This window comes from Schistocerca americana, chromosome 7 (genome assembly GCF_021461395.2).
Source record: "Schistocerca americana isolate TAMUIC-IGC-003095 chromosome 7, iqSchAmer2.1, whole genome shotgun sequence".
Classification (NCBI taxonomy): Eukaryota; Metazoa; Arthropoda; class Insecta; order Orthoptera; family Acrididae; genus Schistocerca; species Schistocerca americana.
The window spans coordinates 559,268,480-559,340,568 of NC_060125.1; the positions used below are offsets into that span (position 1 = coordinate 559,268,480).

The window sequence follows — 72,089 nt, forward strand, 5'->3', positions numbered from 1 at the left end:
TGTGCCACGCGGTTGAGTGCTTGACGCGGTTGACGTAACTACACTTTTTGAGACGCAGCACGGTAGGGAGCGCAAACGTGCTGTCACGCATCTTCCGCACTCCACGGGTTATTCCTAAAGTAATAATAAGAGTTTTGCTGACCCGTAACAAACCTTTCTCTTTAGGATTTCTCTGGTTCCCTTTTCTCCTGTTCTGTCCTTACATCATATTTTGGTGTTGTTGGCTATATCATGTTTTGTATAATTGCTTGTTTTTGGCTAACAATTTGCATAGGAAATGAACTGTTAATACACTCGTCATATCAGCAGAGTTCCTGTAATAGTATTCAGCAGAGTAGCAGCTATCCTTTTCATAATAATATTATATTCTGTCCTGTAGTTTTCATTGTCTAAACTTGATCTGCAGTGTCACTAGATGTTTGGTGTTCGGTTTCATGTAATAGTCTAGAGCGACAGAATTTTTAGGCTTTAGTAATGTAGTTGCTTATTCACACCTTACGGCTACTTCACGATATTCAAAATTTCGGAGTATTTTCTAGCTGTATTTATAACACAATAAAGCACATTCATTACGTTTTGTTTGATTCTGTCACTACAAAACTAGATTGTAACTTCGCACACATAATGACCTATCTACAGACATCATATCTATGCAGACAGATCACATCTTGCGGACAGGAGATTTGCACAGATATGAGATCTACATCTACAACTATCCATTGTAAACCAATGAGAAGTGTTTGGCAGATGGCACCCCAAATTGTACCAGTTATTACGGCTTCTCCCATTCCATTCATGTATGGAGCATGTGAAAACTGGTTGCTTAAATGCCTCTGCGCACGCTGTCTTCGTGATTTGTATGGCAGTGGTACATACGGAGTTGTAATATATTTCTAGATTCATCTCTTAAAGTAGATTTTCAAGGGATGGTTTCCATATATCTTCAAGGATCTGCCAGTTCAGTTGTTTTAACATCTTCATATGTTTATTTTGTCATCAAAAAACCTTTTAAGATTTTGGAATACATCATTGGTTTGTACACACACACACACACACACACACACACACACACACACACACACTGCTACAGATAATTCAACACTGGTTGTTGTTCCTGTAGACCCAGAAGCTGCGAAAGTGTACCCGCCGACACTCTCCCTTGGTTTGAAACAACCTTTGACCATTCGTGCTGCCCTTATTTATATCCATTCCATATCAGCTGTCAGTCCTCTTTGGTGTGGGTCCTACACACTTCAGCAATATTTTAGGATGCGTCACATAAGTGTTTTGTATGCAGTCTCCTTTGTAGATGTGTGCAAACTTGGAAGCTACACCTACATCTATACTCTGCAAAGCACCATGAGGTGCATGGCAAAGGATATATCCCATTGAACCAGTTATTAGGGTTTCTCTCTGTTCCATTCACATACGGAGCATGGCAAGACTGATTGTCTGAATGTGTGTGCAGTAATTGTTCTAATCTTATCCTTACGATCCCTGCATGAGTATATCACCAGACTAATCGTTTAAAGCCTGTTCTTGAAACTTTGTTAACAGACTTTTTTGCGATAGTTTATGTCTGTCTTCAGGAGTCTGCCATGTGGTTGTTGTTGTGGTCTTCAGTCCTGAGACTGGTTTGATGCAGATCTCCATGTTACTCTATCCTGTGCAAGCTTCTTCATCTCCCAGTACCTACTGCAACCTACATCCTTCTGAATCTGCTTAGTGTATTGATCTCTTGGTCTCCCTCTACGATTTGTACCCTCCACGCTGCCCTCCAATGCTAAATTTGTGATCTCTTGATGCCTCAAAACATGTCCTACCAACCGATCCCTTCTTCTAGTCAAGTTGTGCCACAAACTTCTCTTCTCCCCAATCCTATTCAATACCTCCTCATTAGTTACATGATCTACCCACCTTATCTTCAGCATTCTTCTGTAGCACCACATTTCGAAAGCTTCTATTCTCTTCTTGTCCCAACTGGTTATCGTCCATGTTTCACTTCCATACATGGCTACACTCCATACAAATACCTTCAGAAACGACTTCCTGACACTTAAATCTATACTCGACGTTAACAAATTTCTCTTCTTGAGAAACGCTTTCCTTGCCATTGCCAGTCTACATTTTATATCCTCTCTACTTCGACCATCATCAGTTATTTTACTCCCTAAATAGCAAAACTCCTTTACTACTTTAAGTGTCTCATTTACTAATCTAATCCCCTCAGCATCACCTGATTTAATTTGACTAAAATCCATTATCCTCGTTTTGCTTTTGTTGATGTTCATCTTATATCCTCCTTTCAAGACAATGTCCATTCCGTTCAACTGCTCTTCCAAGTCCTTTGCTGTCTCTGACAGAATTACAATGTCATCGGCGAACCTCAAAGTTTTTATTTCTTCTCCACGGATTTTAATACCTACTCCGAATTTTTCTTTTGTTTCCTTTCCTGCTTGCTCAATATACAGATTGAATAACATCGGGGAGAGGCTACAACCCTGTCTCACTCCATTCCCAACCACTGCTTCCCTTTCATGCCCCTCGACTCTTATAACTGCCATCTGGTTTCTGTACAAATTGTAAATAGCCTTTCGCTCCCTGTATTTTACCACTGGCACCTTCAGAATTTGAAAGAGAGTATTCCAGTTAACGTTGTCAAAAGCTTTCTGTAAGTCTACAAATGCTAGAAACATAGGTTTGCCTTTTCTTAATCTTTCTTCTAAGATAAGTCGTAAGGTTAGTATTGCCTCACGTGTTCCAACATTTCTACGGAATCCAAACTGATCTCCCCGAGGTCCGCTTCTACCAGTTTTTCCATTCGTCTGTAAAGAATTCGCGTTAGTATTTTGCAGCTGTGACTTATTAAACTGATAGTTCGGTAATTTTCACATCTGTCAACACCTGCTTTCTTTGGGATTGGAATTATTATATTCTTCTTGAAGTCTGTGGGTATTTCGCCTATCTCATACATCTTGCTCACCAGATGGTAGAGTTTTCTCATGACTGGCTCTCCCAAGGCCGTCAGTAGTTCTAATGGAATGTTGTCTACTCCCGGGGCCTTGTTTCGACTCAGGTCTTTCAGTGCTCTGTCAAACTCTTCACACAGTATCTTATCTCCCATTTCATCTTCATCTACATCCTCTTTCATTTCCATAATATTGTCCTCAAGTACATCGCCCTTGTATAAACCCTCTGTATACTCCTTCCACCTTTCTGCCTTCCCTTCTTTGCTTAGAACTGGGTTGCCATCTGAGCTTTTGATATTCATACAAGTGGTTCTCTTTTCTCCAAAGGTCTCTTTAATTTTCCTGTAGGCAGTATCTGTCTTACTCCTAGTGAGACAAGCCTCTACATCCTTACATTTGTCCTCTAGCCATCCCTGCTTAGCCATTTTGCACTTCCTGTCGATCTCATTTTTGAGACGTTTGTATTCCTTTTTGCCTGCTTCATTTACTGCATTTTTATATTTTCTCCTTTCATCAATTAATTTCAATATTTCTTCTGTTACCCAAGGATTTCTATTAGCCCTCGTCTTTTTACCTACTTGTTCCTCTGCTGCCTTCACTACTTCGTCCCTCAGAGCTACCCATTCTTCTTCTACTGTATTTCTTTCCCCCATTCCTGTCAATTGTTCCCTTATGCTCTCCCTGAAACTCTGTACAACCTCTGGTTCTTTCAGTTTATCCAGGTCCCATCTCCTTAAATTCCCACCTTTTTGCAGTTTCTTCAGTTTCAATCTGCAGTTCATAACCAATAGATTGTGGTCAGAATCCACATCTGCCCCTGGAAATGTCTTACAATTTAAAACCTGGTTCCTAAATCTCTGTCTTACCATTATGTAATCTATCTGATACCTTTTAGTATCTCCAGGATTCTTCCAGGTATACAACCTTCTTTCATGATTCTTGAACCAAGTGTTAGCTATGATTAAGTTATGCTCTGTGCAAAATTCTACAAGGCGGCTTCCTCTTTCATTTCTTCCCCCCAATCCATATTCACCTACTATGTTTCCTTCTCTCCCTTTTCCTAGAGACGAATTCCAGTCACCAATGACTATTAAATTTTCGTCTCCCTTCACTACCTGAATAATTTCTTTTATCTCGTCATACATTTCATCAATTTCTTCATCATCTGCAGAGCTAGTTGGCATATAAACTTGTACTACTGTAGTAGGCATGGGCTTTGTGTCTATCTTGGCCACAATAATGCGTTCACTATGCTGTTTGTAGTAGCTTACCTGCACTCCTATTTTTTTATTCATTATTAAACCTACTCCTGCATTACCCCTATTTGATTTTGTATTTATAACCCTGAATTCACCTGACCAAAAGTCTTGTTCCTCCTGCTACCGAACTTCACTAATTCCCACTATATCTAACTTTAACCTATCCATCTCCCTTTTTAAATTTTCTAACCTACCTGCCTGATTAAGGGATCTGACATTCCATGGTCCGATCCGTAGAATGCCAGTTTTCTTTCTCCTGATAACGACGTCCTCTTGAGTAGTCCCCGCCCGGAGATCCGAATGGGGGACTATTTTACCTCCGAAATATTTTACCCAAGAGGACGCCATCATCATTTAATCATACAGTAAAGGTGCATGTCCTCAGGAAAAATTACGGCTGTAGTTTCCCCTTGCTTTCAGCTGTTCGCAGTACCAGCACAGCAAGGCCGTTTTGGTTAATGTTACAAGGCCAGATCAGTCAATCATCCAGACTGTTGCACCTGCAACTACTGAAAAGGCTGCTGCCCCTCTGCCATAACAGTTCCTTTAGGATCTCTGTGACACTCTCCAACGGTTAAACAAACCTTCATTCGTGCTGCCCTTCTCTGTATACGTTCAATATCCCCTGTTAGTCCTATCTGGTATGGGTCCCACACACTTGGCCAGTATTCTAGTACCAGTCACGCGAGTGATTTTTAACAATCTCTTTCGTTGACTGATTGCACTGCCCCAATATTCTACCAATAAACCGAAGTCTACCATCAACTTGACCCACGATGGAACCTGTCTGATCTTTCCATTTCATATCCCTACGGAGTGTTACTTGCAGGTACTTATATGAGTTGGCCGACTTTAACAATGACTCATTGATATTATAGTCATAGGATACTACCTTTTTTGTTTTGTGCAGTGCAAAATTTTATATTTCTGAACATTAGAGCAGGTTGCCAATTTCTGCACCACGGAATGTGTGGGACTCACCAACAGCGAAGATTGCAATCTAAAGTGACACCTGTGAAGTGAGGTTAGCTGACAAAGTCTCAAAAAAATGGTTCAAATGGCTGTGAGCACTATGGGACTTAACATCTATGGTCATCAGTCCCCTAGAACTTAGAACTACTTAAACTTAACTAACCTAAGGACAGCACACAACACCCAGCCATCACGAGGCAGAGAAAATCTCTGACCCCGCCGGGAATCGAACCCGGGAACCCGGGCGTGGGAAGGAAGAACGCTACCGCACGACCACGAGATGCGGGCTGACAAAGTCTCAGAAGACATTAATACAGCGAAACATGAACAAATCTTGTACGCTAAGCAGCAATGCAGTGTTGATCTAGTTGTATCAGTGAGTGATTTACACAAACTGTGAAAAAACTTACCAGTGATAACAAAAAATAAAAGAAAAACAAGACACTGTGATTGCCACAAAGTCTGAAGAAGCAACTCAGTCATCGAGAAACACAGCAAGACAGTGTGCAGAGGATGTAGAAAACAATATGCCGTGTACTATTGCCGGAAATAATGAAGTAAACATCGCTAATCTGAGGCAAAGTTCAAATACAGGCCTGGAGTGTGTCAGAGAAGCAGCGCTTACCACCATCACCAATCACAACAGCAGCAAAAAGCCTGCAAATTCATCAAGAGGTAATTTTCCAACGAGAAATAACGTTGAAGACCCAAGCATTGCTAGAGTGGCATCTAGTACAAACGTAAACAATGAATGTGTCAGTGAAACTCAATCCCAGATTAAAAAGAAACCAAATACAGACGTAAACAATCTGATGGATGAAAACTCTTCAGAAGGCATCAATATAGACTGGCAAGAAGTTAAGAACAAGCTAGGAGGCAGAAGAAATTCGACTGTAGCGAAACAAGAACATGAACTGCCTAAAACCACTGAAGTCACCGAAAAAGAAAACAAAACATCTTACAAGACTGTGCTACAAAATGGAAAATCTGGTGAACAGTGTTTGAGGCCCACTATAAAAACGTTTGTGAATGCCAGTACTAAAAACAGAAATAAAGCCATAATAGGTATTGGCGATGAAAAAGGAATGCTGTATGGTGACAAAAAAGCCTGGTTACATCTAAGCAAACTAAGAGGTGGCACCACAGATGAAACTGTAAATAACTTCTTACAGAACACTTTCCCAAATCACAACAATTTTACAGTTGAAAAACTGCAAACAAAGGGAATAAATAATGGCTTCAAAATTGGTGTTGATTTCGACCTCAAAGATAAAATAATGGACAACAGTATATGGCTGAAGAACATTGTGATAAAACGTTTTTTATTCTGGAGGATACCCAGTGCACCAGTGCGATAAACTCCCAAGACCGAGAACATTCTAGTGAAAAAGGAAATGATATCTTTGAAGAAAATGCTGACTTAGTTCTAGCGAGTGTAAATGTGTAGTGCCTCAGAACAAAGCTTGATGCATTGTCACCGTTTATTGACGAAGTGAGACCTGATGTATTATGTATATGTGAACACTGGCTAGCCCAGCCGGAAATAGAACACTACAGAAACATTGAATATTTAGGAATGGTGAATGCATGGTGTAGAGAAACTGCTATCCATGGTGGTGTGGCTGTGTATGTAAACAGTAAACTCAGTGCCAATAAAAGTGACTTAAGTAAATTTTGTGTAGATCTAGACCTAGAATTAGCTGCTTAGGGACTGTCAGATGCCAACTTAATTGTTCAAATGGTTCAAATGGCTCTGAGCACTATGGGACTCAACTTCTGAGGTCATCAGTCCCCTAGAATTTAGAACTATTTAAACCTAACTAACCTAAGGACATCACACACATCCATGCCCAAGGTAGGTTTCGAACCTGCGACCGTATCGGTCGCACGGTTCAAGACTGTAGCGCCTAGAACCTCTCGGTCACCCTGGCTGGCACTTAATTGTTGTTTCTGTGTACTGTTCCCCAGATGGAAATTTTGAAAATTTCCCCAACCAGTTGGAAAGCTGTCTGTGTCACCTAAAGTACTTAGGGACAAAAATTGTTTTATATGGAGACTTCAACATTCATATTGGAGAAGGTAATTATAAACAAAGACCTTTCATGAACTTAGTAAACAGCTATGGGCTATTGGTAGGAAACTCTCTACCAACAAGAGGAGCTATTTTTCTTAACACAATTGTGACAAGCCTAAATAGTTGGGACTACAAAGTAAGTGTGGTAGATGCTATATTAGAAGATCACCATGCAGTAATCATGAAGTTATGCACAAACTCAGTAAGTACACAACAAATTCCCAGCTGGCATTCAAATTATATATTCAGAAATAGAGTTATTACAAAGAAAAGCTTAGATGATTTCAAAACTAGTGTCTTCTATAGATTGGCACCAAATAATTGATGAATTGCCACCAAATTCTGCATTCAATCACACGTTCCAGACCCTTAAAATGAAATTTTATGAACATTTTCCATTAAAACCTCAAATATTTTCAAATGCTAAATCAAAATGTAGACAAAAAATAACAAAGTAAAGAGGTGGTATACTCCTAGACTAGCCAAAATAAAATGTATTCTCCAAATACCAAATGACAAGATCAATGCTGCTAAAGATATAGATATCAAGAATAGACTGTACTCTAGTTATTTACAGATCAAAAGGATCTACAGAAAGGAAGAACAAAAAGGAAAGCAGGAAAGCAATACCAGATTTATTGAAGAAGCTCACAATCCTTGTAAAGCAGCATTGGATCTGGTTAATGACTACAGGAAAAAGCCTACCTCTTGCTCTAATTCTTGCAGTCCAGATGAGTTTAATGACTATTTTATAAAAACAGTGGAAAACAAAGTAGACGAAATTCCTGACTTTGGGATAGATCCTGCAATTGCTGTGAAATTTGAGAATAAATGCAGCATGGCAATGTCGATGAGAGTGTATCCAAAAGAAATAATAAAAATTGTAAAATCTACAAATCTTCAGGGAGCCCTGATATTTATTGCATGTTCTGTACAATATTAAAAACTATAATCAGTGAAATTGCACAGGCATAAACAGTAGTAATAAATAAATGCCTCTATGCAGGGGAAAGTAGCACGCACAGTGACTGTTTACAAAAAAGACAGTTCACATGAAGTGTCAAGCGACAGGCCCATATCTATAATACCAGCACTAACGAAGGCGATGGGGTCGATAATAAAAGAACAACTATTAAGTTACTTTGAAGGAAATAGTCTCTTTAATGATGCGCAACATGGCTTTTGGAAGGGCAGGTCAACAACAACAGCTGTACTTGACTTAGTTACAAACATAAGTCAGGGTTTTGAAGACAAAGAGTTGTTCTAAAAAGGAGAGAATGTTGTACAGGCAGTCCAGCAAGCAGAAGTCTTGTTCAATGCAGCTAAGGCCTGGTTTATCATGAACAAAATGAAAATTAATGAAGAAAAAACTCAGAGGATGAAATGCAGCCTCAGCAGTACTAGAGCACTGGGTAACACAGCAGATTTTAAACTTCTCGGCTTTCTCATTGATACCAAACTAACCTGACAACAGCACACCAAACATATATGTTCCAAACTTTCACAGATTCTGTACTTCTCGAGGAAACTGAAAAGTATAGTACCAGAACAGTACCTGCTAACTGTATACTATGCAACGTTCCAAAGCCACATCAGTTATGGGCTGTTCTTTTGGGGCCATTCTGCAGGCTGCATGAATGTGCTTTTACTGCAAAAGAAAGCAATGAGGATCATTACTTCAAGCAAAAAACAGGCCAATGTAAACCAGTTTTCTCCAGGTTAGGAGTTCTGACTGTTTACAACCAGTATATATTGAATTGCCTCTTCCACATAAAGAGAAACCATGATATCTGCAGAAAGCGAATTGAAGTTCGCAATTACAGCACTTGCAACAAAGACAGTATCGACATGCCAAGGTGTCGATTAGCAAACACACAAAACAGCTTCCCAATGGTGGCCCTAAAATTGTTTAATGCTCTACCTCATGACATTCAGGCTTTACCATGGAAGCAGTTTAAAACCACAATTTTGTGTAAGCAAAAGAGCAACCCTTCTACAATGTTGAAGAATTCTTCTCTAGTAATTGCATAGTGTTTACTTGAGCTGCAGCTCAGTTCCATGACTCCAACAGCAATAGTTATATTTAATTTCAATATATACGTGTATCTATTTTATTGTTGTGATATTATTATAATATAATTTATAACTTAAATATGTATTGCAGTATTAAATTACTATCATAGTAGAGTTGTATTCATGCATTTTGATAATGTTGTATCTTGACACAGCTGTCTGTCCAGCTGTGGCTGGTGAATGTCAGAGAATTGGTAATAAAGTAATAATAAAAGAAGTTGCTGGTTTGTGCACCAATATGTTTAATCCTTGATGGAATCTGTGGTTCAGAATAAGAATGAATTAAAGGTAAACTGTACAGTTCACTAGCACAATATTAAAACTTTTCGTATGTACTATGAATCCCTATCTTAAGTTCAAAATAGATTATATTCTGGTACGAAAGTTAATATCATGTTGCTGGTAGGTATGCTGCAAGCACAGAGCTGAAAAATCTCCATATTTTCAGAATCAAAGTAAAGGACAGCTAATTGGACATTCCAGTAATTTTTTAGTGTTTATGCTGTTCAAAACACGTCCAAAATGTAAACATTTATTCTGAAGGTCACAGTTGATATATTCCATAACTCAAATACTTTATTTACCTGTTTTCATAAAACTCTTGAGGGCATTATTATATAGTTTCGCAATCTGTCACATGTTGTTTTGCTTAATGCTTGTTTGGACATTGCTGTCGAAAATTCTAATTTTTTTAACTATTCACTGTTGTCTGCACTCGCAATGTCGCTATCAGCGGTTCACGTGGTGATAGTACTTCCTCCATGCATGAATTTTGTTGTGTTAGTTGAGTAGCTACTAGAATCTACAGATATTTACGTTTCCACGTCCAGTCACAAATAATTTCGCCAGTCATCGGGTTCGCCATGTTATTCGCGAAGTAAATTGATATGCGAAAATTCCATCGCTTGAAGACCCACTGACTTGGGTGTAGATTGTTCTTTCTGTTTCTCACACTCCACTATTTGCTTAAGGCTTCATGAGGATACAAAACACAACAAAATTTCCGCTAGTAAAAAATAACAATAATCAGCAAATGTGTTTCCTGAGCTTATGTCATACATAGAAATTTAAACCGTAAGAAAAGCTGTGAATGTGACTGGCTGCTACAGCCAACAGCCAGTGTTGCCAATTTAGCGACTTTGTTGCTAGAAATGGCTTCTTTTGCCTTCGTCTTAGTGACAAAAAAAACTTTTTAGCGACAAAAATTATTTAGCGACTTATCTGGCGACTTTTGGAGTACTGACGACTTTTGAAGTACAAATAAAAACTATTTTGGGCCAGTATTTTCATTAACAAAACTAAGATTTTAACTATAGAATGAGTACTACACTGACTTTGTTCTAGATTTACTAAGTTAAATTACGTTCTTAGCTGATCATGTAGATTTACTAAGTTAAATTTAAGTTCTTAGCAGATCATGTAGCATTGTTCAGCATTTAGTAAACCTGAATGTGGGAATTGCCTACAAAGTAAGAAAACCTTAACTATAGAATAATTCATTATTCATCACCCACTAGCCTGTTATCGTCGATAGCATATCGATCTATAATTCTTCAACTTTTGAACTCCCTTTATTTTTCGAATTGACAAAAAACATACGTAATATTAAGTATAATAAAATACGTTTCTGTCCAGCAACCTCTAATTTTTCGAAATGTTAACTCGCAGTCAAATTATTACCACATGCACAGTGTTAACGCAAAAACAATTCGGTGGGGGTATTTCAGACATTATTATGTTCTAAACAACGAACAATAGGACTGATATAGAGTTACCGAGTGAGTAGATTGTTTCATGACCTCTAATTCGCCTGAGTTTTAATGTATTTTCAGTGATTATGAATTGGTGAACCTTATGTTGTGGTAGCTTACGTAATGGATTTACCGCAGAAGAAGAAGCAGTACGCTCAAAAATATCAGGATGCAAGGGAAGCGGAACTTGAATTCAATAGGTGGTTGAAACCCGTCATTGGAGACTTATCCAAGGCAAGATGTCAAGTATGTGCAACAGAGTGTTATGCTAAATTGTGTGATATTAGAAAACATTCGAAAACTTTTAAGCATAAACAACAAATTGATTTTAAAAAAGACACAAACCACAAATTGTTCCGAAAACAACAGTTAGAATAGCAAGCAGAGCTGAAGGCGCCCTTTCTTTATTTAATGCTGAACATTGTTCTATTTTAGCTGTAGATCATTTAGGAATACTGTGTAAGAAGGTGTTTTCCGGTGATGAGGGCGCTAAAAACATGCAATTACATCGTACAAAGTGCACTAACATTATAACTGAAGCTTTGGCTCCATGTTTTACACAATCACTGATTGAAGATATAGGTAACCAAAAATACAGTGTACTAATAGATTAATCCACAGATGTATCAATATCTAAAATGCTAGGTATCGTTATACGGTACTATAATGTAAACAACCAAACCATTAGATCAGCATTTCTCAAACTCGCTGTAGTAGAAACTGCAGATGCAAGAAATCTGGCTGCTGTTCTTGTGAATTCTTTGAAAGATCTCAAGCTTCCAATCGCTAATATGGTAGGAACTGGCACAGATAATGCTTCTGTAATGGTTGGAATAAACAATGGGCTTTTCCAACAACTCAAGAGAGAATATGGTTTGAAGTATTTGGTATTGATCCGTTGCATTTGTCACTCTCTTCATCTTGCAGTTTCGCACGCCTCAGTGAATACCATACCTAGAAACATAGAGTTTCTTGTACGGGAAACCTACAATTGGTTCTCCATTTCACCCAAAAGACAAGACGAATATAAGAAGGTTTATGAGGCAATAAATTGTGGAAAACAGCCACTAAAAATTTTGAAGGTCTGTGCAACACGTTGACTTTCAATTGAACCAGCAATACGAAGAATTCTGGAGCAGTGGGAAGAACTAAAGCCATGGTTCAAGACAGTTGTTACACTGCCAATCTTTCGTACAAGATGTATTGTGACAACACAAATCATCTTTACATATTTTACCTTAAACATGCTTTAAAATACGTACAAATAGCAATAAAAGCTTTTGAAGGAGAAGACAATGACCCCACTAAATTACTAGATACACTTGTGTTTCTCATGCAGTCACTCGGACAAAACATAGTTTTTCCAACTGTTGATTTATTGACGACACCAGTTCCAAGCGAATGTCCGTACGCAAATCCGAACCTTGGCTTTATGTTTGAACAGAAATTGTCTGAATCAAGTTTGTCTGAAGAAAATAAAGTTTATTTGAAGAAGAGATGCATTCAATTTAGTCTGAAACTCATAAAAGTAATTCAACAAAGACTGCCAAGTAACGTTACGATCCTGAAAAAAATGTCAATGCTGAATGTTGAAGAAACACTAAAAGTGAATGAAAATAATGCTGTAGCGGATGTAGCCAACGAATAGGTTTTTAGTGGCGATTTCATAGACTGCATGCTGCAAGAATGGCATAATATCAACTTCATTAGGTGGAATAACACTACTAACACTGTTCGATTTAGGAGCGAGGTTTTTGCAGTATAAAAATGCCGCAGGGGAGAATCCTTTTTCTTTGATTTCACACCTAGCAATGACTGTTCTATGCCTACCGCATTCAAATGCAGAAGTGGAAAGAATATTCAGTTCTATGAACGTAATAAAAACTAAACAACGTAACAGATTATCGTTAAAGACAATTAATGCTTTGATCATATTGAGAGACTAGCTGAGGAAACAAAATAAATATTGTGCATCTTTTGACATAGCGCCAGACGTATTGGAGCTTATTGGAACGAACAAAAGTTACTCTTTTGCGACAAAACCTGTTGAACTGCAACATCATGTTTTGAGCGACTTTCAACCCTCTACATCAACTACAGTTCTGTCAGAGCATGAAGCAGAAGAGTTATTCGATCTTCTGAGTGACGACGATGAATAACTCACATACCTGTATGTATGTATTTTGTAACGTAATTTGAGTTCTTGCTTTCTTTTGTTACAAATGTGGTTGTATATTTCTAGTATATTTGACTACTGTGATTGAAACAACAATTTATGTGTTGCGTCAATTATGATAACATGTTTAATTAAACGTTATCGTATTTTATATGTATGTTGTTGCAAGTAATGCGTCATTTAATTAAGACAATATAGCAATTACGTATGAGACAATGTTTATTAATATTTTATTACCCCCCCCCCCCCCTCACTGGCTTATTGCACCATGCACAGCACGAAATTTTCAGTACACTCCTAGTGAAATCAGTTTTAAACGACTTTCTAGCGACTTTTGATATTGAATCTAGCGACTCGGGTTGTTTAGAGTTGGCAACACTGCCAACAGCATAATATGAACTCTGCGCCGGGTAAATTTAGTCAGCAGTTCAGCACTCAGTAGTCAGTACTCAGCAGGAAAAGCAGGGAAGTTTACACATTGGACTTCTGGAATGTGGAGTGATTAGGAAGCTATGACAAGATAAGGAAGATATCGTAGATATTAGGTTTATATAAGTTGCCCTTTACGAAGTAGACCGATTCTGTTTAAAAGTGATGCGCAGTAAATTTTGTAAGATTTGCAATGAGTTTGTTTAAATTTTTAATGTGAAATCAAATGGGAATAATATCGTCAGCTTTCGTCACAGTTAACAAAATTTACGTCAATAAGTGGCGCTAATTGAGGTTCTCGTTCAAAGCTCTAGCTGTAATATTAAACGAAAATGCCTCTCAATACTGGAGAAATAATGAATGCTCTTGCTATCGTGTCAGAACACGAACACATGAATGTTGCAGTCAAGGAATCGGCTAAAGGAGGAATAATTACGGGTGTGTCCACCGTTTGTGGAGGCCTCCTGCTTGGACCTCTTGGCTTGGCACTTGGTGAGTAGTGCACATTTATTGTTGTGGCTGTCTGGCGCGGTGTTTGACATACGCAACTGATAAGAGTGTGCGCATAAAACAAGTAGAAAACTGACACACAAACTATGGCCAAAATATTTACATTTGGGTTACAGTGACGTTAATATTCAAATTATTTACATGTGACACCCGCACAGTTGCGTTATGATTCATTGCACAGTTGATTACTATGTTGGATGTAGAACAACTCTAATTTAGGTTTAGGAGCATTTTGTGCAAATTCTATGTTTCATGGTTCAAGAATTATTTTACTGGGTTCAAGTAATTGTATGTCATAAGTGATACACAGGTAAGGTGGTGGCAGTTATTTTTATATGGCTCGTTGCATACTAGGAAAAAAAAAACCGTTTGAGTTAGTTTTTTGTTGTTGTTGTTGTTGTTGTACAGTGTTGCTTTCCCCATGTCCAACCATATACCTGTGATTACATAACATTCATGCTTACATAGGCTATACATAGATTGCAAAAAAAAAGTTAAATTAAGAAAACAAAGGAATTGACAAAAGGCTGCATTTGGGTAGCATTTCTCCAAATTTATTTTATTTGGTTTTTATCACATGACATGTACTAAGAGTTTTGAATCCCAAGTATAGCTACACGTATACAAAGAGTACTAAACTACTATTAATCAGCATTTCAACACAGCTCTCTAGAATCATATAACATAAATGGCAATAGCTAATCATGAATATCAAGATCTTTTATGTAGTTTCTCACCACATGTCACTGTTGGGAAATCTCCAGATGGACACTTGTGGGAACACTTAGGGCATGGCAACACATGATCATTTGTGGTCACACTTATGGTTACCATCCACTTACGTGAAGCCCCATGACGTACGTGACGACTTAGGCTTGCCAACAACAGTTCTTATTCTGTTAAGGGATCTCCATAGACACCAGTCCTAGCTGTTACCAACCAGAAAGTATTAATGTAACTCCACCTTTGGTGCTTTGATGTCCAAATGAAATTCTTGCCTTATCTGATGGTACTTCCAAAGGCTTTGATGTTAGGAAGAAACTTGTTCTCAGTTTCAGTGTAAGCTGTAACTGATGACCAAACAGTGGGTGTTTCAGTGTTTTCAACCTTCAGTTCTTGATCAGCAGTGACTTCCCAGAGAATACTTGGAGGTGCGATGCTGACAAGACTGAGTATCTTATTAGGTGGTGTTCATCGTTCTGTAGCTGTGGACATTCATTAGCAATAAAGCATGAGGGTAAATCAACAACTGAAACAATTCGAAATCCTTGTGTGTTTGTATTTTTAATAAATGTTCTTCATGAGGACTCAGTGCTTCTGCTGTTTGGTAAATTATTGATATTCAGCCAGAACTATTTACATTTGTACTAACTGCAAATAGATATAGCATGATCCAGATCATCTTAAATGCATTGCAACTTCTGTGTTACAGATAATATCAGACATTTTGAGATGAAAATGTAAAAAAAATTGACTTGCTTTCCTTTTTGCATAATTAATTCTTTTGTCACTCCCTAGTGTAGAAGAAAGGACTGCTGCATAGGAATGTGTAATAAGGATACTATGTGGTGCCCAGTCTTGAAACTTCTATAAACAGCTGTTTAAACACGAGCATACTGACTGGACTCAGTGCATTTACTTCCTCGTGTGTGTGTGTGTGTGTGTGTGTGTGTGTGTGTGTGTGTGTGTGTGTGTGAGAATAAACAAAACTGCTGTTTAAAAGATCGTAATTTGAAAACAGAATTGACTCATAAATATTAAACTGGGTCTGACAGATTATTTTAAGTGAATGAAGTATTATCTAGATTTCTCAGAGCTCCACAGACTCTGACTTTGTTTCCCTACGCCGTGGTGTCTATTTTTACAGGTGGCTAACTTTCATCACAAACAATCTATTCCTAATTAATTAATTAAAGTAAATGTAGAATATGCCCGAAACACTGTTGACATTCTAGTACACAGTCTTAGTATATTTAAAACATGGCAAGTTTTGAAAACTGGTTTCACAAGCTTGAAAATGAGTCTCCCATCAACCAACAATATTAATGTGTTGTCAAGAATAGAAACAATAAAGGTAGTTTGACAGCTCTGCCATACAGCAAATTGTCAGCAGACTTTTTGGATGACTGACATCTTTGTGGCCTAGTTTGAAAATGCAAATGTTAGTCAGTTATGTTAAATGCTTTTGGTAGATCTGGGGCAGAGGTATATCTTGGTTTATAGTTTCACTGTGGTGCATATACATTTGTTGAGTTAGACAAGGATTTGCTGTAAGTTTACTTTTAAAAACGAAACACAGCTTTGAAGCTTAACTCTTTAAACTACTTTTGGAAAAAAAGACTTGATTGTATACTGGATGATAGTGGTTTTTGGTCAGAGGATTTCCTTCAGGCCTAGTTGTTTTTTAAAGGTACTTTGGAAAGTTCCAATTGAGGAGCTAATGTTAACATTGTACAGTAGTAGTTTTGTGATGCAGTCTGAAGCTTAATTATAAACAATTGATCAGGAATACAGTCCACTCTTTACCAATATTCATTTTTACTGTTTTGTTAACATACCGGTTCAATTTCAATTTTTGTACAATTACTGCCGTAAGAGGTTTCATCTTACTTACAATGGGCTCATTGATTTTTTTTTAGTTTTATTTTAGGCTTCTACTTCCAGGCACTAAGTAGACTCAGCTATGATCAATCAAAGTTCACCGTGCGAAGAGCACAAACAAAAAGCTTTGAAATAGTGTGTTGCAATACTTTTCCTTCAGGTCAATGGAAGTGTCAGGTTCCACATGTCTGCTTTGACCCACAACATAAGGATATTGTGGTGTGTGACGTAATTATGGCGTGGAGTTTAGTTTGAGTTGGTTGTCTCTGAAGATGGGAGAGGACATGTTGTCCCTGGTTAAATTCTTCCCAGTATTTGGGCTAATTGCGGAAATCGTGAAGTGCAGTATCTTCCGCGAGAATATGAGGTCGGTGAGAGTTCCAGCGTGTTGGACCAGGGACGGGTACAAGTGGTGGTGTCGAGAGAACAATGTTTGGCGCTCCATTAAACGCGGTACCTGGTTCGGGAAATCTAGGCTGGCCACGAGAAAGATTTTGATGACTTACTGTTTCTGTTATAGGTCCTCAGTTAGTTTTTGTGTGCATGAGACTGGAATGAGTGAGAGAATGGTGTTAGACTGATTTCCTTTTTATAGGGAAGTGTGTTCTGAGTATGTGAAGTGTAGAGGTAAGTTCGGTGGGCTGGGAGTGGTTTTTGAGATAGATGAGTCACAATTTGGGAGTAGGTGGTATGGGGGAGGGGGGGGGGTAAGTCTCCAGTTGGTTTGTGGATGTAGGTGGCTATTATTTCAGGGGGACTCTGTTGTCAGGGTTTTTTTTTTTTTTTTGGGGGGGGGGGGAGGAGCATGCTAAGAGGGAATTGGTGGGGTTAATTGAAGAGTATATTGAGGAGGGGAGTACTGTAGTTTCAGATGCTTTTTCGTCATGCAGTGGTTTGGGAAAAAGGGATTTTGATCATTTAGTTGTGAACCATTGTTTAATGTTTAAAAATTATGAACCTGGTGGATGTAAAATACAACAGAGGGGTTTTGGGGGGCAGTTAAATCAATCACCGGGAGGGGAAAGAGGCACTCTTCTAACCTGCAATCTCAGTTAGATAAGTATTGCTGGCGGAAGAGCATGCCAACGGATTATTGTATTTTTTTATTTATGTCTGAGGGCTGTGGGTAAGATGAACAGGCAGAGGGTGGTTAGTTGAGGGGGTTTGGTATGTATGTGTATGGGGTGGGGAGGTAATTTTCATGGATTTAGGTAGGTAGGTGGGTGGGGTGGGGTGTTTGTTTTATGATTATGTTGTAGAGGACTTTTTTTTAGCAGTTGTTAATTTGTAAGTTCGTCCATAAAATCGCTCAAATTTCCTGCAGTTGTCCTGTTACTTTCATTATATCTTTGGAAGGAAATGTTCTTATTTATATGTATTTTCGTGTTTGTTACCATGTGTATGTATAATGTCATAGGCGTCTTATTGGAGATACTGAGAATAGCTATCCCCGCCATATTGATGATGTCATGGGTCAAAGCAGACGGGTGGAATTGGGCGCTTCTGTAATCCCTTTCCTTCTTATCATAGGATCGGAGGAAAAAAAACAAAACGTGAGTGATAATTCTCACCTCAAAACAAGTATGAGGCTGATCTAACTATTTTTTGTCTTATATCCTGTGTGGCAGCAACCAGTAATTACTCTTCAAAATCTCATGAATTTGGTTCAGCCATATTTGAGATGAGTGAAAAATTGAGGTATGATTAATTGGAACAGTAAATCCCTCCAGATTTTTTTAAATTTCAATTATGTTGAAGAAACAGCTTCTAAATTAAGAATGAGAAAAACTGAAATGTGTACAGCTGCAAATGTTAAGTTCCTTGATATCAGTATTCTTTGCAAATGCATGCTAATCATATCCTTTAATAGAAGGTATTGTTAGAATGTATGAAATGTTTTTCATAGGCTTCATTGAGATGAGTTTCTTCCAATTCAAACACCTTGTGAGAATTTCCAATTTCTCATTCCTAGTACCATTGTTTCCTGGTCTTCCAGAACTTCCTGCACTGTGCTCACAAATCTGTACTCTTTAGTTATTTTTTCTAGATTGTTCCCAAAAATTTGCCAGAGTACACATGAATCTGTCTTTAAATCACGTATACTGAGGTACGGCACATAATTTTCACTCAGACGGGGGTGACACCTCCTCCCCCTCAGGCTCTTCAGTGTAAACATCTCTCCTACGTCTCAGGAGAGTGTTGTCAGTGCTTTTTAGTTGTATACAAGTACATTTTATATCATGAATACTACAGAGCCTGGGACCTTCTGGACTGAGTGAAATAGTAAATTATCTTAATGAATGATGTCTTCCAGATACCTGGGACATGTAAGAAAAGATTCTGCGAACCCATCCATTAATGTTGCCATATTAAGTCCAATTGTGTTAGTGGAACTGTGTAAAACATCAGCAACGCAACATGATATTTTGCTGCAGGGATGGCCTTTCTGGCCATTCACTACCCAAAGCTTCTGAATGTGCCCACCTCTGTATATCTTTTGAGGGTGCTTTATACTACCTTGGTAATTTTCCAAGGTTGTCACTGACATTGGTCTTGTTATAATTGAATGCATTACATGAAGGGACACTAGCAAGATTATCTTTCAGATTTATTCATATTGCGGTATTTGTATTGTGATATATTGTGATCAGTCACAACCTATTGGATATTTGAGTTTGTACAAAAGAAAAAAGAAAAAAAAAAACATTGTGGTTAATAAGGAGTACTGAGATAACCAAAAAGAAATACATAAGACTATGTTCATAATAATAGATATAAACAATTTTTATTATGTTATCACACCACACGGAATAGTGATAGACGTGTTCCATGACAGGAGTTCCACTTTAAGTACATTAGAGTTTGTGCCAACATGAGGAAATCAAACACCCATCTTCATAATAGCTGGAAATTACCTAATAGAGAGCCATGTAGTGATATATCTCACTCCTCCCATCCCATGGTATTCATCAATGTTCTACAAGAATGTGGAGTGGAAGACCAGTTCTTAGTGTCAGGAGACAAAATGCCAAGTACTGCTAACACACCCATCTTTAAAAGTAGGGGAAAAACTGTTTTGGAACTATTAGTGTCTTCTTTAGTGAGGAGAGTAGGATGGTTTGGAGAAGAATGGATAGGAGAAGCATGCCATTTAGGCTTGAGGGTGAAGGGAACCCTCTTGCTGCAAGGATAATTGGAGATTTGTCCCCCCATGTTATCACAAGAGATAGGGTTTGCATAACCCTTAGGTCTGAGTGACAAGTCTCTCCTGCATGAGTAAGGCACTAACTGTTCTGAAAGCTTAGATATATTCTGTGTTTCTAAAGATGTCTTTTGTAAATAGCCTACTTGGAATTTCACCTCCTGCAGGTAAGCACAAAGTCATGATTCTGCCTTCTAGTAAGTGTTACCTTAAGTAAATTTTCATTTGATACAATTATATATTTTTTTACATGGTTCATAAATTCTGGTGTGGTTTAATTGTGTTTAATGAGAATGCAATTTTTTTCCCTTTCTATTGTATTGTAGAGTGCTATGTATTACATACATTTTTAATAATCTTAATCGTCTGCTTTTACCTTGGGAATGGAATATCAAAATAAAACTGTAGAAAGTCCATGTTGGAATACCCCAATATTGTGTTTTGGTCTTCAGTCTGAAGACTGGTCTGATGCAGCTCTCCATGCTACTGTCCTGGCAAGCCTCATCATCATCACTCGAGTAACTAGTGCAACCTACGTCCTTCTGAATCTGCTTGCTGTATTCATCTCTTGAGCCCTCTCTAAGATTTTTACCCTTACGCACTTCCCTCTAGTACTAAATCGGTGGTTCTTTGATGTCTCAGAATGTGTCCTATCAACCAATCGCTTCTTTTGGTCAAGTTGTGCCACAAATTTCTTGTCTCGTCAATTCTATTCAGTAACTCCTAGTTAGATACATGATCCACCCATATAATCTTCAGTATTCTTCTGTAGCACCACATTTCAAAAGACTCTATTTTCTTCTTTAATGTCCATGTTTCACTTCCATACCTGAATACACTCCATACAAATACTTTCAGAAAAGACTTCCTGACACTTAAACCTATCTTTGATGTTAACAAATTTATCTTCTTCAGAAATGCTTTCCTTGCCATTGCTGGTCTACATTTTACATTGTCTGTACTTTAGCCTTTGTCAGTTACTTTGCCACCCAAGTAGCAAAACTCGGCTACTATTTTAAGTTCCCAGTTTGTAATCTAATTCTCTCAGCATCACTGGATTTAATTATACTACATTCCATCACCCTTGTTTTGCTTTTGTTGGTGTTAGTTTTACATCCTCCTTTAAAAACATTGTCCATTCCATTCAGCTGCTCTCCCCAGTCCTTTGCTGACTCTAACAGAACTGCAATGTCATTGGAAAACCTCAAAGTTCTTATTTCTTTTCTCTCTCTCTCTCTCTCTCTCTCTCTCTCTCTCTCTCTCTCTCTCTCTCTCTCTCTTAGTATACAGATTGAGTGCCATTGGAGCAGGCAACAATCATGTCTCATTGTCTTCTCAATCGCTCCTTCCCTTTTGTGCCCATCAACACTTACAGCTGCTGTTTGGTTTCTGTAAAAGATGTAAATAGCCTGTTGCTCCCTGTATTTTACCCCTGCCACCTATAGAATTTGAAGGAGAGTATTCCAACCAACATCATCAAAAGCATTTATGTAGGTCTACAAATGCTATGAACATAGGTTGGCTTTTCCTTAACCTATCTTCAATGAGAGGTTGTAGGGTGAGAATCGTCTCGCTTGTTCCTACATTTCTCCGGAATCCAAACTGATATTTCCTAAGCTTGTTTTCTATCAGTTTTTCCATTCTTCTTCTTCTATAAAGAATTTGTTATTACTTTGCAACCGTGATTTATAAATTGATAGTTTGGTAATTTTCACATCTGTCAACGCCTGCTTTCTTTCAAATCGGGATTATTATATTCTTCTTGAAGTCTGAAGGTATTTCACCTGTCTCGCAAATCTTACACACCCGATGAAGAGTTTTCACATCTGGCTCTCCCACGGCTATCAGTAGTTGTAATGGAATGTTGTCTACTCCCAGAGCCTTCTTATGACTTGTCTTTTAGTAATTCATAAATTCTTCATGCAGAATCATATCTCCATTCCCATCTTCAAATACGTCCTCCTCCATTTCCATAATTTTGCCCTCAAATACATCTTCCTTGTATAGGCCCTTTGTATACTCCTTCCCCTTTCTTCTTTTCTTTCTTTGTTCAAGACTTCTTTTCCAATTGAGCTCTTTATATTCATACAGATTGTTCTCTTTTCTCCAGAGATCACTTTAATTTTTCCATAGGCAGCATCTCTGTTTTCCCTAATTCTGTGTGCTTCTGAATCCTTAAATTTCCTCTCCAGCCATTCCTGCTTAGCCATTTTGCACTTCTTGTCAATCTCATTTCTTAGACTTTCATATTCCTATTCAGCTGCTTCATTAACTGCATTTTTATATTTCCTCCATTCATCTGTTAAATTCAGTATCTCTTGTTACCCAAGGAATCTACTAGCCCCCCCCTTTTTTTTTTTTTTTTTTTTTTTTTTTCTTTTTTTTTTTTCTTTTTTTTTTTACTTGCATGATTCTCTGTTGCTTTCACTATTTCATCTGTCAAAGCTACCCATTCTTCTTCTACTGTATTCCTTTCCTCTATTCTTGTCAATTGTTCTTCCTTAATTCTCCCTCTGAAACTCTCTACCATCTCTCGTTCTTTCAGTTTAATGAGGTACCATCTCCTTAAATTCTTACCTTTTTGCAGGTTCTTTAGTTTTAATCAACAGTTCATAATCAATAAATGCGTTAAAATTTAAAATCTGGCTCTGACATATGTCTTAAGATTATACAGGGTGATTCAAAAAGAATACCACAACTTTAGGAATTTAAAACTGTGCAACGACAAAAGGCAGAGCTAAGCACTATCTGTCGGCGAATTAAGGGAGCTATAAAGTTTCATTTAGTTGTACATTTGTTCGCTTGAGGCGCTGTTCACTAGGCGTCAGCGTCAGTTGATGCTAAGATGGCGACCGCTCAACAGAAAGCTTTTTGTGTTATTGAGTACGGCAGAAGTGAATCGACGACAGTGGTTCAGCATGCATTTCGAACAAAGTATGGTGTTAAACCTCCTGATAGGTGGTGTATTAAACGTTGGTATAAACAGTTTACAGAGAATGGGTGTTTGTGCAAAGGGAAAAGTTCTGGACGGCCGAGAACGAGTGATGAAAATGTAGCACGCATCCAGCAAGCATTTATTCGCAGCCCAGGAAAATAGACTCGCAGAGCTAGCAGAGAGCTGCAAATTCCACATTCAACTGTATGGAGAGTCCTACGAAAAAGGTTAGTTATGAAACCTTATTGTCTGAAATTGGTTCAAGCACTGTCTGCAGCTGATAAGATTAAAAGAATCGATTTCTGTGATTTTTATCCTTGCTCAAATGGAAACAGATGAATCTTTCGTTTCAAAGATTGTGTTTAGTGATGAAGCAACTTTCCACACTAACGGGAAAGTCAACCGTCACAATGTCTGTATATGGGGCACTGAGAATCCACGGGAAACAACTCGGTATGAACGTGACTCGCCTAAGGTGAACGTTTTCTGTGCCATTTCAGCCAATAAAGTTTTTGGTCCCTTTTTCTTCGAAGGTGCTACTGTAACTGGACTACAGTATCTGGAGATGTTAGAGAATTGGCTGTTCCCTCAGCTCGAACAAGAAGCACAACAATTCATATTTCAGCAGGATGGAGCGCCACCACATTGGCACTTATCTGTCCGTAACTACCTGAACGTCAACTACCAGAGGCGATGGATCGGCCGCCAGGCGGCCCGTGACAGAGCACTTCATCACTGGCCTCCAAGAAGCCCTGATCTTACCCCCTGCGATTTTTTTCTTATGGGGGTATGTTAAGGATATGGTGTGCTCTGGGCAAAATTCTACCAGGCACCTTCCCATTTCATTCCTTTTCCCAGTACACATTCACCTACTATTTTTCCTTCTCTTCATTTTCATACTATCGAATTTCAGTGTCCTAAGACAGTTAAATTTTTTCCATTACCTATCAGAATAATTTCTTTTATCTCGTCATACATTTTTTTCAGTCTCTTCATCGTTGCGGAGCTAGTTGGCATATAAACTTGTACTACTGTGGTGGGTGTGGTCTTCGTGTCTGTCTTCGCTATAATAGTGCATTCACTATGCTGTTCATAGTAGCTTATCCACGTTCCAATTTTATAATGCTATATTCACCTGACCAGAAATTCTGTTCCTCTTGCCACCAAACTTCACAAACTTCCACTATCTCTAACTTAAACCTGTCCATTTCCCTTTTAAAATTTTCTAACTTACCTCTCCAAGTAAGGCATCGGACATTTCATGCCCCAATCCATAGAATGCCAGTTTTGTTTCTCCTGATAACATCCTCCTGAGTATCCCGGCCTGGAGATCCGAATGGGGGAATATTTTACCTCTGGAATATTGTACACAAGAGGATACCATCATCATTTAACAATAGAGTAGAGCTGCATGGGCTTTGGAAAAATGACAGCTGTAGTTTCCCCACTTCCTTTCAATCGTTCTCAGTACCAACCCAGCAAGGCCACTTTGGTTGATGTTACAAAGCCAAATCAGTCAATCATCCAGACTGCTGCACCTGCAACTACTGTAAAGGCTGTTGCCCCTCTTCAGGAACCACACATTTGTCTGGCCTCTCAATAGATACCCATCCATTGTGGTTACACCTAAGGCACAGCTATCTGTATCACTGAGGCATACGAGCCCCCCAATGGCAAAGTCCGTGGATCATGGGGGGAGAGGGGGAGGGCACCAGTATATCGACAATACTATGAAATGGATAATGTCTACTCAGCATACAGATGACAGGTTAAGTTGCAGACGGGCACAACTAAATGACTGTTGCACATTCATGCACACATGACCATTATATCTGGCTGCTCTGCCCAGAATGCAACTGTGTTGAACAGAAGCAGCAGTGTGGCTTGGAGTGGTGAAGGGGGAGAAGTAGCAGGATACAGGTGGGGAGAGAGGAGTGGATGCTGCCTGGCAGAGTGTGTAGGGACTGATAGTGGCAGGACAAGGCTGCCAGGCACAGTGTTGAGTGACTGTTGGGGAGAGAGGGAAGGAAGGGGATATGGAACGGGAAAGAAGAGCAAAGAAGGAGAAAAGACCTCCACACAGCTTCCTGGCACTTTGTCTGGCAACCTTGTCGTGTCGGCATCAGTCCCTGTATGCTTCACCATTCAGTGCCCACTTCTCTCCTACCACTTGTACCCTCCTATCCCTCCCCCTTTCCCACCCTACTTCATATTGCTTCTTCTATTAGATGCAGTTTCATTCTGCTCAGAGAGATTAGAGCTAGCAGTGGCCTGTGCATGTGCCCCTTCTGGGGAAGGCCTTGTCTGAAAGCTTAATTGTATCACTTCTGTTCTGCCTGTCTGCAAGTCAAGTAATCTTTATGGTGAGTAGCAAGCTATTCTTTAATATTACTGCGAATATCAATATAATGTAGATGCACAACTGGCAAACATGATGTTTACTGCACTTTCACTGAAGACTTAATTCCTTGTTTCCCATGACAGCATAAGATAGCCTGATTTAATCACTACAATCTGTCTGTTCAATAGTTTTCACCATGGTCCCAATTTTCTCTTATTCTTGAGCTATGTTGACAGTGTCTGACCCTTTTTGTCTCTGTGGCCAATATTTATTTCATCAGTATTATAGCTAAGGTCATATGCTCTTACAAAGAAATTTTCAGCAGAATGAGATTTTCACTCTGCAGCGGAGTGTGCGCTGATATGAAACTTCCTGGCAGATTAAAACTGTGTGCCCAACCGAGACTCCCCATTTTTGCTACTCGGTGACTTTAATGTGCGTCATCCCCATTGGAGTTCTCCCAGGACCTGTCAGAGAGGTACCTGTTTCGCTGACCTTCTTAAGAAACTTAACCTCTTCTGCCTTAAGACTGGAGCACCCACTTTCCTTTCTGACTCCTCATACACTTATTCCCATTTGGACCTATCCTTCTGCGCTGCCCAGCTTGCCCCTCATCTTGAGTGGTCCATTCTTTCTGACACCTACTTGAGCAACCATTTCCCATGTGCTATCCGTTTGCTGCATGCCTAAATGGCAGCTTTACTCCTGGAAGAACAATGTTTCCCCAGTTGTGAAGACCAGCTGGAAAGTCTCACAAATGTTATCCTTACTGCTGCAGAACGTTCCATTCATTCCTCACACTTCTTCTTTACCACATCATGTCCCAGTCCCGTGGTGGACTGAGGCATGCCTCGACGCAATTCGTGCACAGAGGCATGCTCTTGTGTTTTCAGTAGTTATCCTATAATGGCAATCTGCTTTCATTATAAACAGATGTGTGCTAAGTGTCATTGCGTTCTTCGGGATAACAAAAGAGCTAGCTGGATTTCATTCACTAGTTCTTTTAACAGTTCCACCCCTTCCTCTGTCATGTGGGCCAACCTCTGAAGGCTATCGGGGACCAAGATCCATTCCCCAATTTGCCCCACCTGTGGGTCTGGGGGTAAGAACAGGCCCTAGGTATTCCTGCCTGTCGTAAGAGACGACTAAAAGGAATCTCACACCTTTTGGCCTTTATGTGAAGGTTTCCTGTAGGGTTTGACCTCCATTTTTTTCAAAATTTTCCCGAAGAGAGAGCCAGTTGGGGAAGGGCACCTTACATGATGCATAGTGTCCATGCGTCGAGACCTCTCGCATCCTTCGTCAACGTGGATCTGCACTTATCCTCGTCTTCCAACTGTTGTGAGAGGTCCCTGTCCTGGGTGCATATTTTTCCATCAACTGTACAGTATCATTTTGCTCGCCGACGATGATAAGTGACTTGTTTACTTGGTTGCACCTGATATCCAGCACAGTAGCCAGTCCGTAGTGGTGGGGCCGCCATCTACCCTGTTGGTTGTAGCCCCCTGACCACACAGGGTTCGCTTTGCTGATGCCTGTGCCGTTAGCTCCCCAGGTATGTCAAGGAGTGGATGCCCATCCCCCTGGGACATTGGGACTCCCAGCAATGGCCTTCCTGCCAGGAGGCATTCTCTGCAGCTGGGTATCGCCCGTGTGGAGGGCCCCTGGTCGTAGTGGGTGGCATCAAGGCTGATCAATGAAGTGTAGTAGGTCATCTCTTGCTGGTGGTCAACCACCAGAAATCTCTAAGTGGTAGAGGTCTACCTTCAGTGCTAAGAAATACGACCCCAAAACGTTCCCCTCACTGGCCACACCATGGGAGGAATGCCAGGCTAAGGATGGCAGCAAAGTTTATTCACCCCCGTACCCCGTATATACAAGAGTTGATGGGGAATCTTTCATGTCCATGAAGCCTCAGGTTTTTATGGAGCATTTAGAGGACAAGTTTGGGGAGGTGGAGGGACCAAAATGTGGTCAGGGTCAGTCCCGATAAAAACGGCATCGTCTGCCCAGTCACGCTCATTACTCACGTGTGATGAGCGGGGGGATGTTCCTGTTACCATCACACTCCATAAGAGCGTAAATATGGTCCAGGGTATCATATTTCCCAGGGACCTTCTTTTGCAGTCTGACAATGAGCTGTGCGCCAATTTAGCGCAACGAGGTGTTCATTTCGTCTGGCACGTCCACTGGGCTCTGAGGGATAAACAGGTTGCCACTGGTACCTTCATCTTGGCCTTCGAGGGTGACACATTACCCAAGAAGGTCAGGGTGATCGTCTACCGCTGTGATGTGAAGCCATATATCCCTCCCCCAATGTGGTGCTTCAAAGTGCTGGAAGTTCGGCTATATGTCTTTCCGCTGTACTTTGTATCACCTGTCACGATTATGGACATTCCTCGCATCCCAATACTATATGTGCCTCGCTTCCCATATCTGTGTCAACTGCGGAGAGCACCATTTGCCTTGTGTTATTCTTCATGCTTTCTCAGCGATCTGTTGACATCTTGGATATTCGGGAATCCAGCCGGATATTCGTGTCGTTCTCGCACAATATTTCAACAGCATGCGTTGCTGTCTTCTTCAGGTGCTACCTGAGACTGGTCCTTGCGTCAATAGAGTCTGCATCTGGAGGGGTCCATTGAAGCTGAGTCTGGCGGGAGCGGACCACAGAGGGAACACGCGACTCGGTGCGGACCGAAGACGGAACGCCCAGCTCCTTCTAGGCATAAATACTGGACTTGATTGACCCAAGGACCAGTTTCAGGTAGCACCTGAAGAAGACAGCGAGGCACGCTGTTGAGATATCGTGCGAGAATGACGTGAATACCTGGCTGGATTCCCAAATATCCAAGATGTCACCATTTGCCTTGCTCAGCAGACTGCAGGATTCTCCAGAAAGAAAGGAAAACAATGGAATACAAGACCCTGGACCGACTAACCTACACTGAGGCAGAGAGAAAGTATGAGAGGCTACATCCTGTGCGTATGGTGTCAACTTTCACCACTGCTATGAAAACAGTTCTACCATCTTCCGTTCCACCACATACAGTTGACTCTGAGCTGCGAAACTCCACCTACCCCCTTGATGGTGGGAGGCACTTCCCTCCATGTTGCTCGTGCACCACCTACTTTGGAAGCAACACCCCCCTCCCCCCTCCTCCAACCATTGAGAATGTCAGTTACCATTTCGCAGCCGGAGAGTGTACGTCTTCTTCACCTCCTCTTGCTAGGAAGGGGTTCCTTGGGTCACTCCCTTCCCAGGTTCCTACCAGTGGTAATGCTGACATCCACCAGTGGTTGAAGCAAACAGAGGTAGCTGGTTGTAGTGCTACACAGTCCTCCTCAGTCCCTGAGACTGAATCACTTACACCCTTACAGCTGGACAAACCTAAGGAGCAGTGAGAAAAACCGAAAAAGGGCCCCTAAGAACCAAGGCACTGTGGTGGCACCCACACCAGTGCTCCTTACAAGATCTGCGTCTGAGCATGAAGTGGCAATTCTGACGTCCACTGAGGACCTAGATCTCACTAGGCCCTCAGACAATGGATGTTCATCGCACAGGTACTCATTCGGTGGCAGCAGGTGACCCTGAGGCATAGACTGCCTTATTGACTGAGTCTCACAATCACGTCATCCTCCAGTGGAATTGCGGCGGTTTTTTCCCCCACCTGGCTGAGCTACGGCAACTGTTAAGGTTTACACCTGCTTTCTGCATTGCCCTCCAGGAAACCTGGTTCCCTGCAATGCGGATCCCTGCCCTTCATGGCTACAGGAGATATCACAGGAGCCATAGCAAATATAATAGTGTCAGGTGGAGTTTGCGTCTATGTCCTGAACTCAGTATCTAGTGAATCTGTGCCCCTTGAAGCTGTGGCTGTCAGGATACAGATGACGCAGGAAATAACTTTTTGCAATGTATATCTCCCTCCAGATGTTGCAGTACCACAGAACGTATCGACTGCACTGATTGATAAACTCCCTAAACCTTTCTACTTTAGGGAGATTTTAATGGCCATAACCCCTTGTGGGGTCGCGTTGTACTTACTGGCCGAGGTAGAGATGTTGAAACTTTACTGTCCCACCTCGATCTCTGCTCTTAAATACAGGTGCCCCCACACATTTCAGTGTGGCAACTAGCACATATTCGGCCATTGATCTCTCGGTCTGTAGTCCTGGCCTTCTCCCATCTATCCACTGGAGAGCTCATGACAACCTGTGTGGTAGTGACCATTTCCCTGTCACTATCCCAGCATCTTGCCCACATACACCTACCCAGATGGGCTTTAAAACAGGGAGACTGGGTAGGCTTCATCTTTGCCATCACAGTTGAATCTCGCCCACATGGTGCCATTGATGTTGTGATTGAGTAGGTCCTACGACGATTGTTTCTGCGGCAGGAAACACGATCCCTCACGCTTTAGGGTGCCCGTGGCAAAAGATAGTCCCTTGATGGTCGTCTGAAGTTGCTGAGGCAATTAAAGATCGTTGGCGAGCTCTACAGTGACATAAGCAGCACCCTTCCCTAGAGCACCTAATAACCTTTAAGCAGCTCCGTGCCCGCGTTCGCCAGCTATGAAACAACGGGAATGGGAGTGTTGGGACACGTACGTGTTAACCAGTGGGTGGCATACGTCATCTTCCGAAGTCTGGACAAAGATCAGATGTCTTTTTGTGTTCTAAACCCGAACAGGTGTCCCCGTCATTCACATGAATGACGTGTTATGTACCAACGCAGATGTGATTGCCGAGCACTTTGCTTGAGCCTCTGCATCGAAGAATTACCCTCAGCCTTTCACACCCTCTAATGGCATATGGAAAGGAAAGTCCCCTTGTTCACTACACTCCACAGTGAACCCTATAATGCCCCATTTACAAAGTGGGAGCTCCTCGGTGCCCTTGCACAGCTCCTGGGCCAGATCATACCCACATTCAGATAATTAAACATCTTTTGTCTGACTGCAAGTGACTTCTCCTCATCATCTTCAATTGGATCTGGTGCGATGGCATCTTTCCATCACACTGGTGGGAGAGCACCATCATTCCAGTGCTCAAACCTGGTAAGAACCCGCTTGAGCTCCCAGGGGGCTCAAGGTCCTTTCATGAGTATGTGTGTGGCGAGCATGGGGCCCCGAGCTATTGCAGCTTTCCTTCCTTCCTGGGCTGCATTTCCTTTTCCTTCCCATCCTTTACTGTCCTTGCTCCTTCCCCTCCGCTCTCTGCTCTCCCTCTCTTGGTGTCCTTTTTTATGTTGGCCCCGCTATCCACCTGGTTATGTTGGCTTTGCAATTTGGTTTTGTTGCATAATTACCTCATCCTTTTGGCATTCTCTGGTCCCCCTCTGGGGTTTGACCTCCATTGCTAAATTTCTATCCTGTAGTGTGAGCCATTTGGGGAAGAACACCTTACCTAGTGTCTCCAGCATGTGCCCTCCTAGTTCCTTCCATCTTTTCCTTCACGTTGTTGTCTGATGCTAGGGTACATAGCCAGTATGGCAGCCAGCCCGTGTGGTGGGGCCGCTATGTACCCTTTTGGTTGAGCCCCCTGAAAACACAGGGCCACACTTCTGGTACCTGAGCTGTTACATCCTCGTATAAGCCTAGGAGTGGTTGCTTGTCATCCTGGAGCATTGAAACTCCCGGCAGTGGCTGCTGGGGCAGACGGCCCTTGCTGTGGCTGGGTGGCACCCATGGGGAGAGACCCTGATCGGAGTGGGTGCTATCAGGGCACTCTCTATGCAAATGAAACGCATGCGGGTCCAGAACTGTGGCTCTTCTACGGCCATCTCTTTGAATGGAAATTATTCTTTTTGTGCTGCTTCTTCTGTTCCTTCGGCCTTCCCTTCCATGGCTACCCTGGGTGGAGTGTTAAGCCCGTTGGCCAAGGGCAAAACCTTTCCCCTGCTACCTGGTTTGCACCAGGACTGATGGGGATACTTTCGCCAATACCACACCTTTATTTTTTGTGGAACATATTGAAGACAAATTTGGCAAAGTGGACACTCTAAGCAAGATACTGTCGGGTTCGTTGTTGATCAAAACTGCTTCAGCTGCCCAGTCTGCAGCCCTTTGTGCCTGTGACCACCTTGGCACAATTCCTGTCTCTTCGAATATGATTCAAGGTGTAATTTTTCACAGGGACCTCATCCTTCAAACTGATGAGGAACTTGGGGACAATCTAGAATGGCGGGGTGTTCCCTTTGTTCGGCGTGTTCAGAAGGGCCCGAAGGACGATCGCATTGACACTGGTGCCTTTTTATTGGCCTTTAAAGGGGATGCCCTCCCTGAGAAGGTCAAGATTATGGTTTATCGATGTGACGTGAAGCAGTACATTCCACCACCTATGAGGTGTTTTAAGTGCTTGCGTTTTGGACACATTTCTTCCCACTGTTAGCAGACCCCTCTCTGTGGTGACTGGCCGCACTCCTTGAGGGGAGTTCCCGTGTTCCTCCTCTTCTGTGTGTTAATTGTCATGGCAATCATTCTCAATGTTCACTGGATTGCCCGGCTTATGTGAAGGAAAGGAAGATACAAGAGTAAAAGTCCCTTGATAACCTAACCTACACTGAGGCTCGTAAGAAGTATGCACGTCTTCATCCTATGTCAGTGACGTCTAGCTGTGCTTCAGTTACATCTTCACCCCTTCCTTACCCCAGTCCCGAACCCATCTCTTCCCCCCTCCCCTGCAGTTCCCACACCCACCCCTCTGGGTGCTGCTCCCCCTCCCCAGCCAGAGAAGTGTCGCACTTCTTCGGTGTCTGCCGGTCAAGGGCACCCCTCTCGGGGCCCCCCCCCCCCCTTCCCGGCACCTTCCAAGCCAAAGGTGTGCTGCCACAAGACGACCACAAGAACCACAATCTGTGGGCCCCCAGGTCACCCACTCCCTTTCTGTTACAGATCTTGCTGCAGCTGGCTCCTTTCTGCAGCACAGCCCTCCTCGATCTCAAACGGAAAAGAAGAAGAAACATAAGTTCTTGGTCAAGGAGCCTCTGGTGTCACCAGAGGTCCCATCCCCATCTTTGCAACATGACTCTGACCTGCTGTTCATGGATGTCAACCCCCCCCCCCCCCCCCCCCCCCCTTCCCCTTGTCGGTGATGGCTGGTGACCCAGCAGCATGACTGGCTTTAGCCTATTCACCCCCTATTTTAATTGTCGTTCTGTGGTTATCCACTGGAATTGTAATGGATATTACCATCACCTTCCAGAGTTGAAATCCCTTGTATTGTTTTACTTGGCAGCTTGTGTGGTTCTACAGGAATCTCATTTTACTGATCACCCTCCGTGGGTTCTGTGCTTCTTCTCGAAATCGGGAGGGCCCCCTGTGGGCCTCTGGTGGCATATGAACATTGCTAGCACATGGATTCCTCTTCAAACTACATTCGAAGCAGTTGCTGTTAGGGTCCTCCTGGACTCTGGGGTCACAGTTGCAATCTTTATCTCCCTCCTGACAGGACTCTTACACCTGCTGCCTTAACTGCCCTTGTTCAGCAATGTCCTCCTCCCTTCCTCCTTCTTGGGGATTTTAATCCTCATCATCCATTCTGGGGCAGTGCATTTCCATCTATAGTTGGGCTCTTCTCATAGACCAGTTTCTTACAGGCCACAACTTGTGCCTTCTTGATGATGGCTCCCCCACCCATTTCAGTGCTGGTCATGGTACCTTTTCTGCCGTTGATCTTTCTCTTTATTCTCCCTCCGTCCGACCTTCATTACACTGGTCGCCATACGACGACCTTTGTGATAGTGACCACTTCCCGTTGATTCTCTCATTCCCTTTATGCTCCCCAAGCAACAGGTTACCTCGTTAGTCTTTCCAATATGCCGATTGACCTCTATATACTGCACAGGTTGTTTTTTCTGTCTCTCTGTTAGGTTGTATTGATGTCCTACGTGACGTGTCTGAAGCGGTTGTTCGTGCTGCTAGACTTGCTTTCCCACACTCATCAGGAGTATTTTGCCACTGCCAAGTCCCGTGGTGGAGCTCGGCCATTGCCGTTGCCATCCGTGATCGCTGTTGAGCTTTGCTACACATTAAGAGGCACCCATCTGCTGTCAGTCTAATTACCTTTAAATGCCTTTGCGCCAAAGCACGCTCCTTGCTCAAATGGAGCAAATGGGTGTGTTGGGAACGCTTTGTTTCTTCCCTCGGTTCTTCTGTCCTTATGTCACGGGTATGGGCTACTCTTCGCTCTCTCCAAAGTTACCATCAGCAGTTTACCCTCCCGGGCCTTGCCCTCCCAGATGGCCTTTGCACGGACCCATTGATTCTCACGGAACATCTTGTGATCAATTTTGCAACAGCATCAGCATCAACCTCCATTTTACTCCTTGTCAGTCAGAATCTTACAATGTACCTTTTACTGAATGGGAACTTCTTTCCGCACTTTAATCTTCTCATGATACAGCACCTGGCCCAGACTCCATTCATAACCAATTGCTTCAACATCTCAGTGCTCCACAACGACAACATCCTATCTGGTTGCTTAACCATATTTGGCTCCAGGGTGACTTCCCTTCTCAATGTAGGGATAGTATTGTGGTCCCCATCCTCAAGCATGTTTGTCAAAAGCTATCGGCCAGTTAGTCTGACAAACATTGTTTTCAAGTTACTTGAATGGATGGTAGCCCGTCGGCTCAGTTGGGTCCTCGACTCTCATCTATTGTCCCCTTACCAGTATGGCTTTTGAGAGGGACGGTCTCCGATTGATCATTTACTTCACTTGGAATCCACAGTTCCGACAAATGTAATGTATTGCGAATACATAGAAAGAAGGATCCTTTATTTTATGATTATATGATAGCGGAACAAACACTGGTAGCAGTTACTTCTGTAAAATATCTGGGAGTATGCATGCGGAACGATTTGAAGTGGAATGATTATATAAAATTAATTGTTGGTAAGGCGGGTGCCAGGTTGAGATTCATTGGGAGAGTCCTTAGAAAATGTAGTCCATCAACAAAGGAGGTGGCTTACAAAACATTCGTTCGACCTATACTTGAGTATTGCTTGTCAGTGTGGGATCCGTACCAGATCGGGTTGACGGAGGAGATAGAAAAGATCCAAAGAAGAGCGGCGCGTTTCGTCACAGGGTTATTTGGTAATAGTGATTGCGTTACGGAGATGTTTAGCAAACTCAAGTGGCAGACTCTGCAAGATAGGCGCTCTGCATCGCGGTGTAGCTTGCTCACAAGGTTTCGAGAGGGTGTGTTTCTGGATGAGGTATCGAATATATTGCTTCCCCCTACTTATACCTCCCGAGGAGATCACAAATGTAAAATTAGAGATATTCGAGCGCGTATGGAGGCTTTCAGACAGTCGTTCTTCCCGCGAACCGTATGCGACTGGAACAGAAAAGGGAGGTAATGACCGTGGCACGTAAAGTGCCCTCCGCCACACACCGTTGGGTGGCTTGCGGAGTATAAATGTAGATGTAGATGTAGGCTTTTTCCAGCGTCACCATTTCGTTGCAGTATTTTTCGACCTTCGCAAGACTTATGACACGGCTTGGCGCCATCATATGTTCCTTACACTTCATGAGTGGGGTCTTTGGGGCCACTCCTGATTTTTATGTGCCAGTTCCTGTTCCACCGGTTGTTCAGGGTTCTGGTTGGTACTGTTTTTAGTTCTCCACGGACCCAGGAGAATGGTGTCAGACAGGGTTCCTTATTGAGTGTACTTCTTTTCCTCATTGCTATAGATGGACTTGTGGCCTCCGTCGGTCCTTTGGTCACCCTTGCTCTGTATGTGGAGGATTTCTGCATTTGGGTTAGTACCTCTTAGATGGCCTCTCCAGAGTGGCAGCTCCTGGGTACTATACGGTGTGCCTCTGCATGGACCCTCTCACACGGGTTTCAATTTTCTCCTTTAAAATCGCGGGTGGTCCACTTCTTTCGCCTTACTACGGTCCACCCTGATCTGGAGCTCTACCTCGATGCGCAACGATTACCTGTGGTTGCATAGTTTCGTTTCCTGGATCTTCTGTTCAACAACAAGCTCACTTGGCTGCTTCATATCAGACTTCTGAAGATAGGATGTTTCCGTAAACTCAATGTCCTTCACTTCCTTGCCCACACCTCTTGGGGTGTGGATCATTCCACTCTTCTCCGCCTTTTATCGGGCTTCAGTGCTGTCTCACTTGGACTATGGTTGTCAAGTTTATGGGTTGGCTGCACCTTCCACACTGCGCATCCTGGATCCGATCCACGATCGTGGTATCCGTTTGGCCACCGGTGCCTTCCCTACTAGCCCTGTTGATAGTATCTGGTTGAAGCTGGGATTCCCCCCCCCTCCCCCCCCCCCCCCACCATCCCTTTCTGTTTGGCAGTCCCACTTCTGGTTTCTTATGCAATCGCTGTCCATTCCTCGCCCACTCATCCTTCCTATTCTATCCTGTTCCCAGACAAAGGACGTCGCCCACCTGATTCCCGCCCTCGGGCGGGTTTACTGGTTGAGCTCCGCCTTGCGTCTCTTAGCCATGATTTTCAGTGTCCTTCTTTGTCCTGTCTCCCACGTTTCCTCCCCAACAACCCCTCTTTGTTAGTTCTTCAGCCCCGGATTCGGATGGATCTCCACTGAGGTCCAAAAGATTCCGTTCCCCCGATGGTGTTCCGTTGTTTTTCCGCCAAATTTTATGGGCGTTTCAGGATGGTGGTGTTTTCACATCGATGGCTCTAAATCTGCTGATCATGTGGGATATGCCTTCATGTCCTCTGTTGGCATGGAAAATAATCTCCTGCCAACTGCATGTGGGGTGCTTATTGCAGAAGTGATGGCAATTTCCCAGGCCCTTACCTTTATTAAACAGTCCCAACTCAATCCCATTTTGTTATGTACAGACTCGATGAGTGGCCTTCAGGCTATTGAGCGGTGTTTTTCCCACCATCCCTTGGTCTCGGCCATCTATGACCATCTCGCTGATCTTCACCGTGCTGCTTGTTCCGTTGACTTGCTTTGGGTCCCTGGCCATTGGGTATCCCAGGTATTGAGCTTGCTGATCATTGGCTGGGGGAAGAGGTCACTTACCCCCCCCCCCCCCCCCCCCCACTCTTTAACCCCTCCTGCAGCGGATTTACAGCTTCACATCAAATCCCACTTCGCACAATCATGGGCCAACTCTTGGGAGGCTACCTCCCTGTCTAATAAACTTCATGCGATTAAGGTGACACCAGTCCCGTGGCGTCCTTCCTTCCACCTCTCCCGAAAGGCCTCAACCACCCTGTGTCGTCTCTGCATTGGCCATACCAGGCTGACGAATGGTTTTCTTTTGTGCAATGAGCCACCCCCACTTTGTGGTTGTGGAGCCTTCCAGTCAGTAGCCTACATTTTGGTGGAATGCCCCCTTCTTTGGCTCTGCGTACTAGGTACAGACTTCCACACAATTTACGTTTAATGTTGGCTGACGATTCCTGGATGGTCGAACTGGTTCTCAGTTTCCTCTGTAAAAGTGGTTTTTATTCTCAGTTTTAAGGTTTTTAATCTCACTCTGGTGTTGGGGCAGGGCGGTGAGGGTTGGGGGGTCTCCCACTGCAAGCTGTGTTTGGAGATTCCCCTCTCTGGCTAAGATCCTCTTTTCTTTCCCTTTTACTCTGTTTTTATCACTTTATAGAATTGGTTAGTCTCCTTTTCCCATTCGCACTTCTACATTCTAGCGGTTGAATGCTTTTAAATAGCAGGTGGTCTTGCCTTGACTGCTTGAGAGGTGGGGTAATTCCTGCCTCTAGCATAGCCTTGGGGTTGCTCTCTTGCTGACTTCCCTCATTTTGTTTTTACCATTGACAACACGACTGCACTTTTACGTTTTTTAGCCTTTTCCCTTTTATCGTTCTGACTTTTCTGAGATGTCAAACTGTCTGAATGGACCACATTTGAATCAAGGGACTCATGACCTTGCTGTTTCGTCCCTTCAACCCCAATCAACCAACTAACCCTCCTCTCTTCTTCCACCTTCTTCCTTCCTTCTCTGTCTATAGTTGATAATTTTTATGGCCATTGTAGTTCCCTTGTATAGTGTGAGGTTGTATCAGTTTTAGTTATTCCCAGGTCGGAGGGACTGATGACCGCGTAGTTTGGTCCCTTGTCCAGTCCAACCAACCAACCAATCAATCCTCCCATGTGCCTTACCTGGCATCCTGCTGTATGCAGTTCCTCCATGTCCTCAATAGTACTTCTGGGGTGCCAATGGAACCACCCTCCTCCATTTATACTGATCCCTTGTTTGTTCAAAACTCAACTTGGGTGCTTCGTTTATGCGATTGCATACCCATCCCTCTTACGCGGTCTCAACACTAGCCACCATTGTGGCATCCGTTTGGCCATAGGTGCCTTTTACACTAGCTCGGTTGAGAGTCTATGCTGGGCCTTGTGAAGTGGCACATATTAACTTTGGCCTTCATTCGCTTCCTAAGGACGCTACTCCAGCCTCGGTCTATTGCCTTCAGTTTCACGACCTTCGCATGGAACTTCGTGATAGTACCTTTGTATACACTAATGGCTCTCGGACTGACCATGGGGTCGGGTATGCCTTCATCGTTGGCATCCGTGTTTTTCGATATTGGCTTCCAGCACGCTGCTCAGTATTTACAGCCGAACTCTTTACCCTTTATCAGGCCACGGAGTACATCTGGCGACACAGCCTTTTCAATTGTCCTCTCTGCTCAGATTCACTCAGTGCCCTTTGAAGTCTGTGTGCACTGTACACTGCCCATCCTGTAGTGCAGAGAGTCCAGTAAAACTGTCACTTGCTCACTCTTGGTGACATCAGTGTGATGTTTCTGTGGGTTCCTGGTCTGCAAGGAAACGAGGCTGCTGACACTGCTGCCAAGGCTGCAGTCCTTGCCCCCTCAGCCCGCGAGTACCTATATTCCATTAGATGATCTCTGTGTTGCCATCTGTGAGGTGGTGGTGTCACTTTGGCATTGCCAATGGTCCTCCCTTCACAGGAATAAGCTCCAGTTTATTAAATCTCTCCCAGTGGCTTGGACGAAGTCCTCTCGGCCCACCTGCCAGGAGGAGGTTACTGTAACTAGGCTGCATATTGGACACTGCCTTTTTAGCCATTGTCATTTTCCAAGTGGCACTATCCCACCACTTTGTACACATTGCCCAGAAGTTTTAACTGTCCACCACTTTCTGATGGATACCCATTTTTTAACCGTTGACGTTCCCGCTTGGGTTTGTCGTCTTGAGTTATTGGCTGTTTTAGCAAATGATGCGCAGCCTGTCAACCATGTTTTACTTTTTATTCGCCAAAGCGATATGGCAAGCGCCATTTAATTTTTAGTTTTGGAACTCTGTTTCTGTACGATGTCTTTTTTTAGCCCTCTTTCCACGTGCACATTTTTAACTGTTTTCTATTATGTCAATTGGGGCTGACGTATAGTCGTTTTTAACTCCTTTCTGTCTCCGTGTTCTATAGTTTTGATTTGGGCTCATATGACCCCAGTTGTTTTTTGCACCCTAAAGCAAAACAAAACCAAAACCACAGTACGTAGATGTTAAAAATATAAAAGCACACTTAACAAAGTTTGTGATTCACAGACTATGGCAAGCACATATCTTATCTGATGCAGTAACTGAAGCTCATTGTGACAAGAGTGGCATCCAGTTCCAGAATTTAAAAAAGAAAAAAATCCATGATAGCACTTGGGTGGTTTCCCCACCACTGATGTAGCATGCATTTAACAAGACTAAGAAGGTCGCTAGCTTTCAGATGAATAATTTTCAGAGCTGTAAAATACTCCCCCCCCCCCCCCTCTCTCTCTCTCTCTCTCTCTCTCTCTCTCTCTCTCTCTCTCTCTCTCTCTCTCTCTATAGACTCAGTGCCTGTACTAAACTGAGACTGTGTTTGGTTCATGAGTGTGTACTGGTCTGCTGTACCTAAGACAAAGATTGGCCTTAGGTGCAGCCAGTCAGTCTGTGATACATCAACAGCAGCAACCAAATAAATTATTGTATGTATCTGCCATATTGTCCCCAGTCTGCATTCAGATGCTTAAAAAGCAATATATTTGCTGCATTATATTCGGTAAAAGACATTCTGTTGCATTATGAAACAAACTAACTTAAAAGAAACACACAGGATAGCACAAAAATGTGGCTGCTGGGTAATGATGGGCTTCAACTGGAACATTACTACAAATAATTAAATTGTTCATTTGATGAAATTATGGCTCGTTGCAGTATTTTTCTCATTGTTATAAACAAAACTTACGCTTTATTGTGCAAAAATAATGTGTTCTTTGGAATTGTTGTATAATGTCAGAAAATATTTGCATAGTTACTGTTCTTGTTTTTTTTGTTGTTGGTGAATTGATTTATAAAGTAGTTCATGATTTAACTGGAACTCTTCAGTTGATTTTTCTAAATTCTCTGTGACAGAAAATTTGTTATATGTTTAGCACAGTTTACTTGCCCTGCTGTGTGAATATATGAAAGGGCAGGATTGCTTTTTGTTGCTTTCAGCTTGCTGTAACAGATTCTGTGATCTTGATAGTACATTTTTAGCATTTAAAGTGTTTCCTTGGTAGAAAAGGAAGGAAATCAACTGTGTATTTTTGTTTCCAGGTGGCACATTTGGTGGAATCACAGCATATTGTATGAGTAAGAACAAGTTCAAGCCTGTCCCAAAAATATTGATGGAAGATCTTACGGTTCGTCAGAAAGAAGAACTGGTTAGATCTGTTCAGGCTGTTATTAATGACATTAGAGCAGAAGATGCAGCTATGCTTGCATCATTGATTCTCACTGATAGAACTCTGTCTGTAACTGTACTGCAGTTGGTAACAAATTTTCTGAGAACTCAGATAGGTGCAGAAGTAACTGGTCCAAGCTATCTTCAGTAGTATTGTTTTATTTTTAAAATCAAATGGTAATGTTTTCATTTTTCTGTGTATTATACAAAACAGTTACTAAATTAGATTTTTATCTATCTGTATCACACATGGGCATTTATATTTTGAGAATACAATAACTGTCTACTTTCCTTCAGAAAAATAACGGACTCAGCATTTTTACAAAAGGCACAACACAGGAATTTGGTTGTTCATCTATCTTTTAAATAATATAGAAATTCTGTGTTGTATGGCTTTACCATGTATAAAAGTGTATTATTTTCATAGAATTTTATTCTTATGTGATGAGTGTTAAACAGATCAATATGTGATATGGACTGTGATAAGTTTGACAAATGTTACTGTAAAATTTGGATTTTCAGCATTAGCTAGGAAAACGAGCTAGAGTGTGATAGTTAGTTTTTATACTTGATATAATATGTAATCTAGTGCTGAAATATAAGAGTAATATTGTCAGTGCCGTGGAAATAAATGAATCAAATTCAGGGATTAATTTGTCAGTATTTAAAAACTCTGCTGAACATTCACTTCAGAGAATTTTATTCTATAAACCCGCTTTTTACCTACTATTATTAACTTGTATCTTTGGGAAGGGGAAGGGAGGAGGAAGAGAGGTCATCTGTTTTATTAAAATACGTACAGTTCTGGTATGTGATACAATGAACACTACGCACCTGGAGGATCAAAGTCAACAATCGTGAGAGTTCTCAATCAGTTGTTTGCATTTTCTGTGGGTCACATTCATGACAACTCACCATGATGATGAAAGTGTCTGTAAGTTCCCAAATAAACCATATTATCTCTGAAAACGTGGCTGCATGCTTTCATAACAGAATTTTCTTTTATCATAATATGTAACATAATGTGATAAATGTTACCCAAGCATATGCATACCATCGGCTCAGAAATTGATCTATAAAATAGGATGAGTTGTCAAGCCAGAAATGATTTGGATCTATATTTAAAACTATAATTATTTGCCAAAACCTTTAATTCATGAGAGATGTGGTCAAATATTTTTATGACGATGGCACATTTCACTCACTTCTATGCAAGAGTTAAAGTTAACTGCAGGATGGTAGAGACCTACTTTTGTTCATAGCATTATATTTATAAATTTTACCATTATTTTCAAATTATACTTGTTCCTTCACCTAATATTTTAAACAGTTACTTACCCAAAGGCCAAGGATCGACAAAGATAACCTTACAGCATGTTCTGTGCAATGAACACTTTGCATCTGTTTAGTGAAATTGTCTTGAAAATTATTCTGTAGGACAGCGGTAGTCAACCTGGTCCCTGCTGCCCACTACTGGTTTTTCCAGCTTTCATCATGGGTGGTAGGTGGTAATAGGTTTTAAAACATTTTCATTAGTTTTTCCCAAAATTGCCCATAATTTCAGTTTCAGAAAATATTGTATTATTCCCCTTGGATGAGTGCAGTTAATGTTTTGTAAGTGAAGCTAAATAGCATTGTAGTGTGATTGTAGACAAGAGCCTCATCCCAGAACAGCTTAGACATCTTGCATCACACATCCCAGCTGTAACAGGGAAGCAGAACTGGTAGCGGGCACCACCCCCCACCCCAAATCCAATCCACTATGTACTAGAGGCATGAGCATATGATGATACATGACGTGGGCTCTTCTGTTTCTCAGGTACTGGTCAGTACTAGAGCTGTGCTTGAGCATAACTGGAACTGTACAAGCAGTTGACTGAGTGAGGTGGCACACTGGCTCACATTTGGAAGGGCAGTGATTCAAATCCAGATTTAGGTTTTCCATGATATCCCTAAATTGCTCCATCGGAATGACTCCTTTGAAAGGGCACGGCCGATTTTGTTCCCCATTCTTTAAAAACAGTAAGAGCTTGTACTCTGTCTCTAATGGCCTCGGTGTTGATGGGACATAGAACCCTAATCGTTCTTCCATATTTCAAACATTTGATGTTACAGCTTGAGAAATCTCTGGCTTCAGTTGAACTCTTGATCACTGCAAGATTTAGTAACCGTGGCTTCTGTTGGTACTGTCTTCAAAATGTCTTAAGTTATCAATATATTATGGATTTTAATCATAATAAATTACCATTAAACATGTACTACAGTATCTTATGTAGGGTATATCATAGGTAAACACAGACATTAATAAATAAATAACTAAATATAACATTGTAATACATACAGTGTAGAGTGAGGTATTTTAGAAGGACCTTTGTTATCTTTACATACAAAATCTCCTTAATTGTTTGTATATGGCATCCATAAATGCTGTATCAGAGTTCGTACAGTAAATATATTCAAAAACAGGAGTTTGTACAGTGGTAAGATTTATCATCATTTCCAACTCTGTTTCATAAAACTGGCACATTTCAAATAGAGCTACAGCTTTTTCAGGTGTCACTTTTGTTTCCTGGAATCACTTGCCCTTGTGCTGTGTCAGTAAAATGCCATGGATTGTTTGAGCAGTACTTGGTACTGTATCTAGCTCTATGGTGATTGGGAAAGCTCGAACTCGTTCAAATGTGAGCATTGTTTGCACAGCCCTAGGTAAGTATGCAGTAGCAGCAGGCTAAACGTGAGTTTCTGACATCAGTGATTTCTGTGAATGCTATTTTATGGTAACTGACTTTTAGTTGCAACTTGTCAGTTTTAAATAACACGTCACAAATTAACTACTTGTATCCCTCTACACTCCACAAATGTGAAAATCAGATTTCTGCAACTTCTCACCATAGCTGTTACACTGTGATAAGTTGGAAGCAGCAACTAACAGCTGCTGGAAGTACATATAGTAACGGGTATTTTTGGCCGGGTGTGAGCTGTGCCAGTGTAGTGGAAATAATAGGTTAGTGCTCATAAAGTGTGCAGACTGATCATTTCAGTAGTGTGACATTGAAGTCATTATGATTTGTGAGGGATGATAAATAAATGTGAAATAGACTGTGAATAAATAATTAAAGTTCCATTCTCACCTTGTTAAACCTGTCCTGTGCCCCTCAAATTTCAAATTACCAGTATAGACTTTGTTACATTATTTTAAGGTTGATGATATGCAAATGTAAATAGTGGGAAGTACAAATCTTCTAGTTAAATGTTGACATCAGGAATATTTTAAGTGCAGTGCTTGAAGATTGGTGCAGAATATACCTGTTTTTTTGCATTGTTGGGGGGGGAAAAAATATCCGTAAGTTACATAGTGGACACCACCTCGGATTTTTTTACAGTTCATGTACTATTCTTGCAAACTGTGAAGTTACTTAAAATGAATGGTTAAATTAATTGGTCTAGGGGTAGCGTCTTTGACTAGTAATCAGAATGCCTTGGGTTCCAGGTTTGGACCTTGTGAATGCTTAAATTTTGAATAATAATCATCACCAGTGGTGAATGAAGACTTCTGCCATAAGAAGTCACCCTTGATCTGCCACTGGCCTTATCAAAGAGAGTGGAGGAGCAGACGGGTTCATGGCAGTCTCCTGATCTTGGGACAGGAAGCCAGAAGAAGACACAGCAATGATCAAAGATATGGGGATGCAGAAGGCAATGGGAACTACTGCATTAAAGACACATAATGTGTATCTGCAGAACATGTGGCCTTTCATTGAAAACTCGTGTTTCTCTCTCCACTGGCAAAAGATTCTAGACTAGCCCTCCATTTCAGACCTCCATTTCAGACCTCCATTTCAGACGGGGACTGCAAGGTGGAAATTGACCATGAGAAAAAGATAGCATAACCGGTGAAAGAATAATGTTCTGATAGTTTCGTCATGAGATGAGATGTCAGAAGTTTGAACTTCATAAGGAAGCTAGAAAATCTGAAAATGTTAATGCTAATGTTCAACACTGGAGGGTCAGTGAAATAAAAAGGAAAAAGAAAAAGACAAGGATTTCTGGTCAGCAAGCATAGGGTAATATCAACAGCAGCGGAAAATAGTATAATGAGAATAGATTTGTTATGAATAGGAATTTAGGGCAGAGAATGAGTTACGGTGAACAATCCACTGATAAGATTGTTCTTATGTTTATTGCTAGGAAATTAATGCCAACTACATTAGTTCCGGTATATGTGCTGACATTGCAAGCAAAATATGAAAAGATCTAGAAAGTAAGAGGATATTGAAAGAATAATTCAGTATGCAGTATAGTAGTCATGGGAAACTGGAATGCAGTTGTAGGGGAAGAAGAAGAAGAAGAAGAAGAAGAAGAAGGTAGAGATTCTGAAATGAGATATTAGAGTGTAAGGCATACCTAGGAGCAGATATAGACTCAGATCACAGTTTAGTAATTAAGAGAAGGCTGAAGTGGAAGAGAATAGTCAGGAAGAATCAATGTGCAATGAAATGGTGTTTGGAAGCACTGAGGAATGAAGAGACACTTGAAGTTCTGAGGCTATAGCTACTGAACAGCTCGGTAGGAAATTGAGTTGAAGAGTAATGGTAAAAAAAAAGGCAATCACACAAGTTGGAAAGAAAAACATTGGTGCAAGGGAGGTAACTGTGATGAAACCATGGGTAATAGATGTAGCACTACAGTTGATTGATGAAAGAAGTACAAAAATGCTAAAGGAAATTCAGGGTTTACAGAAATGTCACTTAGGAATGCGATACATAGTAAGTGCAGGGAAGCTAATGCAAAATGGCTGGATGAAAAATGTGAAGAAATCAAAAACCAAATGATTGTCGGAGGGACCGACTCAGCATATAGGAAAGTCAAAACAATCTTCAGTGACATCAAAAGCAAGGATAGTAATATTAAGTGTTCAGTAGGAACACCACTGTTAAATGCAGAGGAGAGAGAGTGGGTAGGTGCAAAGAGTGCAGTGAAGGCCTCTATGAAGGGGAGGACTTGTCTTAATATGTGATTGAAGAAGAAATGGAAGTTGACAGGGAAGAGAGAGGGGTGCAGTATTAGAATTTAGAACAGCTTTGAGAGACTTACAATTGAATAAGGCAGAACAGATGGATAACATTCCACTGGAATATCTAAAATCATTGGGGGAGATGGGAACAAAGAGATTGTTCATGATAGTATGTAGAATGTATGAAACTATAGACAATAAGACTTTCAGAAAAACATCATCCACACAATTCCGAGATCCAAAGAGCTGACAAGTGCGAAAATTACTGTGTAATCAGCTTAACAGCTGATGCATCAAAGTTGCTGACAAGAGTAATATACGAAAGAATGGAAAAGAAAATTGAGGATCTGTTAGGTGAGGACAGAGTTCGTTTTAGGAAAGGTAAAGACATCAGAGGGGCATTTCTGATGTTGCGGTTTAGAATGGAAGTAAGACTGAAAAAAAATAGACATGTCCATAGGGTTTGTTGACTTGAAAATAGTGTTAGACAATGTAAAATGCTGCAAGATACATGAAATTATGAGAAAAATGGGTGTTAGCTATAGGGAAAGATGGCCAATATACAAACATACAAGAACCAAGAGGGAAGCACAAGACTGGAAGACCAAGAATCAAGTGCTCGGATTACAAAGGGTATAAGGCAAGGATGTAATCTTCCACTCTTACTGTTCAATGCAATCATTCAAGAAGCAACAAAGGAAATAAAAGAAAGGTTCAAGAGTGGGATTAATTGGGGGTTTGAGGGTATCAATGATAACAATAAGATTCGCTGATGACATTGCTATCCTCAGTGAAAGTGAAAAAAAGAATTCAAAGAAGGGTTGAATGGAATGAACAGTGTAGTGAGTACAGAATATGGATTGAGTGTAACTGGAAGGAAGACGAAAGTAATGAGAACTAGCAGAATTGAGAACAGAAATAAACTTAACATTAGAATTGGGGATCGTGGAGTAGACAAAGTTGAGGAATTCTGCTACATAGGCAGCAAGATAACCTGTAATGGATGGAGCAAGGAGGACATAAAAAGCAGACTAGCACTTGCAGGAAGGGCATTCCTGGCCAAGAGAAGTCTACTAATATCAAACAAGTCTTCGAGGAAGAAATTTCTGAGATGTGTTTGGAGCCCAGCATTGTATGGAAATGACACTTAGACTGGGAAAACCAGAACAGAAGGGAATTGGACATACACTACTGGCCATTAAACTTGCTACATCACGAAGATGACGTGCTACAGACACGAAATTTAACTGACAGGAAGAAGATGCTGTGATATGCAAATGATTAGCTTTTCAGACCATTCACACAAGGTTGGCGGTGGTGGTGACACCTACAACGTGCTGACATGAGTAAAGTTTCCAACCGATTGACTGGTGTTGCCTGGTGAAACATAGTTGTGATGCCTCGTGTAAGGAGGAGAAATGCGTATCATCACGTTTTCGAGTTTGATAAAGGTCGGATTGTAGCCTATCATGATTGCGGTTTATCGTATCGCGACATTGCTGCTCGTGTTGGTCGAGATCCAATGACTGTTAGCAGAATATGGAATCGGTGGGTTCAGGAGAGTAATACGGAATTCCGTGCTGGATCCCAACGGCCTCGTATCACTAGCAGTCGAGATGATAGGCATCTGATCCGCATGGCTGTTACGGATTGTACAGCCACGTCTCGATGTGTGAGTCAACAGATGGGGACCTTTGGAAGACGACAACCATCTGCACGAACAGTTCGACGACGTTTGCAGCAGCATGGATGATCAGCTCGGAGACCATGGATGCGGTTACCCTTGACACTGAATCACAAACAGGAGCGCCTGCGATGGTGTACTCAACAACGAACCTGGGTGCACGAATGGCAAAACGTCGTATTTTTTTTCCGGATGTATCCAGATTCCGTTTACAGCATAATGATCGTCGCATCTGTGTTTGGGGACATCGCAGTGAACGCACATTGAAAGCATGTATTCGTCATCACCATACTGGTGTATCACCCGGCGTGATGGTATGGGGTGCCATTGGTTACACGTCTTGGTCACCTCATGTAGTGCATCCAGCAAATAATTGAGAGTGTAGGTTTCAGTTGCTGCCTTGGTTAAAAAGGCTGGTGCAGGAGAGGAATTCGTGATGGACCACATCAAACCACTCAGGGGAATGATGACAAAAAAATGGTTGTGATCATTGGTATATGTGGTTTGAGAAGATACATCTCCAGCAGCTGGATCTGTGAAGACCATAGCTACCATGACAATATTTTGCATTGTTTCAATCTGTGAATGGGTAAGATTACAAAGTTTGATGATTCATATTCTGTAATCATGTTCTAATCATAATCCAATAAGACAACTTTACTGTTTTCTGTTAAAACTCACTGAGGAAAAAACATGTTGTCATGTGCACAACTTTTGTTTAAAATTATATATGAGGAGAAAGAATATACATGATGATTCAGGAGGAATGTCACATAATTTGTAAGGTGATTCTACATGTGAAAGGAAACCAAAAAAATGCTATGAACGTCTGCCCAATTTTTGATCGTTACGGAACTACAGCAGTTGAAGACTACACACATACGTGAATGATTAAGACAGGTGTGATTATTACTTACTGAAATGCTGTGTAGATGCTGTGGTGGAAGGAATAATAGTGGGATGGATGACTGACTCCATCCTGCAAGAGGTGTGGGGATTCTCCAGCAGATGGCATACTGTAACGTCACACCGAGGGAACGGGTTCAAGTGTACAAAGTGTGCGGCGGATCAGTGAGCAGTCGTGAGGCCGTCTGTCTGTGTGTGTGTGTGTGTGTGTGTGTGTGAGTCCATTGTGTCTGTGAGTACCAACATGCCACATACATTCACCCATGGAGACATGGTTTTTGTGTATGGGTACTGTAATCTCAATGCCTGTGCAGCTGTGACAGAATACCAGAGACATTTCCCTGACAATGAACCCACTGTGGCAGGATATTTCCAAGAGTTTTTCAAATGTTTCGTGAGTCCAGAACACTACCCTGTGTACACATAACATCAGAATGTGAAGCCCTCCAGTCAGGTGAGGAAAGGGAAGGCATCATTACAACGGTAAGAGTGGAGTCCCACCTCCAGTACGTGGCACCTTATTCATCAGCTGGATATTCCACAAACGCCAGTGTGACATATGTTACATTCCGTGAGCTTGTATCCATACCATGTGCAGCTTGTGCAACATTTGCATCCAAGTGGCTCAGTAAGCAGACAACAGTTTTGTGAATGGTTGGCAATACATACAGATGTCATGCTGTACACTTTATTTGCAGATGAGGCTACATTTACAAGCAGTGGTACCCTGAACACACAATTATCACACAAGGCTGATGGGGAACCCACATGACAAGAGGGAAACATTATTCCTAGTTCTCAGGGAACGTCTGGTGCGGTATGATCGATGACCTGGCAATAGGACCTGTGTTCCTGCCAAATCACAAAAGAGCAGCAGCATACATACATTTCTTGATAGATGACATACCACCACTTTTGGAAGATGTAATATTAAAGGAATGATGGCAAATGTACCTGCAACTTGGTGGATCACCGATTTACTGTACCTGACAAGTATCTTGGTATCCAAATGCCATATTTCCTCGGTGATGGATAGGCTGTGGCAGATCCATTAACTGACCTGCCAGGTTACCCAACCTAACCCCATTAGACTTCTGTTTATAGGGCTGGTTAAAGTGGGATGTGTATGCTATGGAGGTCAATCCATGTGAAGAACTTGTCACTAGCATCACCAATGCTGTTGCGTGCATTAAAGTCTGTTGAGATGACGATCAATGTGCAAAGTAACATACCCTCCAATGTGTTGACAAGTGCACTGAGATTGGTGGAGGACTTTTTGAACACCTCTTGTAGGAGGGTTCTGTCATGTGTCCCACTGTTACTCTGTCCACCATCATGCCTACACAGCATTTTGATAAGTTATATTCACACTCCTGTTCAGTCATTCATGGAAGTGTGTAGTCTTAACTCTTCAAATTCTGCAATGGCTGAAAAATCGGACACTTGTTCATAGCACTTTTTCAGTTCATTTTTACATGTGGAATCATCTCGCAAATCATGTGACATTCTTCCTGAGTGACCCTGTTTATGGGAGAAATACCTTGCAATCATAGTTAAAGTTGCCTGCAAGAAAGAAAATAAAACCACACATTTTCACAGCACATCATTTTGTTTCTTACAGCCGGTTGTAACAGAAAGCCTGTATATTGTTGCTGAAAACGTCTGGTCAAGAAATGTACAGTATATTTGCGTCCAAGTATTTGTTACATCATGCTGTAAGAATTTCAAGTAAATCAGTGAAGAAATTTATAAATAAATGTTAAACAGTGTCTTGCATTTCTGTAGTAATATAGATAATACACATCAAAATACTTGTCAGTCTTGGCAATTACGTAATAAACAGTTTCTGAATGTACCTTGCAGCTTTAGTTTTCATGATGAAGGTGCAGTGTGTGTGTATGTTTAAATATGGCACAAAAGGGAACAATAGGCTAAACTATAGATTAATCCTTTACCACTCTCTCTCACACTTCAGGGGACTCACTGTTCTTTGGCGGGTTCATGCTTGTCTGCCTTTGCAAAATCTTTCCATTCCATGCTGCATATCTGTCACCTTTCTGTTCTTTTTCCCCTCCCCTGGAGAACATGTCGGGGCTGTTCTAGGAAATGTATTCTGCCATTCTAGTAGTCAGTATCAGAATACTCTCCACTGTTCCTTTTTTCATTCTTCGTTCACCTTCTCCTATCCTCCTTCCACTTCAGTATTTGAGATTCCTCTCTCTCTTCCTCCCTGTGTGCTACTGAAGGCCGACCCATACGTCTGACACGTAACAGTTGACGGAGTAACACATTATTCCCAGCCCTGGGTGACAGGTAGGGTTTGCACGTACCCCATGGTACAGGCCAGGGTCAGGGAGGTGTGATTGTCTGAGCTCTTACCTTCCCAAATTGCGATTGGTCCCTCTGTCAGGTATTCGGGAGGTGTGACTTGAGTTGTGAACAATCACCTAAGGCGGGTGCACCCCCTTCTGAAGGGGTCCTAAGTTGGAAGGAGCTCGCCATTGAAGACAATGGCATTCAGGGGGATTTTCTCGCAATGAACCAATCATCTTCACAGTCAACAGCTACAAAATGTAAACGGAATGAGGCTAATGATTCAAAGACCTTCCCAGCTGCACAAAGGTTTCTCGTGGTTTCACATACTGAAGATGGTCAGTCCTTTGCTCGTTTATACCTTAGCACTTTGCTTTTGGAGACTACTTCTGATTCTCAAGCACAACTACTGCTTGCAACTACGCTCCTCCCTGCCTATCCTGTTCGTGTTGAGGTCCATCGAACACTGAATTCTTCCTATGGTGTTATTTACACTAGGCTGTGTGATGGTCTGACCGAGGCAGAAATCCAAATGTACCTCTCTCATCAGGGTGTCATGGCCGTCCATCAGGTGATGAAAAAAGTAAATGCCTCCTTAGTGACCACATGCACTCACTGTCTCACTTTTGATAATGTGTTTCTTCCGCCAAAGATCAAAGAATGTTATGAAGTTATCACTGTCAAACCATATATTCCAAACCCGATGCACTGCTACCAGTGTCATTACAACCACACTCGAGGTTCCTGTTGACACCCAGCCAAATGTGTAACCTGTGGTAAGGATGCTCATGAGGGCAATTGCCCACCTCCTTCTCCCTGCTGCATCAACTGCAATGGTGACCATGCTTCCTCCTCCCGCTATTGTCCCATGTATCTCAATGAGCAGGCTGTCCAGCAGACTCGGGTGAAGGAAAAAGTGCCCTACCTGGTTGCTCGCAAGTTGTCTAGTCGGAAACCCTGTGTTCTACCATGTGGCACTTACAATACTGTTCTTGCTACATCTCACTTCATCAAGGACACGGTCATGTACCCTCAAATTCAGCACTGTGGTTGTGAAATCGCCCTGTGTCATGGTAGTGTCCCCGTCTCTTCCTCCAGCTGTGCAACACGCCACCAAACTTTCGGCTCGTGGGGCAAATCACCAGCTACACAACCAGCAGGCCAGAAAGAACAGATGGAATACTCCTGTGAAGACTTCCAACAGCTCTCCTGCCAACCAACATGAGTCTTCCTATGCTAAACAGTAACTCCCGAAGAATTCAAACAAAGGCAAATGATCTTCTCCTTTGGTGACTTGAAGATCCTCTTCGACAGTGTTGCGATGTATGCCCTCCATTTTGCTGGTACGCACCACCAACCGTTTTTCTGCCCTGGACTCTGCAGGCCGACAGCAGAAGAATGCTGACATTCTGTAGACCTCATGGAGCAGGTTCCTCCTGCCTCTGTGCCCCGTAGCAGCAAGTCTTTGGAGGCTGGCACTTGGCAGCCATTGAGGTGACACCCCTTCATTTTTTCCTTGTCATGACTCTCCTCCAATGGAACACTTGTGCAGGGATACATGCTCTCTGTGTTTGTAACCATCATCCTACGATGGCAGAATGCATTCATTATAAACAGATGCATGGTATTGTTGAGTTCTTTGGGATGGCAAAAAAGCTACCTGGATTTCATTCACTAGTTCTTTTAACAGTTCCACTCCCTCTTCTGCCGTGTGGGCCAACCGCAGATGCCTCTCTGGGACCAAGATCCATTCCCCAGTTTCTAACCTGACCATAGCAGATGATGTCATAGAGGACTCGGTTCTAATCTCCAACACCTTGGCCCAATATTTTGTGGAGATTTTGAGCTCCACTCGCTAACATCCTCCCTTCCTCCATCGGAAACGAGAGGAAGAGGCTCAGGCAATACCCTTTTTTTCTCAGAATCATGAGTGCTACAGTGCTGCATTTACCATGAGGGAGCAATATTATGCTCTCATTTCATCCCAATCCTTCACCCCAGGGCCTGATGATGTTCACATTCAGATGTTGCAGAACCTTCATCTAGTGGGCAAGCATTTTCTCTTTCGTATGTACAATCGTATCTCGGTGGAGGGCAAATTTCCCAGATGCTGGCTTGAAGCCACTGTCATCCAGACAGACACCCTCCTTCTAGCTAGTACCCCTTCTCTCTCACCAGCTATGTTTGCAAGGTGATGAAACATATGATTCATGCCCGGCTGGTATGGTGGCTCGAGTCTTGCAAATTAGTAACCACTGCACAATGTGGATTTTGAGCATGCCGTTCTGTGGTTGACCATCTTGTCACTTTGCCAACCCATGTCGTGGAAATACCAGACTGTGTCCATGTTTTTCGATTTGGAACTGTCCTATGACACATGCTGGCAGACTGGTATCCTCCATACTCTGTAAAGGTGGAGCTTCTGAGACCGCATGCCCAGTTTCCTTCAGGAATTTTTAAAAGACTGAGTTCTCAAGGCGCATGTGGGTTCTGCCTTCTCAGAGACACCTTTATCAGAGTTCTGTCCTGAGCATCGTCCTCTTTCGCCTTTTCACTGACAAAACCGTTTGTATGAATTTCTAGCAGTGCAATTGGTTTCTTCCTCTTTCTTTATACCTTGAGCCTGTTGCTCTTCTGTTTATTGAAATTACGAAATTCTTGGGGCTTATGCTCAATAGGAAACTTCTTGGTTCTCCCACATGTCTTACCTGGCCACCCCTGGCCACTCAGTGTCCTATGTATCCTCAGCGGTGCTTCCTGGGGAGCAGATCAGACCACCCTCCTCCATTTGTACCTCTCCCTTGTCCATTGAAAACTGGACTATGGGAGTTTCGTTTATGCATCTGCATGTCTGGCTATCTTGCACCATCTCAGTACAATCCACCGTCATGTCATCCGTTTGGCCAAAGGCGACTTTTACACCAGCCTGATAAACTGTCTCTATGCAGAAGTTGCCGCACTACTGCTGTCATACCATCGTGTTTTCTCCTCAGCAGATATGCATGCCATTTGTCTGCCATGCCTGGCTACCCATTCTATTCCTCCTCCTTTGATGACTCCTTAGGTCACCAGTATGGGGCTCATCCATCTTTTACCTCATGGAGTTCGCTTTCCGCTATTGCTCTGGCAGCTTAACTTCATGCTACCGGTCTCTTTCCCAGTGGGTATGAACCCTTCACCAAGTTTGCTTCATGTGCTGGCCCGTGCTCACCTTGGATTTCCTTCACTTCCCAAGGACACTATTCCAGACTTGCTCCATCACCATAAGTTTTTCGGGCTTAGCACAGAAGTTCATGATAGTATCTTTGTGTACACTGATGGCTCTTGGGCTGACTGTTGTCGGGTGTGCCTTCGTCATTGGCACTGATGATTTTCGGTTTGGCTTCCAGAACACTGCTCAGTATTTGCAGTGGAACTTTTCACCCTGTATCAGGCCACTTAGTACATCCGGCAATGCAGGAGTTTCAATTGTCACCTGCTCTGACTCTCTGTGCTCTTCAGAGCCCCTGTGTGCTGTACACCAGCCATCCCTTAGTGCAACAGGTCCAGGAAAGCATTCACTTGTTCATTTTTGATGGAGCCACTGTAATGTTTATGTGGGTCATGGGTCATGTTGGTCTGACAGAAAACAAGGCTGCTGTGAAGGCTGCAGTCCTCATACCTCGGCCTATTAGTTCTTCCACTTCCTCCAATAATCTCTGTCTTGCCATCTGTCAGCAGGTGGTCTCTCTTTGGCATCATTTGGTGATCTCCAAACACTTTGTGCAAATTGTCCTGAACCTTTGACATTTCGTTTTTCTTTTTTTCTTTACCACTTGCATTCTCATTTATGTTTGACATCTGAGTTATCAGCTGTTTTAGCATAGGACATATGGGCTCTCAGTCGGGTTTAACTTTTTATCCATCATATCAATATGGCGAAGGACGTTTCATCTTTAATTCAGGACCCCCGTTATCTCTGTGGAGCATTTTATTTACCTCTCTCCAAGTCGCTGTGTTTAGCTGTCTTTCCTCCCATTGATTGTGCTCAACATCTAGTCGCTTATAACTCCTTTTTCCTCCTTGTGTTCTACATTCCTGACATGGGCCCTTACGACCCTAGTTGTTTTTGCGCCGTAAACAGAACAATCAATTTGATCGCTTCAATTAGTCATGGGTTGCTTTTCTACCCACAAGTTCACAGTATTATTACTGTTGTTCTTATTACTTTGGTTTGGGTTGTTGTTCTGCATCAAATGCTGTTGCCCACCGTTTTGTGGTGCAGTATTCGATTGCCAGTTCTTGATTTTTGGCCATGTTTGTGGCATTATGTTGTTACCCTAATTATTATTGTTGTTGTCATTCTGATAGTCAGAATTAAGCCGATTGCCATACCTTCTTTTCTTTCCGAAGTGCTGTCGGTTGTTACCTTCCCGTGCATGATTATTTCTATAACTTTGCTAGGATGCATTTCGGTTATTTCCATTCGTGTTACTGTTGCCGTTTCGGTTTTAGTTCTGGTTCCTGTTTTACCATTGTTATTGTGGTACACACTGTCCTTACTACTAGCATGCCCATGGGTTTGTCCTCAGGATAATTTAGGTTAAGTAGTGTGTAAGCTTAGCGACTGATGACCTTAGCAGTTAAGTCCCATAAGATTTCACACACATTCAGCCTTCTTGAAAGAGCTTGTAAACATTGTTTTATTACCTGGAGCAGACTCACCGTGTGTTACTGTCAACATTTCAAGTGTTTTACAGCACTTGATTCCATTTTTCACATAAAACTTGATGCAAATTCTTTGTTCCATTTTTTTTTTTTTAGTAATAGAAAATCGCCGATCGCACTAAAACACGTCAAACCTTTTATGTCAAAAACAGACGAAGTATGCTGTACACTGGAAAATGTGAACAATGTTTGGTACATGTGTACCAACATAACAAAAAATATCTATAATCGAATGTATGTTGCCTGCGCAATTTGAAAAGTCACCTAACTTTTCGAAGAGCCCTCGTATTTCTCAGAATACTTGCACAGAGTTGTAAACTTCAGGTGAGTGCACTTCTTTTCTTAAACTCTCTTGCTGCCCTGGAGATCAGTACCTTGATTAAAACGCTCTGTCGAAACGCTCATATGTTTTGTATTTCTCTGTAATTTCTCATACCCGCAGCACACCTTCGCTTTGTACATGTGAGGCAACCAGTGGTGGATTTAAAAATTTTGCGCCCCTAGGCACTTCATATTATATGCGCCCCCCCCCCCCCCCCCCCCAAAAAAAAATGTTTTAAATAACAACTATTACCCGATCACTCCACAATTGCCATTTTGTGTGGGAGCACTGTGAGCTGTTTCCTTACTCTGCTATTCGTTGTTCCGAAGAAGGCGTCAGCGGTCTAGTCCCGCTCAATCAAAACGTAATAAGGTTCCTGAACTGTACTTGGTGTACGGAAGTAGATAAAACAAACTTAGAACTGCATTGTGTTAACACACCCTTCTGTCGAAAGACAACATAAACGAACACAACCAGAGCGTGTAGGAGACAACGGATTTTTGTTATACATTCACTTTTAATGTTATTTTACAAGAAACCATTGAAAATGAAAATAAAGAAGTTGTATTACGATCAAAAAATTATCTCATAACATGAATGTGTAGCAGATAAAAAAACCACCTTTGGTATTAATTCCTGAATCTATAGGAATGCGTGAGAAATGAAAATGAAAGAGATATGGGTGCACGAACTAATAACTAAATACAGACAAACACAGAACTGGATTTGCTATTACATAATTTTACAGGCTAGTGTGGAGAAATCAAATTTGTTTTTAAATCTAATAGTTAACCTGTAAAGCTTCAGGGTCTGTGTAGCTAGATGCCGCATAATAAGTGTACGCAATACCTTTAATCCACGTAAGGGCTGAACAGTTTTGTACTGCAGCTACTGTTCTCACCATAGCTCTTTCTAACGGTATTAGCGAAGCTTTTACGTATTTATCGACAGAACTGAACTACGTTATTTATTAACACTTTTTCATATAAGTGTACACCCCGATAAGGTATATTTCCGCGATAACTATACATTTCAGCAGACGCCAAGAATACGCATCAGTTGTAATATACTACAGTATCAGTATGACTTGACTGTACAGCGCGAGCGGCCTGGGTCATTCGGGTATTGTTTAGTATTGTCGGGCGCCTTCGGTCACGTCTGCACGTAAATGAGGTTTAGTTCCGCGCTCTGCCATCGGCAGTTGTAAAGTAAACAGGTAATACGAAGTTTGTAAATCCAATGAACTTGCTCTAAGTTATAATAAAAATCACATTATAATCTTAAATTTTTAAAACTAATATGAATAAATAAACAAACTTACCAGTCAGCAAAGTTAGCATCTGGCTTTGACGGCAGAAGACTCTTTGATCATATCTTCATAGTTCAGACGGTTATGAGTAAGGAGGTCGGCTTCGAGGTGAAGAATGGACAAGGCGTTCAATCTCCTCAGACAACGTAGAACATAGGTACGATTTCAGTCTTGTAAGATCCGAAAACGAGCGTTCTGCAGAACAATTTAAGTGCCATACGTAGAAATATTCTAAGAGCAATGTCAACATTTGGAAACACGGACTGTAACCCCTCTTTTTTGCAAACATTTACTCATTTCGACTGAAAGACCACTAATGTCAGAAGATTTCAAAAGTTAAGCGAAATGTACACATTCACAAAGGAAGGCTGGCTCTAAATCCGTGTCATATGACACTTGGAGTTTTGCTGCACGTTCAGGAACATCGTCAGGTGAACTGTTCTTAAGAGTACTGAAAACTGTGAAGGAGTCCGACAGTGTTCTATAGCTTTCCTTCCTCCTCACTAATTCGGCGTTCAAGTTGTCGAGTACTGGGAGAAATGTTTCGACTCTAAATTTTTCCCCTCCGGTCAGAAAAACTTTTTCAGAGTCCGCTTCTTCGTCATTATGAGGTTTGCGTTTTCGTGATTTTTTTTTTCATAGGTGCGCTCATAGTCTACATCAGTCACAATCTCTATGGATTTATTTTCGTAATAGTCCAACATGCCACGAATAGATGTAATAAATCCTACAAGTGATTCACATAGTTCATGAATTATTTTAGTATCAATATTTACACTTTGCAAATTCAGATTTACCTTATTAAGTCTCTGGAGTATGTCCTTCCAAACTGTCATCATGTATACATTTTCTAGTCTGCTGGGTTGATTCAATAAAGCTGAAGCCTCATTTCACACAAGTGCTTTTTTAGTCGTACGATTGGAAATGTGTGTGTGAGGGCATTGATAACGCCCTACCATCTGGAATTACACGCTTCCACTCTTTCTGACCAACGTGTTTTTGATAAACTTTTGCGGTTTTGATTCCTGCTTTCATGAAAGAAAGTTTATCCCAGCACTGTGTAGAAACAGAGGAAAAATTATAAAGGTTTTGTACTAAACTGAAAAATGAACATGCTTCCCGACAACGGCTTGCAGCACTAGTGCCGACTAAATTCAAAGAATGTGCTGCACAAGGCACATAATGCGGTTTCGTATTTCGTTCTTTAATGCGTGCTTGCAAACCAGTGTAGGTTCTTGACATATTGCTTGTGTTGTCATGTGACTGGCCTCTACAGTCAGTAATATCAATGTAATTTCTAGACAGGACTTTCAGTAAAGCCTCAGCTAAGTTATTGGACTTGTGTCTCGGGTTTGGTAAAAACAGAAGGAAATGTTCAACAGGTTCACCATTATCATTCGCTTAATATGAAAGATAATTGATCAATATGTGAAATGTCCTCAGCAGAATCTACTATTACGGGAAATATTTGGCCTGTTTTTATTTCACTTACGATAATTCTTTTTATTCGTTCAGAAAAAAGCTCTAATATTTCATCACAGATAGTTGAAGAAAGATAACTTGTATGTCCCTGCCCTGGATTTCCATATCGTTCAATGTGCTCTGCGAGAAAAGGATCAAACTCGGCTATAAGTTCATGAGACATCATTGACCATTATGTAATGAATGAATTCTTTCAACGTGTCTACGAAGGGGAAGTCTACTACTTGTTAGCGTCTTCACTATTGCAAACACCCTTTTCAACACACTGCGCCAGTACATTTTTTCTGTCTCAACATATGACTCGAAATGGTTATGTATTGTTCCAAGTGACTTTTTTTTTCTTGTTAAGAGCGATAACTCAGAATATTTGTGTCCAAGTGATTTCTCATGATGAGATAAAATATTAGAAATAATTTTCCAATCTGCAATACCATTAGTAGCAATCATGGCATTACCACCGAACAATTTACATTGTGCAAAAAAAAAAAAAAAAGCACCGGTGCTGCAGGAGTATACTAGAAAATCATGCAAAGTTGATTCACCATGTAAAAGTTTACCTAAAATACATTCAAAGATCTAGTTTTATCGCCTGTTGATCTTCTTGAATTAGAAAAATCACCGTTACAATTTTGATTAATGCCATGCTATAAGAGAATGTTGATTCATTCACACCCCATTCTGCAGGATCATCACTGACGAGGTTATTTCTTTTTGTAATGTCTGACTCGACACTTCGTTTTTTGTGTAACTCGAAATCAGGAACAATTGGTTTTTCTTCATTTTTAACTTTTATTTCGTCTGTATTTACCTCTTTTACAACAGCTGCAGTGCCAGAAATATCATCAGTACTACTGGAAGTCGAACCAGCAACTTTTTTTGCGAAAAATTTATCTAGTCTTCCATGCGATTTTAGAACATTGGCTTCTCGTTCTCGCCTCTCCATCGAATATTTCCGAAATGCCACATTTATTTTTGCTTGTTTGCTTTTTTTTCACTGTTATTCATGTCAAGACACTTAGAAAATTGTCAACTAACAGTTAAAACAGAAGAAAAAATTTTGTAAATGGAAAGAAAGACCGTATCCAGTTCCGATCATACTACACTGCACATGAGCATAAAGCTTTATACTTTAAACACAGCACACAAGCACAAAGATTTTTCCTTTAAACATGGAACGATGAACTGACTAACTCAGATTACTCTATACATAACTCTGCTATGAAAGAACGACAAAGCAGAATAATTTAATTTCGCTGTCGCCTGTTTCTCTGTCGTCAGTGAACAGTAGAACCACACCTGCTGGCCGGAATTGGCTTCGTAAAGAAAAGGGACAGTCCCTTTTTGGCTTCTGTTTCCCGCGTCGCCGGAATTTTAGCTGGGTCGCAAATATGTTCTGAATATTCTTGACACTGTCTTTCTAATTTGAAAAGCAACTAAATTTTGCAATTTCTTGCAGTGAGGTGTGCTGGATCGACTCTTAGCGGTTTCTGTGGGCAGAGAAGACAGACTACAAAGTTTAAGCAGTCTTGTTGTCAGTTGATGTGGTTTGTACATACATACATACATACATACATACATTAATCCTTGTTCCATAGATCATGAAAACGACATTTCGTAATGATGTGGAATGTGTCACTTTAACATAAGTTTTCTTTACACAAAATAATTAATTAATTTTTTTTTACAGTTACTACTTCATATCTATGAATTCATCTGTTGAGTAGAAGGAGTTGTCATCCACAAATTCTTTTAATTTGCTTTTAAATTTTGGTTGGGTATCTGTCAGATTTTTAATACTATTTGGCAAATGGCCAAAGATTTTTGTGGCAGCATAATTCACCCCTTTCTGTGCCAAAGTGAGATTTAATCCAGAACAGTGGATATCATCCTTTCTTCTATTGTTGCAGCTATGCACTTCGCTGTTATTTTTTAATTGGGATGGGTTATTAATGACAAATTTCATAAGAGGACATATGTATTGCGAAGGTACTGGGAATATCCCGAGTTCCTTAAATAAATGTCTGCAAGGTGAACTTGGGTGGGCTCCAGCTATTATTCTGATTACATGCTTTTGTGCAATGAATACTTAATGACGAATTGCCCCAAAATATGATGCCATATGAAATCAGTGAATGAAAATAGGCATAGTAAGCTAATTTACTGATATGTTTATCACCAAAATTTGCAATAACCCTAATAGCATAAGTAGCTGAACTTCACCGTTTCAGCAGATCATCGATGTGTTTCTTCCAATTCAATTTCTCATCAATGCACACACCCAGAAATTTTGAGTATTCTACCTTAGCGACAGACTTCCATTCATAGTCTACATTTATCAATGGTGTTATGTCATTTACTATACAGAATTGTATAAACTGTGTTTTCTCAAAATTTAGTGAGAGTCCATTTGCAGAGAACCACTTAATAATTTTCTGAAAGACATTATTTGCAATTTCCACAGCTGATTCTTGATTCTCGGGCGTGATTACGATACTTGTATCATTAGCAAAAATAACTAACTTTGCATTTTCATGAATACCGAGTGGCAAGTCGTTAATATATATTAAGAACAATAAGAGACCCAAGACTGAACCCTGTGGGACACCATTCTGGATACCTCCCCAGTTAGAGGACTCTGCTGGTTTTTGTAGACTATCTGTACTGTCAACTTCAACCTTATGCATTCTTCCAGTTAAGTATGAATTAAACCTTTTGTGCACTGTCCCAGTCACACCACAATACTTAAGCTCATCTAGAAGAATTTGTGTTGTCATTTTTGTGGACACTGCTGTTATGTCTACACACAAATGCACATTTTGATCCAACATCGAATAAAAATAACCTTTCTTCGAAGAAGAAAAGTTTAGTTAAGAAGTTAAATATAATATTTGCAATGGCACGTACTATTCGATTGCACAGAGTGGGAACTTTGATATCGTGCAGGCAGCAGCACAATGAATGAGACAAAGGAAAGTTGGTTTGTTCTTCCTTTTTTCGCCAAACGAAGTAACTAAGTAAATATATATAAATAAAATTTTTAAAGTGTTGTGAAATGTGTTTCACACATTATTAGATATTCTGCTTATGTTCTTTTCGTATAAACAGTTTAAAAATGTAAAACATTCACAGTATAAACATGTTTCGTTAAGTGGGTGTCATTAAATCAAACCTCAGATATTGAAGACCATGGAGCTTTCACATTAATTACAGTAATGGAGGGTTGACTTGATACTTCCCCCATAATTTCTATAAGAAATTTAAGTAGGGTCGGGTTTTACATATGGAGGCCCAAACGTTACAGTATTTAAGAAACTGCTGACAAGTTTATCCAGCTTTTCAGGGGTACTGGTATTTTCACAGGGAAAATATGATAGGGTAAAATAGAAGCCGACAACATTCTTGGAATAGTAGTAGGAGTAGGAGGAGTAGGACTAGTAGTAGGAGGAGTAGGAGGAGGAGGAGTAGGAGTAGTAGTAGTAGTTTATTCATTCAGTGACAATGTACATTGTATGGATTTTGTCAAAGAACATAGTATAACAAAAGTAAGATAAGGATGTACAGTCTCCTACATAATACAACGGTTCATTGTACTCATCACAATGTTTTTGGCTAATACAACTTTGATTACTGTAATGATATGAAACTATGAGAAAGATCTTTTACATGAAATACATTACAAATAAATAATTGATTTAACACTTTTGTTCAGAAAAATTAATATTGAGGCTGTGGCAAGCGTTTGATTTATGATACTATTAACATATAGTAAATGAATATAGTTACTTGCTACAAGGTTACTTGCTACAAGGTTACTTCAGATATTCATGTACACTATAATAGCAGTTGGTCATTAAGAATGTAAATATTGCTTCCTTGAATGTAGATAATGTTTTTATTTCTTTCAGCTGAGTTGGAAGTTTGTTGTACAAAACGGTACCCCGAACGTTGGTTTGTTTTTGTGTTAAAGCCTTGTTTACTCTTTACATGTGGATGTCATTGCATATTCTTGTATTATATGAGTGAAGATCTGAGTTTGTTTTGCCATTATGAATGTGCATTTTCTTGTTGATAACACATCTTTGTTCCGCTGGTCACTTTGCAATGCGATCTGTTGCATACAGCATTTTGCAATTGACACTGCATGTCTTTTAGTTCTCTCACTTCTGAGTTCAACTGCCTCACCGACTCGGGTGTGTCTTTATATTCAAGTTGTAACTCGGGAAATGAATTAGTAACAGTTTCTGTCTTCAAATTTATTTTTCTTATATCAGCAGACTGCTCTTTGGCTAGCTGCCGACAATCTGCACTTATCTTTTTCTCTAACTTATAAAATAATAAAAATGTATAATAATGTGTGGAAATAAGGAGATTAATTTTTCAGCACTTGGAGAAGCACAATAAGCTGGGCTATCGGTTCATATTAGTTCTGCATGGACGAAATAGCCTTTCTCTTGTTGTAGTTATATGCTTACAAATTAATAATACTACGTCCAATTGCCGTATCCAACTACAAAATCTTGACTGTGTCCCTCATTCCTATTGTAATTGGATTTTCGAATTAGCTCTGAAGTACACAAGTGGGCTTCTTGAATTCTTCTATATTACAGTAGGCTACTACTTGGAATAATAACTCAATTTTTCACTAGTGGAATACGAATGTATTACTTGTTCTACACACATAAAAAATACACTTTTTTACTTATTCTCTTAACCTGAAATGGCTACCACAGTTTATGCTCACTGGCATTAGGAACCTTCCCTTCATGCTTAAAAACAGTAAAACTCAAAACCACTGCTCAAAAAAGGAAATCCAGAATGTGTTTCAAATTATAGACCAATAGCCCTACTGCCTGCATTCTCGAAAATTTTAGAATTTTTTTTATAAGACATTTTGTGATTTCATAAATAAAAATAAAATTCTCTCACCCTCACAGCATGGCTTCAGGAAAGGCTATTCAACTGAAAGTGCAATATTTGAAAATCTATACTAAACTGGGAGCAAGTGAGTTTGTGACGGGCATATGTCTTGATTTATCTAAAGCTTTTGATGTCATTGACCATAATGCCCTACTGCAGAAGTTTGACCAATTGGGTATTAGGGCTATATCCAATGAGTGGCTCAGGACATAACTATATGGTCACAAACCGGTGGTTGAAGTGCAATATACTGACCATAACAAAATCAGCTACTACTATTCAGAATATGAAAAATGTGAAATACGGTGTCCCTCAAGGATCAGTATTAAGACCAATTCTGTTTCTCCTCTATGTCAATGATCTTATATGCAACAAGTATTGCCAAACTACCCTCCAATTTGCAGATGATACAAGCTTGCTTATTAGTGGTAAAACAGAAGAAAAACTAAAAGATTCTGTATCCAAACAATGAACATTGTAGAACAATGGTTCAGCTATAAAAAGCTAATTATAAACAGAGAAAAGACAGTAGCACTAAACTTCTGTAATCTAAAAGGAAGACACCACCCAAACATACAAATAGAACTTAGGGACAGAGTTCTTGAAAATGTTGACAGCACAAAATTTCTGGGACTCTGGCTCCAGAACAACGCAAAATGGGAGGTACACATTGAATATTTGCAGAGAAAACTTAAGCAAAACCTGCTACATGATAAGGATCTTAAAAACTTGTTGCAGCAAAGCCAGCCTGTTAAATGTATACTACTCCTATGAGCATTCTGTAATTAAATATGGCAAAATCTTCTGGGGCAGTGCAACAACAAATATTAAACTTTCCAGAATGCAAAAGAGAATATTAAGAATTATTGAAGGGGTAAACAATACGAAATCATACAGATCCATATTGAAAAACTGCCAGTTCTTCCTCTTCCTTGCATTTTTATCTACGAGGCATCAGTTTTCATCAAACAGTATATTGATAGACACCCAGACATCTTATTAAAAAATGAAGAGATACATGCATGCAATACAAGGCAAAAATCTGGCCTTCATATGAAACAGGTGAGAACATCATTGTGCCAAAAAGGCACACTACATACTGGGATAAAGATTTACAATCATCTGCTGAACCATATTAAATCAGTAGGTAAACTCAGTAGTTTTAAGGCTGAACTAAAGGCATATTTAATTGATCATTGCTTTTACAGTCTGACAGAGTACCTAGAAGTCAAACAACAAAAATAAAGATGCATTATGAATATTCTACTTTGTATGTTGCCTCTAATGTTTGTTGTATGTATGCTGCTTTGCTAAATTACTTCAATATCTAGTCCTTAGGAATGTAATACAAACTGTATTTTATCTTGTAGATATCTAACAATGTCCAGTATCCTTATATATATTCTATACATGTAGGATTTGAAGGACTAAGTAAGTAAAATTAACGTGCGTCTACCTTCGTTCATTAGCAGAAAGACCTTCCTCTTACCGAGGAACAGGAAAAACATCTTATGTTTTTTAACACTTGAAAATCAAAAATACATGACGGTAGGCGCAGGCTCTACGCTGGGCTACTGCTTCACCTTTTCTCTGTGCCTTTGAAGAAATCGAAAATATAAAAACAAGTAATGCAAAAGGTACATCACAAACTGTTCCCTAATTTGCACAGCTTGCTCGTTAAAGAAGCATTAGATATTAACATTCATCTGGTGTTGAATTTTACCGCTTGTCTCTTCCTTCTGTTGATTTCCAAATTGCTTAACGTTTTCGTTCATTTTGTCCTCAATATGCGCACTAATTTCTATGGTCTTTTCTCATGCAAGGTGTATGAAATTTTCATTCATTTGTGCGGTTTGTTTTTCCGCAAGTTGTTCGAAATTTTTCTGTATAAGATCTGCTAGTCCCTTATACAATTCAGTAAAAGGACCAAATACAGAAGTTGGTAACTCAATCTTGGGTTCTAATTCTGCTGACATATCAGCACTGCTTGCGACAGAACTTGTAGCCTTGTAACCTCAGAATTTGCCGATAGTCAGTATTTAATTCCAATCGTGTACATTCTCCTCAACCTCAAATGTCGGTTTATTTCCTATTTTCCCCATATCAGTGAGTTATGCAGTCAAAAATCCTATAAACAAAAATTACACTTTCCTACAAACACTTACCCTACACCCGCAAATCACTTTCGGATGTAATAATTACCAACAAAGCTGAACAATCTAACCACACATAGCCATTATGCGAATACACTAATAAAATCTGCCATCTTGTGGCGCGTAACGCTCATACATAAATATCTATGAGTCACATGAAATAATTTATTAAATTCACACAGGAAAGGAGTTTAGGCCCATATATTTTCTAACATGCAGTACGAGATTTGGCCTTTATCTGTTTTTGTTAAAATTGTGATTTCTTATAGTGTTATTGCCTTTATTATTTTCCTTTCCTTGGTTCACTCTCATATTGTTTCTCAATTGTTGTGTGTTTCATACATGGAACAGAAAATGTACATAATTATTAACATGGTATTGTAACAATTATACACACAATAAAATTTCATTTATTATTTATTCATTGGCAATCCTCGTCTGAGGTGGCCAATTTAATGTCACCACCTGTCAATTGGGATTTAACTATTTTACTTGCAGTTAATATGGAAGGCAATTTTACGTTATGAACTATTTTTGTATTAAAATGAAAAGCAATGGCGACAACATTAAAAGAAACTGGGATCTCTTTCATTAAGTGAATGTCTTAATTCTGAACTTTTACGGAAATTAATTCAATTTCGTCTGAAAGTACCAACCTCGCAGGGCCGCCCGCATTGTCAACCGCGGTCCCCCCCCCCCCCCCCCCCCCCCCTCCCCCCAGTCAGCCGGCACGCTATTTGTTCGTTGCTCAATGTTTAGTATTTTTCACAAACACTTTCTCACTTTTAATGAGGTTTTATACATTTCCTCTCCAAATTGTCCATGCCTGCAACAGGTCCAAGTGATAGTTAGTTAGGAAATGCACTGCTATCAGTTTCCTTGGAGGTAGTTCACCTCTGCCACAGTACATGAAAAAATTAGAAAAAATTATCCTACTTTAGAACACTTACTTTTTCTTACGTCTAAGACAAAATGTTTCACACTGAAATTGATAATCATTACTTCGTAAATAGATATGTGCCGCCGATAAACTCGTCACCAGAAATATCGATACATAAACAAACTATCTTTGTATTGTATTTCATCTCTGACTTCTTTCCTTCCCGCCATGTTAAAGTTCAGTTCCGTGTGTGTTGTTCTGCCATGATGTGCAATAAAATATAGTTCTCAACATGTTGGTGTGTTCCCTGGAGAAAACCGCTTTGAATCCACCACAGTGGTGACTCCTACTGCTACTTCCACACACGTTTCGGTGAAGCAGCAGGGAACTGCAGACCATCCAAACTCTGGTCGCAGGTAGGTTCGGGTGCCGCCTCCTGCACAAAAGACAGGCACCTCCCAGTGCTTCACTCAGTTTGTGAACGACCTAACATTTGTGGACGCTGTTCCTCATTGACATGGGGATGTGATGTGTCCCTATTGCCCACATCTCTAGCACCCGACAACATTCGTTCCCACCACATGTCACTACAAGCCGTCAACTCCACTAAACTGCAGTGTGTTGGTTCGACATCCCACTCTGTTACGCTCTCTCCGAACTGCAAGCCCGAGTGGACTTTCCTAGTCTGTGATATTGACGAACCTATCATTGGCATTGATTTCTTGCGCCACCACAAACGTTCCCCAGACATAGTGCGCAACGCTGTGTTTCATCACCCGACAAACACTCACTTTCCCTGTGCTCCGTCAAGCCTTCACTCCCTGGATGCATCTGTTCGTGCTCAACTAGTACATACATGCTCGTCTCTTTCGACTGCACTGCAAGAAATTAGACACAAGTGCATCGTCGAGCAAGAACAGGTTGCTCGCCTACACAACGAAAATTTCGAGCTCGCCTGCTGGATTCATGAAAAGTAGTTCGAGCTCTCCATCGCTCTCAAGAAATTAAAAACACTTCAACAAGGACAAATCAAGGTTAGTAAGTGCATCGACTGTACAGAAAATCCTACTTCCGTGTGCTCCTCATCAGTCACCTCTATCAACTGTGCTGTCACTGCAATGTCGTATGCAGATGTGTGTAAACTAGGCCCCTGTACTGCTGTTGCCACATGTACTGACAGCCCCATAGCGCCACGCCCTCCTCGCGCCGCAGTTGTTGACTCTGACTTGTGTACCACTGCAAATGCACGCCGCGCTGTACTTCAGCCTGGCCTTCCCCCAGTGGATGATCTTGCAAACTGCGAAACCGCTGCTCCTGCGTGCCACCGTGTGAACTCGATGAACTACACAGACAGTGCAGTCGCGCCTGAATGCAATTCACATGTTTCGACCGAGACCTTGCTGCCACAGGCCACACCCACGGACGCTGTGCCTACTAACGATTCACGAACCCAACTGAGCTTTCACGATTCTGGAGTTTGTGCTTCGGGCTGGCGGCCATCTTGTTGCGCTGACTCTGGGACACGTCGCCACCTCGGCTTCCTTCAGAAAAGCCGACCTACACTGAATGCAGTAATCCTGCTCCGCCTGACTTGCACAATGCGAGCAGTAAACAAACAGGATCCTTTGCGTCAGGCAACATTGCTGTGGTTACTAACAGAACAATGCACAGATTGCGCCTCACACCGGGTCCTCCTATCTCTAGTAAACCCCAGAGACTTTGCCCCCAAGCGCCTTTGTGATCTCAAAAACCAAATCACAGAGCTCTTAAACGCCAGTGTCATTGAACCCTCCGCCAGCTGCTGGTCCACTCCCATTCATATGACACCAAAAAAAGACGAGACCTGGCGCATGTGTGGGGACTACTGTCACTTGAATGCGAGAACTATAATGGACAACTACCCTGTACCAAACATTGCCGACTTCACCAGCACGCTATCGGGCGCATCTGTTTTTTCCGTCATCGTCTGTAAATGAGCTTACCACCAAATTCCAATGGCCCCCGAGAATATTGAAAAAAAAAAAAAAAAAAAAAAAAAAAAAAAAAAACAGCAATCACCACGCCCAAAGGCCCCTTTCAATTCCGATTCATGCCTTTTGGACTCAAAAACGCCACACAGACGTGGCAACGCTTTATTAACGAGGTTTTGTTCGGCCTTACATTCTGTTTTGCTTACCTCGACGACATACTTTTCTTCAGCTCCTCTGTCGAGGACAAACTACATCACATGCAGACCGTTCTAGACACCTCGAAAGCCGCAGACATCGAAACCAACCCCAACAAACTACAACTGCAACAGCCTGCTGGCACTTTCCTTGGGTTCCGGGTATTGGCTGACTGTATCTCACCTCCATCGGAGAAAGTACAGTCCATCTTAGATCTACCAAGACCTCCTTCATTCAAAGAACTTCGGCAGTTTCTTGGCACCGTGAACTACTATCGAAAACACCTACCCCAAGCCGCGGAAATCCAAGCCCCATTAACCGACGCTTTGGCAGGAAAAAACACCTCCGGAACCTGGCCTGTGCAGTGGACACCAGAAATGACAGATTCTTTCTCGGAACTCAAGAAACTCCTCGCCAAAGCCTGCACAATTGCGCATACCCACCCCGATGTGCAACTTTTCATAACAGGAGATGCCAGTGAGTCTGCCATCGGCGCCATTCTCAGCCAGATAGTCGACGGCCAGACCTCGCCCCTGCAGTTTTTCTCCCAAAAGCTCAACAATGCCCAACGCAAATATTCCGTGTTCGATCGTGAACTACTGGCTGTGTTCGAGGCGATCAAACATTATCGAACGGACGTTGAGGGGCACTCATTCTATGTTCTCACTGACCACAAACCGTTGGCAGCTGCTATAATGAACCCTCCGGCCAACCGTCCCCCACGTCCTTTCCATTATTTTGACTTCATTTCACAATTCACCACCGATGTCAGGCACATAAAGGGTGCCGACAGTATTGTTGCTGATTTTCTTTCCTTTGTTGATGCTGTATCTTCTCTTTCGGATCTTTCTGTTCTCCCTGAACTCCAATCCTCTGAAAAGATACACAGAAATTAATCTCTGACCCAGCTTCTTCTGTACACCCTGTCCGTACCACCTTTCCTGGTATTTCCGGCGAAGTCTGGTGCGACGACAGCACGGGCACACTCCGCCCCATTATCCCCACCACGCTCCATCGAGCTGTTTTCAATGCTCTTCACAACTTGGCTCACCCTGGCATTCGAGCTTCAGCCCGCCTAGTTGCGGAGTGCTTCGTTTGGCGAAACGTCAATAAAGACTCTCAACAGTGGGCACGCGAATGCCTTGCATGTCAAAGCAACAAGGTACACAAACACACATCTCCCCCTCTCAGCACCTTTCCTATTCCCCCTGGGCGATTACAGAATGTGCACATCGACATTGTGGGCCCTCTTCCCGGCTCCAATGGTTTCCACTACATACTTTCCACCATTGATCGTACTACTCGTTGGGTCGAAGCCACCCCTCTTCCCAACATTACCGCAGAAATGTCGCTCGTTCTTTCATTGAGTCGCGGGTATCACGTTTCGGTTGTCCCATGGTCATTACCACTGACCAGGGCCGTCAGTTCGAGTCGGCCCTGTTCAGTTGCATTTGCCATATCTGCAGAATCCGACGCATACACACGACTGCTTACCATCCTGTCCATTATAATTATCCGGGCTGTTATGCCGTGGTGGGTTGATGAATTCTGTGGTGATTCCCAACGTTTCGTCTCCGATTGCGGGAGACATCTTCAAGGGGGTCCGTAGCTCGATGGAAGGTCCAACACACCTACTGGCTCGCTACTGACTGCCGCTAAATTGCGTGTCCGAGCGCTCCCGCGCCACGGCGTGACGTCACCACAGAATTCATCAACCGATCACGGTATAACAGCCCGGATAATTATAATGGACATGATATTTCCAGCCGTGAAAGTCTACATTTTAGTATCAGACGCCTCTACAGGGAGGAGATGTCAAGAGAAGTGCGACGCCTGGAAGGACTCCAGAAGAAGAGAGTGCAGCTTTTGTGTTCCCTCACATTCCTGTCTCGTTGCAGAGCCGTCGGCGTTATACCGAAGTTTCTGAAGATAAAGCGACTGTTCTATTCGGGAAAGGCACAACGCATTTTCAAATGGACTGAGGAGGCCTTACTATGAGAGCGCATCCAGCAGACCCGACGGGACTTGGCAGGCACAAACTGTAAGTTAATGTCTCTCCATATTACGATCAGTAATAAACTGTGCAGCGGTGACTGGGATAAAATTGATAGACTACTGCATGATACCATGGGGATGCGTATGTTGACAATGTCTAGTAGACAGAAGAAGAAGTTTGATAATTTGCTGCCTAATCAGACTGTTCGGCATTTAGACGTTTCCCGGACCGTTATCAATTTGTCCAAACGTTCGTTATCTGACGATGAGACATCTGTGCTTGCCAAGGGAGAAAATTTTGCTGTTAGTCCGCGTTTTGTGCCCACGGAAGAAATTATAGCCAGTGTAGAAGCAGGAATTCGCAGTGTGGATTCTGTAACAGCTGAAGAAATCCATATAGAAACAGTGAGAATATTAGCCAATGCAAAACCGCCGAAAAGTAATATAACTGTGGGTGAGAGAAGAGCTTTAAAACTCCTGAATGACGATGATAGTATTTTGGTTCTCCCAGCTGACAAAGGAAGCGCAACGGTGGTTATGTATGTGGCCGACTATCAGAGTAAAATTACTGATCTACTGGATACGCAAGCATATAGGAAGCTGAAGAAGGACCCCACTAACAACGTTCTCAGAACTGTGTCGCGGTTAATAAAAAAGTCCTCCTTTGAAGAGAGTGTACAGAAAGGTCTCTGCAATTCGGTTGCGCTACCACCGAGGCTTTATGGATTGCCCAAAATTCATAAAGAAAATGTGCCGTTAAGACCGATACTAAGTGCCATTGGTTTGCCCAACTACTCATTAGCCAAGTTTTTGACTACGCTGTTAAAACCATATGTGGGCCGTTCGGACTCTTATATAAAGAATTCGACACATTTCATCAGCAGATTGAATGGCATAGTGGTCCAGCCGGAGGACATATTGGTCAGCTTCGATGTGGTATCGCTGTTTACCATGGTTCCACTTAATGATGTATTGGAACAGCTGGATCGAATTTTTCCTGCCGATATTTTAGAACTGTTTAAGTGTTGTTTGACGACCACATACTTCAAGTGGAATGAACAGTTTTATGAGCAAACGGATGGCGTGGCTATGGGAAGCCCCCTAAGTCCCGTAATTGCAAACTTCTTTATGGAGAAATTCGAAGAACAGGCCTTAGGTACTGCCAGCAAAAAACCAAATGTATGGTTCCGATACGTGGATGACACGTTTGTGCTGTGGAGACATGGTAGGGAGGAATTAAGCCGGTTCCACGAACATCTGAACAGTATAAACTCGAGAATTCAGTTTACAGTGGAGGAGGAGGTAGACGGCAAATTACATTTCCTCGATGGGCTTGTTTTTAGAAACGAAAATGGTAGTTTGGGCCACTCAGTGTACAGCAAACCCACGCACACGGATCATTATTTGCACCGGGATTCGAACCACCACCCACAACAGAAGTGGGGTGTTATGAAGACGTTAGCGGACAGAGCTAGATATATTTGTGAACATGAGTTGCTCAACGCTGAGATGGAACATCTCCACAATGCACTAATGAAGAACGGATATTCGTCCCCCGAAATAAAACGTGCGTTGAGGCAGCCACGCAGAAATCATACTGACGTACAGGCTACTGCAAAATCTAAGGTTTTCCTGCCATTTATTAAAAATGTAACGGAAAAAATAGGGAGGATCTTGACGAAGCAGAATAGTACCATAATTTACAAGCCCGCCAGGAAGACACAGGAATACCTTAAGCCTGCCAAGGACGCTCGCAAACCATTGGAAACAGCTGGAGTGTATAGGATCCCATGCAGCTGTGGTGATGTTTATGTGGGTACCACCAAAAGAACTGTTTCTAAACGTTTGGAAGAGCACAAGGGAAATTGTAGAAGAGGAGAAACGGAACGATCAGCTGTTGCGGAGCATGCTTTCCAGCCAGGGAACCACAATATTCGTTTCGAGGAGACGCAAGTACTAGCGGCCACGAGCGGATACTACGAAAGGCTCTACAGGGAGGCAATCGAAATCGCTAAACCCCCTAATAATTTCAATCGAAAGGAGGTGGGTGTGAAATTAAACGGTATATGGATGCCAGTGTTAAAGAAGAGGTGTACCACCCGTCCACTACTGGGTGATGGCAACGGCGATCGACGGCGACGGACAGCGGCCAATTGCACTGACGTTTTCAAAACACGTGACGTCACGCCGCGGCGCGGGAGCGCGCGGACACGGAATTTAGCGGCAGTCAGTAGCGAGCCAGTGGGTGTGTTGGATCTT

General features: G+C 41.6%; 1 protein-coding gene across 1 annotated transcript; it reads left to right on the forward strand.

The window, feature by feature from the left end:
- The first annotated feature begins 13,708 nt into the window (after nt 1-13,708).
- Nucleotides 13,709-40,952, forward strand: LOC124622185 (protein C19orf12 homolog). Its single transcript, XM_047147830.1, has 2 exons — nt 13,709-14,195; nt 39,857-40,952. The coding sequence occupies exons 1-2, from the start codon at nt 14,036-14,038 to the stop codon at nt 40,132-40,134; spliced, it is 438 nt and encodes a 145-aa protein (XP_047003786.1). The 5' UTR covers nt 13,709-14,035; the 3' UTR covers nt 40,135-40,952.
- Nucleotides 40,953-72,089: the final 31,137 nt, after the last annotated feature.

Excerpts from the sequence above, each read along its gene's own strand:
- LOC124622185 (XM_047147830.1), top strand. The coding sequence starts at position 14,036 with ATGCCTCTCAATACTGGAGAAATAATGAATGCTCTTGCTATCGTGTCA. Across the intron at positions 14,196-39,856 it reads ACCTCTTGGCTTGGCACTTG|GTGGCACATTTGGTGGAATC; the intron begins GTGAGTAGTGCA and ends TTTTGTTTCCAG.